Here is a 60,948-nt window from a genome sequence, read left to right as displayed (position 1 = left end):
GCGACTAGATTTCGCTTTTGAAGGTCGGTCATAGCGAAGTGGCGATCGGGAAAGCGACTTTGTCGCCCCAGTAGCATGGTAACATGAGCCCTGCACAATGCTTATTACTTTAAAACACAGTCCTGTAATATTTTTTATTCTACTTTGAATATTGCCTGCTTATTTCAGCAACTATTCTTACAAAACAATCCTCTATTTATCCTAGGTGTTGCACTCAGTATTGTTGATTATATTTATATGTATATGTAGTAAAGTGAATGCAACCCCCTTTTTGAAGGTAAGTAACAGTTAACAAACTTTATCACTTATCAGTAGTTTAGAATGGTTTAAAAAAAGATCTTATAGATGTTACATGCATTATGCCTTCCTCTCAAAAAGTTTGCATGTGTTTTAAAGTGGTTATTTAGCAATGAATTTTTTTCCCTCAGTATTAACATTAATTTGGAAGTAAGTTAAAGGATTTCAGTCAACCAAAATTATTTCACGCCTAATTTACAAAAACAAATCCCAAGTCGATATATAACATGTACAACAATCAAACATCAACCCACGCCAAATTGGATGTTATTGAAAGACATCTAGAGGTCAATATACAGTCTCGAACAAAAGACAAAATGAGGAAAAATATAGCGAATTTTTGAGAATTATTATTGCATGTATATTTGCAATATTTAAAATGCATAGTTAAAAATCTTTTTAGTTTTAGGTTCCACCTACCATTTTAGAAAATTGGGATTTCATTGCAGCTAGTCTATTAGATAACATTTTATAGTTTTGAATGTTTCTTCATCAGTTAACTAAAATTAGGTGGAGGTATGTTCTTATTTCTGACAGAGTGGTACTCAACCTATATCAATTTGTGCATGAAGCGATTGATAGTTGCTAGATACTGAATAATTTTACCACAAATTTGTGAAAGTTTTAACCGGTGTATATACTAAAATATGTTAATAAAGTTCATGTCTTTTTCAGGACTTCTGATCCAACCATGTAGTATGGCATGTTTGTGAGATATGGTTTTGGCCAGTAGGATGTTCATGAAGGACCTGTAGTACAAAGTATATCACTGGATTGAGCTCATTGTCTAAGTGTATTATTAAAGTGCTTTGCTTTGAGCTCAGTTCATTGTTATGCAATTCATTCTTTGTGAAATAAAGATTTGACAGACAACTCTCATGTACAAGGAATTGATAAAGTAGTATCCATTCTATGAACAATGTAAGTAATAGGGAGATAAAAGCATTTTATTTAGATTTGAACCAAACATTTTTTGTCCATTAGCCAAACTAAAAAAAAAGAAGCACAAATTCACCAAACAATGCTACTGGCGCTACTAGCAATATGATGCTAGGTTCTTTTGTTACACTTTATTATGCCCCAGCCGTATCGGAGGGGGCATTAAGTTTTACCCTTGTCCGTCTGTACGTACGTACGTCCCAAAATTGGTTTCCGTTCTCTAACTTTAGTTTGCCTCAACCAAATGTTATGAAACTTATACACAATGCTTATTACCACAAAACACAGATCAAGTTTGAATTTTGGTGGCATCACTTTTACCGTTCTAGAGTTATGCCCCTTTACAAATGGAAAATTGCTGAATTTATCATTTCCGTTCTCTAACTTTAGTTTGCCTCAACCAAATGTTATGAAACTTATACACAATGCTTATTACCACAAAACACAGATCAAGTTTGAATTTTGGTGGCATCACTTTTACCGTTCTAGAGTTATGCCCCTTTACAAATGGAAAATTGCTGAATTTATCATTTCCGTTCTCTAACTTTAGTTTGCCTCAACCAAATGTTATGAAACTTATACACAATGCTTATTACCACAAAACACAGATCAAGTTTGAATTTTGGTGGCATCACTTTTACCGTTCTAGAGTTATGCCCCTTTACAAATGGAAAATTGCTGAATTTATCATTTCCGTTCTCTAACTTTAGTTTGCCTCAACCAAATGTTATGAAACTTATACACAATGCTTATTACCACAAAACACAGATCCAGTTTGAATTTTGGTTTTGTAACTTTTACCGTTCTAGAGTTATGCCCCTTTACAAATGGAAAAATTGCTGAATTTTTCGTTTCTGTTCTCTAACTTTAGTTTGCCTCAACCAACTGTTATGAAACTTATACACAATGCTTATTACCACAAAACACAGATCAAGTATGAATTTTGGTGGCGTCACTTTTACTGGTCTAGAGTTATGCCCCTTTACAAATGGAAAAATTGCTGAATTTTTCATTTCCGTTCTCTAATTTTAGTTTGCCTCAACCAAATGTTATGAAACTTATACACAATGCTTATTACCACAAAACACATATCAAGTTTGAATTTTGGTGGCGTCACTTTAACCATTCTAGAGTTATGCCCCTTAAGAAATGGAAAAATTTCAAAATTTTTATTTTCTTCTAAATATCAAGTAATTTTTTAATTGGAGTTATCTTCCTTTGTCCATGATTATAGTTGAATCAGCTACAATCAAGCTTTATACAATGCAATGTTTAATTTTGACTTCCACTGATAAAACACAAATCAAGTTGAATTTGGGTAGTGTCACTTTAGTCATTATTGAGTTATGCCCCTTTATAAATTGAAAGATTGCAAAATTTTTAGTTTCCATTCTGTAACTTAAGTTTGCCCCAACCAAACATTATGAAACCTATACACAATATTCATTACCACAAAACTAAGATCAAGTACAAATTTTTTGTTTCCGTTTTCTAACTTTAGTTTGCCTCAACCAAATGTTATGAAACTTATACACAATGCTTATTACTACATAATACAGATTAAGTTTGAAATTTGGTGGCAACACTTTTACCATTCTTGAGTTATGTCCCTTTATAAACATAAAAATTGCTGAATTTTTCGTTTCCGTTCTCTAACTTCTAAATGTTATAAAACTTATACACAACCGTTCTAGAGTTATAATTATTTATTGCGTGTTTACAAATAGAAATTGCTGAATTTTTAGTTTCTGTTCTCTACTTAAGTATCCTCAACCAAATGTTATGAGACTTGCACACAATGCTAATTACCACAAAACTAGGATCAAGTTCAAATTTGGGTAGCGTCACTTTTACCACTTCAGTTATGTCCCTTTATAACTATATGATATGCAAGTGGGGGCATCATCTGTGTCCACATGTGGATACTATCCACATTTATTTTTTTTTTACATCTGTACTGCCTACTGGTGACTCAGTTCTGAGTGTAAATGGTCATTCAGTATGTTAAGAAAAAGATCAGAATTTATAAGGCCTATCTGGCCTAATTGATTTCTAAAATATATTTCATTGTACATGTTCAACATTTATCATTCATTTGTTTATTTCTTAATTTGTGTGAATTAACAGTAAATGTTAGTTACTACACTTTCATACCATAACAAAACTGCCTTACTGTATTGGTATCACTTATATTTGTATCCATATAACAAAAAAACTGAAAAGAGAATACTTTTGCAATAGCTTTTTCATATTGAATACTAAAACTTTTTAGATATTTAGACATATGAAGTAGATGTTCATAATATTCACTTGACATTTTATCATATGACTTCTGTAGTTAGTTATGAGTCTTTGAAGCATGCTCACAAAGGTTTTTTTGTTGATATCATTTTCATACTGGTCAAAACTTTTTTTTTGCTTTGACCAGCTTTGGAGGAGACATTTTCAAAGAATTAATAAAAAATAACACAGAAATTCACTTTCTAGCTCATTTAGCCCCAATCATCATGTCAGGCATTGTCATTACTAAAAAACATTAAATGTCTTCTAAACTGAGAAACAATTTCCACATTTAACCGAAATCTTTTACTTATGATACTGACAATCCCCCACAAAGTAACATAAATAGAACCATACAAATAGTAAGCAAATACATGTTCTCAGATACCATCTCCCATATAAAAAAAAATCACATTAAGAAAAATATGAACCTATTATGTGTTCCTCTCCTAGCTACAAAATGTATCCAAAATCAAAGATGTGGAACATATATATTCTATCATAATCATTTGGTAATTAATGCAATTAGTATCTGTTGAACATAAAAAACTAAATATTACATAAACAACAATTTTTGCTACAATTATACCCTATGGGTAGTGCTCCACAATTAATGGAGGAATATACAAGAAACTGAACTGAACTGAACACCCCTTATGCTCATGTTGGTTGTCATTGTGCAACACAGTTAATACATAGAAAACATAAAACATAGAACTCCTTTTGTCATATAAAACACTGTCAAACATCCAATCATACTGTCCACACTGATCTGTGTCCACACTTGTAATTTTATCAATAGATTATTGGGAGTGCTAATCCTCGTGTATCAGTTGTGTAGATGCCGCACTTTCACATGCTGTGTCTTATCTTTGATTAATATATTTCCGGATAATAACAAATTAGTTAGTAGCATATTTCGATGAATGATAATTTAAATTTGTACACTTTTATGATTTTGATAAACGTCCCGGTTTTGGAATATTCCTAATTTTACTAGATATTGTACAAAAAAAAAATGAAAGGAAACATTGATTACAATTTTTCATAGCAAAATCCTTATTTATGAACTTTTGTTGAAACAATAACAAAGGATGTACAACTATAATGATTCACCTTTAACGCTGATGGTGGATAATTTTTTACACCGATGCATACAATTTTTTTTCTGGACGAACCTCCATCGTCGACAATTCAACCAACATTTAACGTTGAAACAACATATTTATTTCAACCTAACTTCAAGATTGAAAATTCAACTAAAATTCAACGTTGAATCAACTTACTTTCTGCAACATAACTTCGACGTTGCAGTTACAACGTTGAAGCAACGTCATGACGAAATATCAACCACATTTCAACGTTGAAATGACGTTGCGTGCCGGGTGGGAAGGGTTCCGAAGGTCACTATTACAAGACTTAATCTAGTTGCATGCTTTTCTTTTCAGGATTTGTTTAAATTGTGAGACAATTCCTACGACCCATTACTTATATAAAATAATGTAATCCTCTGTCTTCTCTTTCTAAATAAGCGTAATTTGCCACTGTACCTAATGCAATTCAAGATTATATAATGTTCCAATGAACAAAAAATTAGTATATATGACATGTGTATCTTACTTTGAATATATGAAAAACTCGAAAATCAATTTATTGTAACCTAAAACACTAACAGTCAATATGTCTCTAATATAAGTGGAGGAATATTTGCATTAAAGGAAATGAAGTCAAATTTGTTTATTAAATATTATTGCACGATGTAAGGTACTAAGTCTAACTTTTTTGCCCTTCATCCCGTCGAACCCACTTTGCATAACTTACCGATTGGATCAGTTGTACGGATTTTTTACTTTGTTTCATTCCTGAATATGCACGACATAGTTGACGCTGGACGTTAAGCAAACAACAATCAATCCATTTATAAATATTAATCTGACATGCTTACCGGCTTGGTCAAGTACATGGGTGTGACTTTGAAATCATTCGACGGGTGATGCATGCATTTAGGGCTCGACGTATTTTATCAACGCCATCTAATGTTTAAAAATAAAACTGTGTGTGCTCCTTCTTGTCGACTTGCTCCTTTATTCGTATTAGGCAGACTTCATACATGAGCTTCTAAAGAAAAATGAAAAGAAGCTAGATGATGTCCTTTCACTAAATATGTCAAAGGTTAGGGACTTTGTTGATAGCATTTATGCCAATGATCTTGAAATAAAGTGTACCACATATACAGTTAAGTTTGACTCATATCTTGACTTACATCTAGCAATTGAAGATGACGGTCGGTTGTGAACTAAATATTACGACAATAGAGATGATTTCAATTCCCACATTTGGAACTTTACATTTCTGTAGAGAAACATTCCAGCAGCACCTGCAGATGCAGTATATATCTCCCAGTTGATACGATATTCCAGGTTTTGTTGTTGCTTACACAGAAGCAATGTTTCAAAGTTGAGACTTGAAGTCATCCCTTCAAAAGGTTTACAGACACCATCATGATTTGGTTGACCGTTATTGAATCCTGAGCATATTTCCTGGATTGTGACATCAGCGAATGCGAGTTGTCACCGAATATTTAATTGCTATGAGTAACACGACGGTTTCGCTATCTATTGGTAGTGGCACAGCAGCTGCTTTCCTTTACGGAGCACCTGAGTTCATCCGGTTTTTATATCTTCTGGTTGTACAATAATTAGTTTTGTGTAGTGTTTTGTTGATTGTATTTTCATCGTGTTTCCATGGAGTTGTCTGTTTTTTACCTATGTGTTTGATTGCCCTTTGATTTCTTCTACCTCTTTCGTTTTCCAATATATGTTTTTTTGGTTATTTTTGTCTTGGATGATGTCTCATTGACGCGAACGTATATCCCCACATCTGCTTCATATAAGTTCATACATGTATTATCCATATATGACAAGAGATGCTTCCCGTTCGACTCACCAGGCCTTTCGGTTTGAGTTAATGTAGTTGTATTCAATTCATGTATTACCCTTATAGAAAGGACTATATTTGCGTTCAGTTCTGTGCATCTTATCTCATTTCGTTGGGTTTTTTTTTCTGTTGAGCCAAGTTATTCTCAACTGATTTTTACAGTTTCTTTATGTTGCAATTGTACTATAGATAGGTACATCACTGTCTCAGATTAGGGGAGGATTAAGCGCTCACAAACATGTTTAACACTGCAACATTCTTTATTTATCTGTTCCAACCCAGGACGCTATAGTCCAGTTGGCTGTCGTTGGTTGCTGTCTACAATAATTATTTCTCGTGTTATGTAATTAGCTAAATTTAGTCCGTTGGTGTTCTTGTTGTGAATTTGCTTCACCTTTTTTTTATATCTCAGGATGTTTTATATCTTACAATACGGTATTGGTTGTGTTCATTGATGTAGATCGTATTACTACGATCATGACTTATACATAGTGGTTAACATCAGTGTCATCTTGTATGTAGTGGACAGTTGTCTCATTAGAAATCATAACACCTGCTTCTCCCTATTCTTATATATAAAGGGCCATCTTTGTTAGGCCTGGTATTTTTTATAACTTTTAACGACCGCCTCTTAGTTGAGGATACTGCTGGTGGACGCGTCGTCCCCGAGGGTATCAACAGCCCAATAGTCATCATTGTTTTTGCTAACATGAAAAATCAAGCAGTCAATCTCTGTAAATTTACTGTTCAAGTACTCTATTCGTGAATGTTATTCTGCTCCAAAAAAGATATCCTTATTCAGATTCTATGTTGTGATGTTACACTATTGTTTCAGATAAGGGTGAAGGTTTGGTACCATTAAAACGTTTAAACCCGCTGCAATTGTTTGCACCTGTCCTAAGTCAGGAATCTGATGTTCAGTAGTTGTCGTTTGTTGATGTGGTTCTAAGTGTTTCTCGTTTCTCGTTTTTTATATAGATTAGACCGTTGGTTTTCCCGTTTGAATGGTTTTACACTAGTAATTTTTGGGGCCCTTTATAGCTTGCTGTTCGGTGTGAGCCAAGGCTCCGTGTTGAAGACCGTACTTTGACCTATAATGGTTTACTTTTATAAATTTTGACTTGGATAGAGAGTTGTCTCATTGGCACTCATACCACATCTTCTTATATCTATTAACACAACTTTTCTGAATTGCTCTTCAACTTCGTAATTAATTTGGTCCTCCAACTGTTATGATTCGAACGGTTCATACCTCCTATTCCCACTTTTTATAAATCTGGTAAGAAAAGTTAAAATTTCATGTGAGAATGGGGGGAAACTTGTGCAAACAAAGGATTATACTGTATAAACATTGTTTAATCAACTTTTAATTGACAAGTGTTTTTTTAGGACAGGTAATAGGTTAAGTATTTTTGTATGTGTATGAATTCTGTGTTTTTAATTAAAATAAATATGAAAGAAATGGAAACAAATATAATTAAATAATTTTATTTCTTTTATAACTCAAATTCAACAGTAAATTCAAGCAAGCAATATAATATATGAAACAAACAATACAACAGCACTAAAACAAATCGCACATTGTAGCACACACATTAGAAATTCACTGTATATAAGTCTATCAAAGTTTATTAATCTATTCAACGTGAAGAAGGTGGGAGGCTGCATCACCAAACTGTACTGTTGTGACTTCCTGGTTGCGGTGTCTAACCTTGAGCTCTTCTAATATGTTCTTGATTTCGACATACTTTCGTTTTTGGGCCACTCGATCTCTTCCCACCGGCTGCAAACTGGATCATGGTCAGGGCGTTGAAAGCTTCCTCATGTTTCAGTAGTTTTATGAGTTTAAAGATGTTTGGATGTGGGTGCTGGACATGTTTCTTCAGCTTGCTGTGCCATCCCTCTAGATGACTTGTAGTCCTCGGTCCCTGTGTTGTGTAATGATTCCAAAGGTGACTGCTCTGTTCGACCCAGAATGTTGTTGTATAGTCTGTAAAGGGCGTGTAGTTGATGTTAGTATCAACCAATCGAACGCCACAGATTGATGTAGAATAAACGCGTTTTGAGTATAAAATTAGATAAGCCTTGTATCTTTTGTGATTTCTGTTTGCGTTTTCTTACAACCAGCTTGATCATAAAGCTATCATTTGTCGCGAACAATAGATATTGTAAAGAAAATTCAATAACAATCAACGTCTGGCTATTACAGAAAAAGGAAAAAAAAAACAACACATCAACATGCAGTAATAATCTATATTAGTCAACGTTTCTTCAATTCAATTATTAAAGAAAATTGTGTTTCTTCAATAATCGAGAAAAATGGTTTTCCTTGGTAGATGTGAAATAAAATGAAGCAATTTTTGTCCTAAAAAAGCGGGCATAAATATTCGGTAAACGAAACAATTGCTTGTGTTGATCTATCAATTGAAAAAAATTGTTTCGATTAATAATGGCTAAAACCTATTTAGCAAAGCATTAATTCTTTTGGCACGTCAAAATTCCCTGTACAATCATGTATATATAACAGTTGAATTGTAAGTACTTGGTCTCGTTATAACAATTTATAATTTATAAACAAAAATACTGTAAAAATCTTTTCAATCATATATAAACTGGCATTTATTACTCAACATTGTTTTTAAATTAGCAGATAATTTAAACCAAAACTTTATTTTTTAAGATAATATATAGATCTATATGATATATAAACATTTATTACAGATGGAAATAACGAGGAGAGAAGATGCCAAGGCCGAAGGGGGACAATCAAAAGCCATACAACAGAAAACCTCATGTACAAAAGAAAAGAAGACGAAAAGAAAATCAGCAGACAACAAAAAACTATACACAGAAAACAAAATACTGTACCAATCGCATGAACTCAAACCGGAAGATCGTCAGGTGAGTCGACAGAGAAGGCATTCCTTGCTACAAAAATGTATATAAGTATTGATAATATAAATATATACATACATATATATGATATATACTTATTTGTGAGAGCTGACGTCTCCTCTAATAAAAGCGGTTCAACTGCAGGATGGTGCAAGTCGTGTGGTAACAGACGATGTCTGACTTGCCAACAAATACAGAATACTCAAACATTTACTTGCCACTCCACTGGGTCTGTGTACACTATATTTTTCAATGTAACTTGCAAAACCCAGAATGTTGTATACCTTCTTCAGTGTCGATGTGGCGTGCAGTACGTTGGCGAGACAGAACAGCCATTCAACAAACGCATGCATGGCCATCGAAGTGACTACACCTGCAAGCCCGACCTTCCCATAAGTCGTCATTTGAGATCACCTGGGCACGCCCAAGCTGATCTCAAAAACCTTACCATCACAATCATAGACCACAACGAGGCTTGGTCAAGGGCCGACAGACTCGCTCGGGAAAGGTTTTGGATAAGAAAGCTTAGGACAGTTTCCCCAGAGGGCATAAATGGAAAAACATACTACTCATGTTCCTACCATCACTTGTTTCCAGTAACTCAGGCTTCCGTACTGGACTCTTACAGTTTTAAGGAATTGTTTTAGTTATACCAGTTTAAATTACAAGGTTCTATTCATTTGGGAGGGATGTATAAGTACGCAGTCACGTTCAATTATTTAACCTTAGTCAAAATTTATTATTATTTTTTTAATCATTATCAAACTGCTATCTATTTGGATGTTTAAATACGCAGCCCTGTTTTAATTACTCTACCGTTGTCAAATTTGAAATATTATACTAGCTTGGATCGGTCCGTGATGTTTATTGGGAATGTATTTCCACGCAATCGTTGTTGTAACATCTTAACTGTCGTCACCTTTGAAATTTTAGAGTTGTACCAGTTCATATCGCACATTACTCTTTTTATTTGAAGCATATCTTTGCAGTCTCTGTTGTAAATAGCTACATAACCTATGTCATGTTTGAAAAAAAAAAAGAATTGTACAAGCGTCTCTATGATGTTCAGTTTTGACTGTTTTATTGTATAAATTTCAAGATTGTTATAGTTTTATAATCAGACTAGATTGATATGATTCATTTTACATCGTGATCATACTGATGAAGGATATCTGTTATCCGACATATTTAACATTAATTTTGTTCAATTCATTAATATTTTTTGGTGATGTTGTACCCTTTTAGACTTGTTATATATAATGTGGGGGTACACATTTGCATCAATGAGACAGCGACCAATGCCAACAAATGACCAAAAGACATCTATAGGACAACAATTATAGGTATCAAGGGATCAATAAAAAATCATAGGTCCAATAAAAACAAACAACACCATGGCGAAAACAAACCACTACACAGAAAACTTAAGATAGAAGCCCATCAAAAACCGGAAGTGAACTTATATGCTCTGGAAGACTAAGTTTTGCAATTGAGATGAAGACATTCAAAAGTAGTTCTACGGTGTACTAATAAAATCACATCGCTATTACCATGATAAAATATCCCATGAAAAGCCTAAATTTGTTTATGCATAATGGTTTTCAATATTACAATTTACTCTGTAATTCCAAAACTGGCGTTTATAAAGTGTGATAATTAAAACTTCATCAATATTGCATATTGAGGACTTCTGTTTTCAATTTACCTCATCAATTAATTTTGTTACTTTAAACACCGAGTAATCGATATCGAGATCAAGTGATTAATTGATTGGTCCGTGATTAGTTACAAAGAGTACTTCCGTTTAGTTAATTACAGAAACCCATAACCCGGTTAAAATGCACATATCCATTAAAAGCTGGGAAAATCTTTAAAACGAAGCTGTAATATATATCTCAATGTTTTGAAATACTAATCCGTATATATATGTTTCATACCCTGTTGTAAATGGACTAGATCGATTTTAGCACAATGCTGTATATGTCTTTATAGAGACTCGTTGACAATTGCCGAGCAATTCGCGTGTTTTCAAATACAAGATAGATTTCTCACGGCACAGTAATTTGTTTAACGTAATCTCTAATCTTTTTACTGTAAGACGTTAGTTAAAAGGACTCGCTATTGATACAATTGACATTTTCAGCTCGGATATTGATATACATAATATTGAGAAAATGTTGGATTATACGTAATTGAAAGTTGGTTATATAATTGAAAACTCGTTAAAGAAGATATATATTGGCAATGGAAAATTTATGTTTTGTGACAATTTTAGTTTATGGATTTTTAACTAACTTATCGCATACTGCAACTGCAGAGGAACCGTGCTACGGGTGCCAGCTTTTTAATGTTAGAGATAAGGAACAAAAATCACGAAGAGCGGTAACTATGTTTTACATGTTATGATTCTTTACATTACATGTTTTTCTACATTTAATGCTGGAACAAACTGAAATCTATTTTTTTTCTTATTTTGTTCGCTTACCGGATGCAAAATACATTTATATTTTATGACGCTAAAATTATATATTTCTTAAATATGAAATTATAGTGGTGTGAGGTTTACGCCAATGAGAGAACAAGAACACACAAAATTCAAAAGATAAACAGAGGTCAGGCAACATACATGTGTACATTTGGGGTCAAGCACTATCGTCTCAGCCTGGAAAAGTTGTGAATAAATTTAACAGAGACTATCGAAGATTCAGAAGCAACACACAAAAAAAAGTTTAAAAAGTATTGTAAAATGTACGTAAATCTTATGCATGTGTTATGATCAAAACTTCTATGTGAAATTGATAAAGTATGTATATGAGCAGATTCGAAATTCACTTAAGATTTTAACGTTTAAAATGTATTACCTATATCTTTTTATATTATTTTCAAAAAACAAAATGTAGATTAAAAAAAAATATAATAGAAAATTTCACCTTTTGAATGAACTAAATGGTGGATGTACTTTTTCATGTTTTTTTTTCATTTATGCAATCAAAAAAATATTTAAATAAGTACATATTCGTAAATTGACCCGGAAGACGTCTTTTTGCAACTTTCGTTTGATGTGTTTGAGCTTTTAATTTTGCCATTTAATAAGGGACTTTCCGCTTTGAATTTTCCTTGGAGTTCGGTATTTTTTATATTTTGCTTTTTTTTTTACTTCAACACTTATTCTCATAGCCCAATTTTTAATTTTTTTTTATTTACAAGAAAAAGGTCTAAATTGATTGATTTATCCGGAAGTAATAGAAGATTTTTTTCAAAAACCATATTGTTTAACATATTGCTACTTTAGCGTGCTTCCATAGTTCATGTGCCCTAGTCTGTGCCACGTGTTTCTGTCGAACGATGTCTGGTATCATGTAACCTTTAATTAATGTCGCCGTACTGGAGCAATCAAATATCATAATATATTGATAAGTAATAAAACTTGATTAACACGGTACTGATATCGGATAATTATAATCAAAATTCCTATGAGACGGTTTATATGAGGAAAGGTTTTAGCATTTTGTTCGATTTATGATGTTTTAGATCTAATCTGGCATTTTCAGAAACGTGAAGAGGCAAGAGTTAGTCATACCCAAATACAACGCCCTGTTAACATTTTCAGCTTAAATGTTTTTGATTTACATTTACCGTTTCAAAAGCATTTCTAAAGAAGAGATTTTAATTTTAATTCCTCTGGGAAAGCCAATTACTATCAGATTGTAATATTTTTTTGTCGTTGGATTATCTAATCAATAAATACGTAGATGACATATTTATGAACAAACAAAATTCTTTCTAAGTATGACCAGTCGGTCTTCGCTTTCTTAAATGAATGAGAGTACCTGTTATATTGACAAACAATTCTGATAAGAATTATTCACAGTAATCAAGAATAAAAGCATTGACACGGAAGAAATAAAATATTTTTAAGCTTAGTTATCAGATGATATTGATGTTTTCACAATATAAAGTCTTTCCTTTAATCATCGCCTGTCGCCGTCACCCTAGCCTTTTTCGCAATTCACTAATACGTCTGTGTCTTCAAACATTTCTTAATTATTAATGTTGTTGATTGAGTAATTTATAATTGGTTGTGATGGAAATTGTCCTGAAAATCAAAAGCCATCTACAAATACTTATCTATAGATTAAATTACGAGGAGGTTCAGCTAAATTAAGCGTCTTCTAGCAGATGAAATATAATTCTATTTATTTGATTGACAATCAACGTTGAAAGGAACATCTTTAGCGGAATTAACTTTTTAGTAGAAATGGAAAGAAAAAATGATCATGATGACACACCGGCGACATGTAAATATTTCATCACGACGTTCACGAATCATCAATTATATAGACAACATATATCAGATTGGAAATTTCTGTGTTGTCTTAAAATCACTTCTTTTTATGATTGCTGCAAGTTATGTTCCATTACTGTTACAAAATCATTGATTTCCTATGTCTTCAGTTTTTGCATTCGTAAATGTAATCTTATAATTAAGACTGACAGGGTTAAAATTTTAAGTATCGTAAGTCTCGAAACTTGCTTTTGCTGTCTGTTGATTGCACGGTTTGTGCTGTTTGTTAATGTCTCATTAGAAATTAGTATCCCTTACAATAAGTAAAAATGTACCATTATTATATTTCATTACTATAAATATGACAAAATGTAATTTGACAAGTACAAATTTAATCCAATGATAGTAAATGAGTTTTATTCTATACTTTGCAATACAGGGTGTAGTTAGGTTAGCTTCATTGGCGTTACATAATATTGACCGTGGTACGAAAGTACTGTCCGGACAAAATGTTTAATTTAACAAAAATCAACTAACGTAAGTCATTTCAAACCTTCATCATTTATTCAAAATCGTCATAAATCTTACGCATAGTAGGACTTGCAAGTTGTATATAATCGCCATAGAAAGTTCACCGAAAACATTCTGTATACCCTCAGATAGACTTAGCGCAAACAAAGATGTTTAAATATCTTATAATTTAATATGTACAATATTTGAACAAAATATGCAAAGCAGGTAAAATTTAGAAATGAAAAATCTGTAACAACCGAGTCATAAATTTTTTCTTATAGAAATGTAAACCTCTCTTTACATATTAACCATACTAAATTGACTCTCCCCTATTTACATTAAAAAATTGTACTTCAAATGTTAGATGTATTCCATAACCACAACAAGCATCTTGAGATTCCAAAATTGTTTAGTATCGATAATTTTTTACAAATAGATTTACATGTCTGTGTTTTCTTATTCCCCCAGAGAATCAAAACTACATTCAGTAATTGGTTGCATGCCTAAGAGTCATACATATATTTTAAGACATTCTGCTAAAAAGAAAAAAAAAACTTTCAATCAACTCGACACTTGAAAATTAATTTTCCTTATACAGAACAAAGTTTATGATGAATTACAGTTAAAATTATACTGCTGTTTGCATTCTATTACGAATTTTTAGTTTCCGTTAGGCATTAAGATGGATCCACAAACTCTTCCTGGTTGCGTGTCTGAGAGAAATCAACAAACTGCGACTTATATCTGGCGTAAGGAGTCATAAAGTCTTGTTAATTTAATTGCCGGCGAAGAAATTGAAATCTCGAGAGAATCGTGTTTCATTTCCAATCCTGAAATTAGATTGAAATCGACATTGCAGTACATAAGCCAAAAACTACATGAACTGTTGCTTGAAAATTGACGACTTAGTTTAGGGGCTCTAAAGGCAGTCCTAAAACCTCGTGTTCCAAAAAAAGCTGTATAATATATGTTTACACAGAAGTTCGCTTATTGTTTTAATGTGTTTATTATGACGATTCGTAAAATTTTCTTTTCTCACGAAACTAAGAACCTTGTCAATTCTTCAAAAATGGTCATAATATTAATGATTGTATAGACTATTAAAGCTTTTTTTTATGTAAGGACAAGATTTATTGTTAGTTTTGTTGTTGTTTTTTTTTTGGGGGGGGGATGGGGATGGGGAACATTTTTTTGTGTGTTTATGGATAAAAGAGATGTGGGGTATATGTGAACGAGTCCCGGAGACAGTAATCAAACGATATAAATAACAGAACGATATCTAGAGGTCAGCACATAGTCTTCAACAAAAGACAATTTTTCAACGTTTTTGCAGATTTTCCGGTCGCATGAGATTTGTCGGAATCGGGGATTTCCTCTTTTTTTTTACTGTTCATTAAATCCTGGAGGTCTAGAAGTCCATTTCTCCGACCGCAATCAATTCGTTTTGGGATATAAAGTTTTACCCTTCAATTGCTCGTCGCACAGTAGGTTTCCCATCAATACACGAAGCCTATCGCGACCGGGTGATCACCTAAAGAATATTTTCAAATATTGTTAGGGACTTCTTAACAAAAGTTTGATGTTGATAATTATTTTGTTGTCCAGTGATATGCCCTTCATATAGCGAAAACTAATCAAACTTATATTTTTCCACTCAATAACTTGAGTACGCTTCAATAAATATAATTCGAATTTTAATAGCACACGAGGAACAATTATAAATTTTACAAATTTCTCATATGTCGTCCACGAGTTCCAAATAAAAGTGGGATATGAAAGTACACTTTCACGTCCAATTGCAAGTATGGGGAAAATTAAAACCATTGACATATGCTAGATGATTATTTAACTTAATCTTACATGCATTTGTTATGGCAGCTCACCGTTTCTCTTGTTAGACAATGGCATTCTATACATGTCCGATGTACGACGATTTGTTTTTGTCAGTATTATATGCCGCTTGAGAGACCTTTGCCTGCATGTTGGTTGTGTCACGTTGATGTGTGTGTCAGTATTATATGCCGCTTGAAAGACCTTTGCCTGTATGTTGGTTGTGTCACGTTGATGTGTGTGTCAGTATTATATGCCGCTTGAGAGACCTATGCCTGCATGTTGGTTGTGTCACGCTGATGTGTGTGTGTCAGTATTATATGCTGCTTGAGAGACCTTTGCTTGATGTTGGTTGTGTCACGCTAATGTGTGTGTCAGTATTATATGCCGCTTAAGAGACCTTTGCCTGTATGTTGGTTGTGTCACGCTGATTGATGTGTGTGTCAATATTATATGCCGCTTGAGAGACCTTCGCCTGTATGTTGGTTGTGTCACGTTGATGTGTGTGTCAGTATTATATGCCGCTTGAGAGACATTTGTCTGTATGTTGGTTGTGTCACGTTGATGTGTGTGCCAGTATTATATATCGCTTGAGAGACCTTCGCCTGTTTGTTGGTTGTGTCACGTTGATGTGTGTGTCAGTATTATATGCCGCTTGAGAGACCTTTGCCTGTATGTTGGTTGTGTCACGTTGATGTGTGTGTAATTATTATATGCCGCTTGATAGACCTTCGCCTGTATGTTGGTTGTGTTACGTTGATGTGTGTGTCAGTATTATATGCCGCTTGAGAGACCTTTCCCTATATGTTGGTTGTGTCACGCTGATGTGTGTGTCAGTATTACATGCCGCTTGAGAGACCTTCGCCTGTATGTTAGTTGTGTCACGTTGATGTGTGTGTCAGTATTATATGCCGCTTGAGAGACCTTTGCCTGTTTGTTGGTTGTGTCACGCTGACTGATGTGTGTGTCAGTATTATATGCCACTCGCCTGTATGTTGGTTGTGTCACATTGATGTGTGTGTGTCAGTATTATATGCCGCTTGAGAGACCTTTGTCGGTATGTTGGTTGTGTCACGTTGATGTGTGTGTCAGTATTATATGCCGCTTGAGAGACCTTTGCCTGTATGTTGGTTGTGTCATGTTGATGTGTGTGTTCACATGATCCGTTTGGTGAGGGTTATGTTTTTCTTTTGATTTGAAAATTTTAATTGATTAAACCTTCAACAAAATAAGGACATGTGGTATTAGTGCGAATAAGACAACAATTCACCAGAGTTCAAATGACGTGGATATAAGCAAATAAAAAAACATCATGAAAGTGGAAAGATTGTTCTGACAATCATTTTATAGAAAGGGTCTGTGCCAATGGAGGAATAGGATAATCAATTTTTGCACGCTGTGTATTGTTTTCCATATTAATAAAAAGTAAAATAACAAAAATACCGAACTCCAAAGAAAATTCAAAACGGAATGTCCTTTATCAAATGGCAAAATCAAAAGCTCTAACACATCAAACGAATGGAAAGCAACTGTCTTGTTCCTGACTTGGTACAGACATTTCCTTATGTGAAAAATGGTGGATTAAAGCTGGTTTTATAGCTAGCTTCACCTCTCACTTGTATGACAGTAATATAGAATTCCATTATATTGACAACAAAGTGTGAGCAAAACACACAGTCATAATAGGTAAAAATGTCAAAACTTGGGTACAGCAGTCAACATTGTGCTTTAATCTTAATCAATATAAAAAGTTTAAGCACCATATTAATAGAACACTTGTTTATCATTAATTTAGAAAAGATGGACAGCAAAATTTCTTAACAGTATCACTAATATAGTTAATGTAATTACAGGCCTTTTACGTAGTGGACTTTACAAATTACAAAAAGATAAATTCAAAACTGCACTGAAAAAAAATAGTGCTTTTTAACTTCTCATCTTACATAAATACAGGACACAAATTTCACTGAGCATGGCGCTTTTTTCTGATAAATTCGTCATCAGGTACGCTCTTGATAACGAAGCTTGAAATATTCAACGTTTGGGCACCTAAACGAAAGGGCTACAACAGTCTAAGGTCATCTTGGTCCGAGGGAGTTGAAACCTCGGTTTTAGTAAAAATGATATTGATACTAGTAAAACTGAAAATTATGAATCGAAATATATGAATCAAATCATGGCATCACCGAATCATTTGTTAAAGGGCATTTTATATCTCCAGCAGGGACTCAGTATTGACCCTTTGATAGCAATATAAACGTAAGATATCGATCTCGATGCTCATGAAACGTATAGCTAGAATGAATTTAATTCAGATAGTCTGACAAATGGACTGTCGGACTTTTTAGCAAACGGTTTAATGACCTTTCGGACTATCTGACCAGTCCCGTTAAAATATTTGACTTGTTACATTACATTACATTTGAACATCGAATCGACGATTTGTACACAATCTATTTTGGCAACCCTTCGTTTCGATTGATTTACCGGGTTAAAAGACACTACCTATATGTATGCAACTGTCTGTTCACAGTCAGGAACCTCGTCGGTTACCGGGCTCAAAAGACACCACCTTCATGTGTGCATGTGTCTGTCCCAAGTCCTTTACCTCGTTGGTTACCGGGCTCAAAATACACCACCTTTATGTATGCATGTGTCTGTCCTAAGTCAGGGACCTCGTCGGTTACCGGGCTCAAAAGACACCACCTTCATGTGTGCACGTGTCTGTCCCAAGTCAGGAACCTCGTCCGTTACCGGGCTCAAAAGACACCACATACATGTATGCATGTGTCTGTCCCAAGTCAGGAACCTCGTCGGTTGTTTTCCTACGTCACATCTTTATGTTTTGTTTGGTTATTTAGATAATTTGGTGTTGATGACAGATCTTTTATTTTTCCTGTTTACTCTATTCACAAATTGTATGGACTCAAGATGATTAAGAGTTTAGCATATTAAAACCTGTCTATTGTTGAATTCTGTATGATGTCTTCTATATATCAGTTCTGTCGTTGGGTTGCTGTCTCACTTACGTATACCCCACATTTCCTTTTATTCATATCGATGTACACATACTACGTTTATTACAAAGGTGCGTGTTATTTCTATATCCCTCTTAACCTTTATTGGGTGAACAGTTCAAGCATATGCACGAACTATGATTTAGAAATGTATAAGCATTGAAGTTCACTGACACAAATATAAAATTGCATTTCCGATGCAAATTTCTATCTATTCAATTCCGCATCAGAGTAAAATGTTTATTAGTATATACATATCAAAGAAATACATAAAAACTTCAAATAAAATTTTATAACAGATGGAATATACATATGTATGACTTTGTACTCTATAAAAAAAAACCTGAACTTATGTTCAGCGCTATTTAAATATTTAAATCCTATTCAAAAGAGGTGAGAAATTCTCACCAAATAGTAAAAACTTTAATCATTTTTATAGAAAAGATTTTTAATATAAAAAGTCATAGATGCAATCTAATAAAACCTCTTTTCAGATGATCTATTGAAATGTTCGAAGTAATAAGTATTATCCGGTTTAGAAATGACTCAATTATTATACAATAATTTATTACGGTGCAAATGTATAATAATTAAGTTCTAAATCTTTGTAAACAGAAAAGGGTGGTAGCAGAGTTTTCAACCAGAAGAGACTATTAAGTACGTTTAAAATCCCAAACAAACTTGTAAAATATAGATTTCATTTGAATATTAAACATATACACTTGTTTGTAACAAGGTCTATAATTTTAGATTAGAATATGAATTTAAATAACGAGAAATCTCTCCCACATTTATTGTGAATACAGCAAAAATGTAGTATATGTGGTAGTAATTATAATAGTCAGCAGCCGGTTGTACGAACGTGTCATTAGTCTAATGAGTCATTAAGTCTTCCTTAGCCTAATGCATCATAAAGGCTTAATGAAGACTTAATGACCCATTAGGCTAATGCCACGTTCGTACAACCGGCTGCAGTACAGTATACATATATGTAATACTTATTTTTAACCAGCAGCTCGTAACTATTGTAATTTTTTATGCATACATGCTATTGTATAACGTCGGAAAAATAGTTGAAAATTGGCTATGAAGGGTTGCAAGCCAAAAACAGTTTTGTTCAATACAGTTATATTTCGTTAGTTTCATTTTTCACCTTATACTATGAAAACAAATGCCCCGATCTTGAAAAGTGATTCCTCCCTTGCGCAATGCTTGCTTTGGTACTTTCAACCGTGTTGTTTAAATTATCATCATCATTGGGTTGTTTATAAAAACTCCCAAATTCTCATTTCTATATAGAGGGCTAAAATTAGTCATCATCATCATTGGAGTCAAAAAATAAACATGTAAGCGTTGCAAACCTGCCTTTGAAACCTTCCAGAGATAGATTTAAAGAAAACTCAGAAAAACCTGCAACTACACCATTTAGAGACAGTCTTATAAGTATTTCGAACACCATTTCACTTTAAAGTTTGTTATCAATTCTTACAGTATAAAGCAACCAATAAACTACAAATTGACACTAAATGATCAGCTTTTAACTAATCTGAAGCCAGGCATACTTATCTATCATAAGATTTTCGGATTTATGATCCAAGATTATGATATTGAGAATTTTTTTTCCTGGAACCGGATTAATTCAAATACTAGTACAGTAGACGAATAACCAGTAAATGTCAATTATACATCAACAAAACAGACAAGATTACCAAACAGTCATCGAGTGGATGATGAGTCTTTTGTAGACGAAACGCGCGTCTGGCGCAAATACAAAATTTCATCCTAGTATCTATGACGAGTTTATCTTCAATCATTATATGGATAGTCATTGAAAAATCTTATAGTCTCCTAAATAAACCCACAGACACGACCGGATATCTCAAATCAACGCCAAAACCCATCATGTCCTCCTTTTCTAGTTTTCAATTATAAAACTATCATCCAATTAAACTAATCACAAGATTTTCATTTATCTCGAGAAACACAACCTTTCTTTGACTTATAATTTTAATTGCCCCCTTGTTGTCTTCTGAAATTTTCCATAAACTGAAACATCTCATAAGAGACATCAATAATCAGTTATTACTGTATTAATATTTGTGTCTTTTCAAACTTTTTATTTTGCTATATGTATATAAAAATGAGGAAAAATGGAATGATTGCTAGTGAGATAACGACAACCACTGAATCACATGTTCCTGGCCATCCCTTTACCTCGGACAGTTGTGTAACAGCACAACATAAGAATTAACTTTTTAAAAAATCAGTTGGAAATTATGCTTGCTTACAATTTACCACTAACTGCAGATTTAGTGTTGAACGTTTGCTGGCCGTTGAAGTGAACCATTGTGCAAACTGGAAATATGCAGATTCCTTTGTTGAAATCCTGCTGTCTTGTAACAATTAAGAGCACTCATTTAAGATCAAAAGCTACAATTTCCATCTTATATGATTTATGTGTATGGATATAGAAAATTTCATGTTTGACTGCTGAAAACTTTGATAGAACTTCCGAACCCATTAACGCTAAATCGTTGAATTGATTGAACAGATTAATCAATATCGATTAACGTCAACATCACGTGATAATTCGACCACAAATATAATAAAGTTTATGAAATTGAAATGCCACAAACTACGACAACTTCAAAAAGACTTGTATTACTTTATAGTAAAAGGATTAGTTAATTTTTTTTCAATAATCTACTGACACAAACTAAATTAAATCATAAGATTAATTGCATGCTAAAAAGATAAACAAAAGTATGTTGGAACCCAGGAAAAGAGAATGAATTTAAAAATATTCAAGACATCAAAATGGGAAATCATAAAAGATCCAAGGATCCGATGTCTTGGATTTATTAATTATTTATTGTAACTTTCGCTAAAGGAAAATTATTAACAAATAAAAACCAAACTAAAACACATCAGCAACGAACACCCTTCGAACCAGTAAGCAATAACCGATAAAACGAATTTCTATTTTTTATTCATTTGCAATCTCTCCAATCATGTATTTGATCTTAATTTTCACGTTTGTTTCTGTAATGTTTTAGATGCAAGTACAAGTATCATTGTTTTTATATAGTTTTGATTAACTTTATATTATCGACTGAAAAAAAAAAGAAATATTGTCAATACTTATATTATAACAAAGGTTATGCTTTTCTAAGACTGTTTGTTTAATGACATCTTCAGACTCAATCCGTTGAAGGTGTACTACTTGATACTTACAATGTACCCTGGGAAACATCAACGGTTAGTTGTAATTGGGCTTTGAACTAGCTTTCAATAATTGTGAATATTCTTAAATCTAATCGATGATGAATAAGTAGTCTCAAATTTCAAAAATAAAATCAACGCTGGGGAATGTTAAAAAACTAAATGTTCACGCGTAAATATTAAATTTTCCTTTTAAGTCTTCAATGTATATTTGTCTGTTTCAATTTAGATTAAATGCTTGTATCATACCGTTTTATTGACAATTAAAAAAGTTTTAGACGATAAACAAAATAGTGAGTATCATCATTGTTCGCGTTGAAATTTAATTCTTTGTAAATATTTCAGGGTTAGACATTTGTATGTAACTGAACAATGATGACTTGATACAGCTTTGATGTGGACCATGATACTATTTTTTTTGTATTGAATAAATACCAGGGCACATTAGGATCAAATCTTTGTATTTGAAATTTAACTTCATAAAATATATATTTGATCCACGGTTTCGAGTCGCACTCTTTTAAATAAGATATTGAAATTTCTATACAGTCGTATTTGGTCTACTGTTTTCTGCGATTTTGAATTCCATAGATACTATCTATTTTATAGTGAAGGTGAATATGATGTCCCTAGTGTATGCGTTTGTATCTCACTTCTGTCAGGGAAATGATAGTCAGCATGTCTATTCAGTTAAACGCCATAAACTTATCAACCAAGCTTTCAAGGAATATAATAATTGTGTTCCAGTTAATAGTCATATGGTTAAAAGTTAAAAAGTAATTTCATATCCAAACACAGCACATTCTTATATTTATATACAGCTAAAAGTTAAAATTCTAAAAACATGTCGTCCTGAACATGCATGGAATATTTGTCAATGGACATTAAGCAACCAACAATCAATCAATCTAAAACACCATGTAGGATTTTTTCTCTTTCAATTCTGGATTGATACTAAAAATTATTATTCCGTTTACAGTTAAACTTGTATAGTTAAAAATCGCAGATACACTGCCAATTCATATAATTAGTACAGGTGTATCAAAGTTTAAAGCACAAATGTCCTTAGTGTTAGGAGCCTAAAGCGCCAACGTGAAGGAACAATTATGGCTAAACGTCACTTTAAAATCAACACAAAAGTCTAATAAGCCAGAAAAAAAGTACATCTATAGATATTAATGGTCTAAAACAAAAGACAAACACGTGTCTATACCTTACGATCTGATTCAGGACAAATGGACCAGTGAATGAATTTAACTACTGGATATTTCTTTGCAGCTACATTTTATAAAAGACAAAAAGTACTAATCTATAAACAAATACCACCACTTCTGAGGTTCTTGAACAAGGAAAATCAGTTGTCATTTGTTTTACATCTATCTTAATGCTTTCAGTCTTTTGGTAATTTTGTGTAAATGGAGATCTTTGATTGATGATGATACCCGATTAATTTATTCACAACTTTACTAAATTCTGAGCTCTATAAATATATAACACGTGTCTTTTGTTTGAGATCTTATGGAGACTTCTAAATGACTTTAGTACTTTGGGGTTTTGAAGTTTTTGGGTTGCTGTCTCATTGACGTATATCATATATATATTTCCTTTTATTCTTAATCAATTTACGTTTCAGAAGCTGCAAAAATTTACATAATATTTTATTAATTTTGACTTTTAATTGTATATCCAATAAACGCTGCACCTTCTATTCTAACTTCATATCTCTAATGTTATTATTGAAGCGAGAATTCAGTTTCCTTCCATGGCATTAAACTTGACAACAAAATGTCAATTAATCTTTCAAAAATGACAATTCGTAAAATCCAGTGCATGTAAAACAATTTAAGACGAATTAGGAATTACCAGTGTTGCAGAAAATGACGTATAAAATAGTAATTATTATTTGTATTTATGGAAATCAAATTTTACTTATGGGAACTGTAAATCATCTGCAACTGTCAAATCATTTCAAACACTATACATAACACATTTTCATTTATAGAACATCTTGTAAGCAAGTGAAAATTAGATAAAAAAAAAATTTCCATCCGACGGTTGTGCTAGAATTTAGTCAAATCTTTTGCCATCTCGTATTTAGTCAAATCTCTCTCTATTTCGCATTTAGTCAAATCTCTCTCTATCTCGTATTTAGTCAAATCTCTCTCTACCACGTATTTAGTCAAATTTTTCTCTATCTCGTATTTATTCATATCTCTCTCTATATCGTATTTAGTCAAATCTCTCATTATCTCGTATTTAGTCAAATCTCTCTCTTTCTCTCTTTCATATATTTTCTTAACTTGCATCTGCTCTTTTTGCATAACACTCACTTCGCAGCTGTTCCTAGCTTTAATATAACTCTCTTTTTATCTTAATAACTGAAAATCATGATCACTCCACCAACTGTTGATTGTATCCCTCAAATATGCTCTAGACTTCTTCATCTTCTCTTCAGTCTTTTCTTTCCATTCCATCAATATTGACTACCACTTTTTGCTGTATGTTCAGAATAAAGGCATACCTGAATTTTTTTTTATATTTCACAGATAGATAGCGAGTGTCCAAGAGTTTGCGACTGCCCATACAAACAGTTAAATTGTGAATATGGTGTACCACGTGTGATAGATGGATGTGGCTGTTGTCACATGTGTGCCCGACAATACGGTGACACGTGTAGTGTTATAGACAGGTGTGATACAGATAAAGGATTATACTGCGATCTTCTGCCTAATGCGCAGCATGGCATTTGTAAAGGTGAGAAATAATAAAAAAAAATCTGCTTAACGACTCGATCATATAACATCAAATCGTGACCGGTTGTGTATAAGTATCGTGAATGACGAGAATACTCCATCAATAATCAAACTAGAAACATGTGTATCTAGGTATTCACTATCAGATTGTTTCAAGGGTAATATTTCAGTGATAATCTATCATGATAGATAATGATACATATACATTTTTGTAATAGAAAACAAGATTGTGTCTCAGAAGCGCGCTACATATGGTAATAAATTAAAAAAAAAACACACGCAAATGTCATATTGCACTAGACCTGCAACATTTTAGTCAAAATCCAACAAACATTATCACAACTATTGCTTAATAAAAAAACCTAGTTCATTTGATCATGGTAATTCATAAATGGTGCATTTACTTTTTATATGTGCTTTCCAAAAATGAATGCTTGATGTAGGATTTCATTTTACTTCCCATACTTTCACTTCTTGCATTGCACATTCAGCAAAGAAAAAGGACAAAGGTTAAATACTTTAATGATATATTACAATTATGTAACATGCATTGTTCGTAGGATTTTTTTCATTACTGTAGTATTTTCTGATACGATATTGGTTGTTATTTTTGTGTTTGTACTTTTGGTCTTGTTATCGATTATACAGTAAATTATTTTGAAGTAAAGTGTTTTTTCTGTTCTGATTTTGTTCCACGTTCCTTGAACCTTTTCTTACTCCAAGGGTCGAGATTAAAAGGGGAGGATTCAGATTTAAATACCCTAGTTAATAATTAACCCCCACCACATATTCACGTGTCTATGTAGAATCAGGAACCCCGTCAGTTTTTGTTTTAAGTTTTTCCAATCTTGAGATAAGCCGTATGCTTGATGTAGGATTTCATTTTACTTCCCATACTTTCACTTCTTGCATTGCACATTCAGCAAAGAAAAAGGACAAAGGTTAAATACTTTAATGATATATTACAATTATGTAACATGCATTGTTCGTAGGATTTTTTTCATTACTGTAGTATTTTCTGATACGATATTGGTTGTTATTTTTGTGTTTGTACTTTTGGTCTTGTTATCGATTATACAGTAAATTATTTTGAAGTAAAGTGTTTTTTCTGTTCTGATTTTGTTCCACGTTCCTTGAACCTTTTCTTACTCCAAGGGTCGAGATTAAAAGGGGAGGATTCAGATTTAAATACCCTAGTTAATAATTAACCCCCACCACATATTCACGTGTCTATCTAGAATCAGGAACCCCGTCAGTTTTTGTTTTAAGTTTTTCCAATCTTGAGATAAGCCGTATGCAATTCATTTTTACAGTTTGTTCTTATGTTGTTCTGTTACACCAATGTGCCAAGTTATGGAGGGTTGAGCGCGTCAAACATGTTTAACCCCGCCACATATAGTAATTCAGTGGTTGTCGTTAGTTCATGTCTGTCATACTTGTTTTTCAAAAATTGTATTGTTCTTTATTAGGCAGATAATTTTGTCGTTGTTGAAGGCCATACAGTGATCTTTAATTGCTTATATATTCGTCATTTGAACTCTACTGAATAGTTGTCTCATTGGCAATCATACAATTTCTCCTTACATTTATACTGTTGCATGGTACCATCACGTAGTTGGTTCAAAAAGGATATAGCACACTTCTAAACATTCCCTAAACATATAGACCTACAGGTTCCACTACACTTATAGAAGCAGCAATTTTTCAAAATATAACGTGGTATCAAGAATTAATGGACCATTATTTTTACAGAAATTATATAGACTACAAAATGAAATACTTGAGAAATTTTATTATAAATGGGACAGGACACATGTATTTATACCAAGCTGAACAACCTTTTATTGTCGGAATTCACACCTCATGCAATCGTTATCTTGAAAAGCCCTATACTGAGTCATGTCGCTTATTGGGCAAACAATACTTTTGTGGAACAACTTTCTCAATCCATACCGCCATAAACTACATCATATGGATTTGTCTATAGACCGCTCTGTTACGAACCAGTACAATTCTATTCAGGAAGACTTCCTTCTATAAATGGATGAAATAAAAAAAAGGAAAATCAAAGCTTTTATTTCCAATAAATGATCTATATTAACATCACATTGTTTTGCTTTAGCCGGTTTATGTCAGAAATGACCTCTGATGATACGAAGTCAATTTAGTTAAGCAGACTGTTTATGGTATAACAGTGCAATAAAAAGGATATAAAACTGGATACATTGATTTGTTTATTTTGTTTTGTTTTCATAGATTTTGAATCGGGCGACATTTCAGGGCCAACTGTAACAACTTTTGTTCCTCTCCATTATTGATTTGAGAATCATTTTGAATATGTTTTTAAAAATTATCAAAGATATCGTATTTCAGGAAAAGACACAGAAAAATACGTGATAGTCTTAACGATTGCATGCGAAGCTCGTTTTTGCATTAAACAATATCAAATACCGTCTAGACCAACATTACGGAACGTTGAATAGATAAGAACCATTATTAGTTTAAGAGTAACAAAAGTCACGCACAAAACATGAAAAAGTAGTATCATGAAGAAACATATAATAAAACCAAGACTGAATTGTATTTTTACTGAAATCATATGATCAGTACCCTAGCTTATTTTTCCTTAATAGTTATACATTTTTGGCAGTTGATTTAGATAGAAGATACAAACGAGAACCATGCAAGTAGGAGTATATATAAAATTACATTGATGACAATAAGATACTAACAAGAAAACAAGTACAAACACTACTTAAAGTAAGAATATGCAACAAATGAAAATATAGTAAAAACTGAGGTACCAGATATAGTGACCATCAGATATTATACTATATATAATATATTTATAGAAACAAACTTTTCAAAGGTTTAAACTGTAAAGTGAAACCCTAGTTTTCGTGATATATCTACACTCAAATTATAGTCAGTGCCGATAGAACCAGTGTACATATTGAAGACGAACATTAAACCACCAGTATTTCAGTTGGTTTTTTTCAGTGTAGAACAATGATATTAATATGATGCAAGGTCATTTATCAATTCCAAATAATTTATCAATTTATCTGACATGAAGTTTACCATGTAGCAAAAGACAGTGTCTTCATATGGCACTATATTACCTTTGTGGCTGTAAATACTGAACAATTATCAATGAATTTACAATCGATTCGCCGTGTTTGTCTCATAATTCTAAGATAAATATTGATCAAACACCAGATCATAAGGGAATATGAAGTAAGTGTATCAACACAGATTATGTTTACAGAATTGACTTGTCTTACAGGTTTTCTTTAGTTCTTGCATAGATATAATAGCTATTATATCTATGATTCTTGTAATGATTTGCCAGTGAAATGAAATGGTTGTTTAAACAATTCCATACAACTATTGTATTATTTGGAATTTGAAGAGCTATTACTGTGGTGTTGAAACCATTAGTAGTTACTGTACAGAGACGTCTGTTTTATTATGACAATACAACTACAAATTTAAAACGTTTTAGATCATTTTCATACAATTATACAATTATGTGTAGAAACTAACAATCGGTATTGAAAACGCATTTTTAGTTTTAATTTACTTCCTAGAAAATAAATGTCATCAAACATATGCCACGGTATTTTAGCCATTTAAAAATTGCATTGAAATCAAATTATATACAGTTTGAAGAGAGATCTCCCCTGTGAATTTTAATTATCAGAAGAACGTTAATTGCATTGTACTTCGTTATCTGTTTGTTAACACGAGTAAACTGTACTGTGTTTGAAACGCAATTAAAAATATCTTGAAAATAACATCACTTTGAGATACATGTGGTACAATTTAAAACGAGCATGTTATTCTTTTCAGCTAATACTCCAAAAGCATGTGTGATCAATGGCAAAAGTTATAATGATGGCGACACGTTTTATCTTAACAATAATTGTAGAAATCGTTGCACTTGTCAAAATGGACATTATGGTTGCGTTGACTTGTGTCCTCAAGAGTACCGGAAGCCGTCTATGATATTTTGCCCCAATGCCGAATTGATGGCTGTGAGAGGACAATGTTGTAAAGAATGGAGCTGTTTGAAACCAAATAAAACAGAGTCTAACAAAATACCAAGACACGTTACAAACAATTACAAAATACGCCCGCAAAATAATCCAACATGGGGTAAGAAACTTATTTACATGCGATTCTAGTTCCTGTCAATATAATACTTCCATGCTAAAACAAACTAGAATACATATACAGTTGTCTCAATATACACAATGTAAAATTAAAAATCTAGTGTACGCAATGCAAATAAAAGTGTACGCAAATAAAAGTCCATCTCTAATTTGAGAAGCATCATTTTTACATATGATAACATTTTATATCTTAGGTTACGATTACTTTAAAAATGCATAACTAATCTTTCTCAAGATTCATTGATTGACAAGGAAGGTTGTTGGTTCTCTCCATAATTTTTATGTCATTTCATTTTTTAAAGACTTTGGCATTTTCAAAGTGAATCTGTTATCCTTGCATTGTCGTCGTTGTATACCTATTTAATAAAGCTGTAGACTTATATCTATTTATTTAGATAAGTGTATTATGTTTGTTCATTTGTTCATCTATCTCACTCATTTCATTTCATATGTATGTTATGCATGTATGAATTACAGAACTGAACCATGGCGAACATGGAACAAACCATGACATTACTTTACCTAACCATGACACTGAAATTTCATAAATATTCAAATCATTTTCAAAAGTGGCGATTTTTTTCAGAATTATAGTTAAAAGCAATTGTAAACTATAATCAACAATATGTTGATGCACGCCGAAAAGAATTTTTTGTTTATGTGTGACTTACAATAGCCCAACTCTAAAAGTTGTCGTACGCGAGCGTTTATTTACTGTTATATCTTTCATATTATTATCTTTTAAATAAAATAAATTGCAATCATAATAGATATAAACAAAGCTACGAAATTTATCTCTATATAGATATAAGAAGATGTGGTATGAGTGCCAATGAGACAACTCTCCATCCAAGTCAAAATTTATAAAAGTAAACCATTATAGGTCAAAGTACGGTCTTCAACACGGAGCCTTGGCTCACACCGAACAGCAAGCTATAAAGGGCCCCAAAAATTACCAGTGTAAAACCATTCAAACGGGAAAACCAACGGTCTAATCTATATAAAAAACGAGAAACGAGAAACACTACTGAACATCAGATTCCTGACTTAGGACAGGTGCAAACAATTGCAGCAAGTTTAAACGTTTTAATGGTACCAAATCTTCGCCCTTTTTCTGAAACAATAGTGTAACATCACAACATAGAAAGACACACTATAAAATATTAACTGAAATGTCTTTACTCAATCAAAGGACATATTAACACCAGTGAACATACACTGAACAAATAAATTTGACCTATGATACAATGTAAATACAAAATAAATAAACTAAGGGAAGAATAATAAAAGTAACATGTTATACCGCCATGAAATGTTAAACAATTTAAGAAAAACAATATGCTCGAACAAAAATATCAGCCATTTGCATTTACTTTAAACACAGGTAAATGAAAATAATTTTGTTGTTAGGTATACGTGTACAGTTCAAATAGAGAAAGGAAATATTTTTACAAAAGAAATAATTTTGATGTTCATAGTACGAAGTGAAAATTCATATTAATACCAAACACTTATCAAAGCTGGTATATAGACCAGATATAACCTTTAATAACATTAAGTAACAAAAAATCATTACAATTAGTATCAACAGGTCAAATAAACAAGAAAGTACGATTTGAGAGTACTCGCAGTTACTGACAGCTAGTTAAAAGCCAAAAACAATTAATAATAAAAACATCATGCATCAGAGACTAAAATCAACTAAAACACATCCCACGGATTTAGTATATTAACGTCATGGACAGTCAAAGAAGACATGACTTGTGCAATGCCAAAAATAAATGTATCGACAGGCAGTAGGATAGTTAGAAGTTTAACCTCTTTATAGATAAAAATGAATGTGGGTGTGTCTTTATACATCCCGTTTGAAAAGAATACAAATTTAGTTATGTTTTAATTTGCTGATGACAAAATCGATATTAGTGCCAGTGTAAACTATTATATTCAAAGATCTAATTACAACATTGGTAAGATAACCTTTACTAACTTCTTTGAGGAGAAAATCCAATGTTTACATTTAAGTTTAACAGTATCTATTATTGAAATATTATAACAATATAATAGTACATACATTTTACAAGCAGTCAAATATTGGAATCGGAAACAAGTTTGAAAATTTTTTAAAACTTATAAATTCGTAAAAAAATCAAGGTCGAACTCATGAACGTTGGAAGTGTTGAAGTTCCAGCTCCCTCGTGTTTTGTTAAATACTTGTTGATAAGCTTTTAAGACCAGTGATAAGGTATTGTACGCATCGAGTCGGCAAATATCTAACCTAAAGCACTACCAAATTTATTGCCGATCAGCCCATGTAAATTATCTATCCCTTACACAAAACCGAATGTGAAAATTTAAAACATGAAATGTCCCAATGACAAATTATTGACATTACATGTAAATTATATACAGCAGTATCTAAAGTAAAACATCATAGCATACGATACAGAATATTAGAGCAACAGCAACACGAACCCCTTTAAAGACTTAGGTGTTTCGGAAGGACAAGAAATTCCTCCACCATTGTTACAATCAGACGTGAAACATACAAATTTCAATATTTTGGACTAAATGAAATAAGAGAGAATTTTGTCAGTAAACTTGAGTAATTTCAAAGGTTTTCAAATATGTATATACCGGTATGTGTTTCTCTCTATATTTTTGTATCTCTCTTTATTTTAAGTTGAAGAATCTAAACAACTAAATGAAGTGATACACACTGGTGTCACTGACTGTTCCCTAAACGAAACAAAATGGAGCCAATGTTCAGTCACATGTGGTGTAGGAATATCTGTTCGTATGGCACCAAAGCACTGCAGGCGGAAGGAAGACACAAGGTTGTGTTATTTACGCCCATGTGGAACAGTATTGTATAGTAATGATGTAAGTTTGTACTACATGTACATCCCTTAAATATGAAGTCAAAGCTCCTGAAAATATGGCATAGTATTTGAGTAATAAGAAAAACATTTTTAGAAATGTTTAAAAGTAAATGTCAAATGAAAAGGAGTGTACTTTTAAAACGGTTACTCCAACTAAAGACAACGGACCAAGGTAGCTTTTAAACGTATCATGTTATGATTTTGAATGAAATTCAGGCTTCAGAAATAAAAAATAAAAAAAAAATGATTTATTCTTTTTTTTTTTTTTAATTAAAGCAAAATTTATAGTCCTTTGATTAGTTCTAACTATACAGTAGCAAACTATCGTTTGGATAACATACTTGAAGTTTATGTTTATATGATGCTTTGACATTTAAGAAGTCGTGTAGATACATTCAATGTTCATTTGCAAATTTTAACTTATTACAATTTTTTCAATTGTCTTCGTGACTATAGTTTACACGTATGTTTGATTTTTGTTTGTACGTGTAATTAGTTAGTACCAAAAACTACTGAAATCTTGCTTGTTCCTGACCTTTACGGTATGAATAAAATAATATGGATTTCGACAGAAGTCCCTTAAGATCTCTAAAAACTAGTTGTTAAGATAAACAGAAATACTATAGAAACCTACATGATATTGTTTGTACTTAATCAATGAAGTAAAGCCACGGATTCTATTTCATTTATTACAATGGATATTGTATCTTAATATTCAATTAAGAATGAACATTCACATTCAATAATTGAATTTGTCGTAGGTTAAATTAAGGTCTATTTTTTCTTATTCTATCACATTATTTATTCAGGATGTCTTGTTAAATTACGTTAAAAATTCCAATTACCAGCCAGAAATCAGATTAAAAGTAGAAATGTCGTACAATTTGGCGAGGTTTGATGTATTTTCGAGGATCCGTCTAAATAAAAGAGTTGTACGATAAAATAAATTGAAAAATAGTCCCGAGTTTACAATCTTTTTAATTATATCATTGTGTTAGGGCAAATACCAATACATGACTTTTTTTGAATCAGCTCACTTTAAATTTCAAATCTATGTTAGCTTCTTATTATTGTTCACTTAGCGAAAAGAACTATATTTCGATTCCAATGATTTGGAGTAAAACTTGCGATATTATATAATTTATGTTTTGACTGCGGTCTAACCAATATATATATTTTTTTCTGGTAGCGTATATCTAACAAGTAAAAGTGTGAACAATGAAATCCTTATTCAATATTATAGATTGTCTGCTCATTTTAAACCTATCTGTAAGATAGAAACATATTTCCACCATACTTGTCCATCTGGTTATCTTAATTTTCCTAGGTATTCTTAAATGCTTTGGATTTCCTTGCAACAATTTTAGCAATGCACTTATGAGGAATTTAACTTCAGCCCGCGGCAGACGAAACTTTTGAGTTTTGCAAAAAAATACTTTCATTCAAAAATCCCGAAATTAAAACATCCACTTAAAGAGACAGCAAGAATCCTTTGAAAGGATGTTTAGTACAGCATGACGGATGCAATCTGTAAAGGGTTAGTTTGTGATGGAGAATAATGATAACAGTAAAAAAATGTTTTTTTCTGACTGCATCGTTTATTCAACATAAAATATCGTTTCAAAGAACACAATGTTTGCATAGTGTGTTGCAGTCAGAACCACACTTTCTGGTATACTATAACAGCAATTTATATAGATTTTGAAAATGATGGTTTTCGGAAATGTAGCGATATACAATGTTGGACATTAGTTACTTGCATACATCTATAGAAGAATTATGACATTGTCAATGACTTTCAATGTGCATGGGACATTGGTCATTTTCTTTTCTTCTTCTTTTTTTTTAGCATGGGACGTTTTGATGACCAGTAAGGCGCCTTTTAAAAGAGAGAAACCTGTATACTCTACGTCAATGTAAACGCAATATTCCGTCTTTTATTAGTCTGTGTACAGTCCCGGATTAATACCAATGGCTTTCACATTTCACCCGACAATCCTCATATTGCAATTTTTCGTGAAAAACTAATTAATCCTATATATTGATAAACTTGGATGACTCAAAGTTGATAAAATCTACAATCATTGCTTAAACATCTGGTTATGTCACTGACTTTAAGGTTTTGAGTAGACATTCTAAAGTCGGTTATTAGATTGAGCTAGCTTGTATAACTAATAAAACTTAAAGAACATTCGAGAAGACGAGGCATATTATCTTGATATTTATTTCATTTGATAAATTGTGTTTGAAACTAAAACCATTGATGACTGTAATTAGTTTTTGTGGCTTTCATTCCTTACTTGACATTTCTTTTCATGGCAATGATTACTTCAGGATGAACTTTATCAGTGATCGAACATTTATTCTGTTAAATCTTTAAATTAGGTATTAGATAAAACTGTTGTTTATGATTAGTTCCTTTGGTTTTTTCTGAACGGAACCGGAAATTCGTTATTTGCGTCTAAAAGCATTCTATGTCCGCGTACAGTAATGAGTTTGTTCGTGCTATAAGGTTAACATACGATGCTACTTGTACAAACATTAGCAAACTTATGATGTATACGATAAATAGGTATACAATTAAATGTGGAAGTGGCATTAAATATTTCCTTGGTATGTTTTACGCATAGTTTTCACCCTACTAACGGCAATCTGTGTTCCTAATTGTAATTTAAAACAATTATTATTTGCTATCGTGTGCATCAGAGTTTTGTCTTCTGTTCCTATTTAAAGACACAATGGATTTTGCAATCGTGTACAATATATTTTGATCAGTATTACCTATTGCTGTACTGACGGCCCGTAGGGTGTGTTACAGCAGTATCAACGTATATAAATGAGTCTCCCTACGTATAGTTACATTGAGAGCTGGCATGTTAAGATTCGATTTGGCATTTTGGTCAAGTACAAAAGAATAGTATATTACTAGAAACTTATTGAATGCTAAGCATCCATCATTGAACCAAAAATTTTTAAAAATCTGATAATTTCATATCAAAATGTATCATGATAATTTTGTAACAGACGTTAGTGCTTAAAATTTATATTTTTTGAATTGGTAAACGGTGTTATGCATAGAAGTATATAACCTGTGACTTCTAGCATTTTTTGGTGTTTTGTCTGTCGATTATGATCGTAAGTTATACTGATATGTGCATGACGAGTATATATTCTTTCGATATCTTTTTATGGAATTGATCGCTGCTTAATATATAATACGTTTTTATTTCAGCGAAAGAAAAAATGTACGCCAACAACACGGATAACAAAGAAAGAACGAATTTCTTATAAAGACTGTCACAGTGTACGGGCGTACAGATTGAAGTTTTGTACTAATTGTAAAGAAAAACAATGTTGTTATCCAAAAAGAACAAAGACCAGAGAAATTGAGTTTCTCTGCAACGATGGACGTTATGAATACTTTAAGTATGCATGGATCAAAAGATGTAAATGTAGTAGGAGGTGTAAATAGATAACGTAAATACTTTTGGTGTCTGATATTTATTGAAATTAATATCTAGTAATTATATATACATGTACATTTGTATTATCTGGTTTGTCGTTTGATCTATGTGGTCATATAGGAAATGTGGTGTTTAAAGTGAAATATTTATTATTATCATAACACTTCCTTATTTGTGCAATATTTTTTTAATATAGGTTTAAAAAAAATTTAATGAAAAAAAAATTTCCTCTAAATACTATTTGGCTATGTATGACCCGTAATAGCATATAGTATGGAAAATCACCATCGATGGAATTTTTTTTTACGTTCAAAAATAAGAATATAAATAGATTAACAAATCGTTATTTTTATTATGGAATTCGATATTTTAACTGGAGACTATGAGTTTTATTTTATTTTCAATATATGATTCATATAGCTATATCAGGCTATATATATATACCTTTTAATGATAAGCAGTTGCAAAATTGGCTGCTATTCTTATAATTCTTATACGTTTATTATATAAGAAAAATAGGGAAATATTTTTATGTACATATACATTCTTAAAGACTAAAACTGTAATTGATATCTCAAATTAATGTTTTTATATCTGTTTCAGTAGTTTGCATATCATGTAAATATGTTATATTTTATACAATCATAGTTATAATTCTTGATTATTAACATATCAAGTTGTATTGTGTTCTGTATATATGCTTCGGCTATATTGGTTGTGGTCTGTGTTGTATGTCTAAATTGAACAAACGAAACGCAAAATTGCTTGACATGCATTGAGCATGTAACTAATTACATTTTTGATCTAAAACATTCAGTATTGTTATTTGATTAAAAAAGATAATTATATTTTTCTGTGTGTTTTGTGTACACTTTGCAAAAGTAAATGCTGCATTGTGCGAAAGCATGTAACTGACTCTCTCCAAAAGGTGAGTGCTTTGCATTATAACCGCAGTTACCTCCCCTTTTGCGGCATTTATCTCATGAAAAAATTAAAAGTAAGGAATCTTGCCAACATTTAAAAAATACAAATCTGATGAGTAAAGTCATTTTGTCTGTTTACAATTACATGATATAATAGTTGTTATAAAGTTAAAGCTGACAAATTGCTATCGTGGCGCAATGTTAAGTATTTTTTGTTTGTTACTTTGGTATAATTGCTAGTCGTTTATGGCGGATATCCTTTCTGAAATATTGTTATTATGTCATTCCTCTGCAGATGTCTGACCAACCAGCATTATAGAACCATGTCAAAGTACAAAATTATATGTTGGTTTGAAGTAGAAGTTGAATCTTTCTTGTCAATTGTAACTTCATTGTTAGAACACTGTAGTAAGATATCTCTCCGATGTACAAATTTATAAACTTCCTATTTCACATAATGTTAGTTTAAGTTTGATTCATAATTTTGTTATCTGAAGTTACTCTTGATCTCTTTGGCTATTCTATTTACTTGAAATGCCTTTAAGATTTTTATTTAGGGCATCAGGACCAAAATAAGGTCGAATTGACGACTTGCAAGAATAATTGTCTTGCAGGACAATTATATATCAGGGATGTTTTAGAGATTAATTTTACAAAATTGAACCAAATTGGCTGTTAATAGCGAATTATTATTTCTATATTCTCCTTTAATTAATGTTTGAAACAAAACAAAATCATATTTTATTTTTTTTTCTAAATCGTGGCTAATGGTCCTTTAATACATATCCCTATTAAGTTTCGTACCTAGATTTTGACTATTTAATATTGTCCACCTAGTTTGTTTAATTGTGCAGAACAGATTGTTAAAGACATACAAGTATGTAAAGTCATATGGTTTTCTTTGGAAGACAACCAAACACCGACACCTGTTAATGAATTTATTGCAATTATAGACTTTTAAATTGATCGGTTCAATAATAATAGTTGACTGGTCCAATTAATAGAAACAAAACCAAATTTACACGCTCTTGTTTAACTATTAAAAAGTTGTTAAATGATTTTCAAATGAAAACACAATTATATGCTTATTAATGCATGATTGATCCATTTAATTATATAGTAATGTGCAAAAATAAGCATGCATCTGACAAAGAAATGATTGTTTCGTTCTTCCTTACTAATGAAAACGGAATTATTTTTTCTATTGCTGTGCTTTCTACAATATATAGGTATGTATGCTTTAATTGTGGTCATCATGTACACTGCTTTGTTGGCATCGTGGTAGGTGCAAACTAAAGACATATAGATTAACTTTGCTGCTTCTCTGTCAAGCAGGTTGCATTTGGTAGACAGATCAAACACTGATCGACATGTAGTCAGCATAACTGGATATATATCTTCATCGAGACTTTAACTTGAGTTTAGCATAACAAATCACACACAGCGTGCCGGTCCAATACAAAACAGGGTTTATTATCCTCACAGCCTATACTAACACTCTTATTTACCTTGTCCGTTCCTTCCCTCTTTACGTTCGTCAAAATATTTCCGTCACCTATATAATGAACTCTCTTTAACAGAATGACTGCATATTTGGTCAGCAGCTTGATAGTGATGAGTTGTAACGTGTGAGCACTTTAAGGATTTGTCAGACATCAGACCCAGATTAATTACTTCAATATAGATCTATTACGATTTCGAGACAAAAACTTGGCGCCCCAAGTCTGGGTCGCCTATTTCCATGTTTTCTATATGGACCGTACTCTGACGTCCCACGTCCTAAAGGCAACAGACGTTATATAGCAATATTGAGCTAGGCAGACATCTACTTCCTGTTCTTCGATACTAAAAATTGTACGTCACACATTTCTCCAGGACTACTCTACAGACTGACTTCATGTTTTATCAGCAGCGGTTGCAGTGATGAGTTGAAACGTGTGAACATTTTCGGATCTGTCAGATATTTTAACCCACCATTTTCTTCGGAAAATGCTTATACCTAGTCAGGGATATGACAGTTATTTCAATTCGTTCCGTTGTTTGATATAGTCTTACGTTTGATCTTGTCAGGTTTTATGGATCGGTCTCTCTTTTCGAATAAACTTTGGCATTTGTTTTAATACATTTTTTATACCTTCTATCCGTTTTCCGATGATTTGAATTATAAATGGGGGTATGGTTTACACGACAATGTGTGCATTCTTGATTATATCTCATACTGTAACCCATTTTAATGCATGTGAGATTTTTGCTGGACGATAAGCAACCGCCGATCAATGAATATGCAATTATTTTGGGATTCAGCAAAGTTTATTTTGCTTATGTCTAAGACACTAAATTCGATAATCGATTGCATAACATATGAGAATTCTTTATATAAATCAGTACAAAAAAGTGTCGGCAGATACCAAGGGGACATTTTAAAATTCATAGAGAAACAACGTCATGTCAAAAACACACGACACGAAAAGACATTCAAGTCCACAAACCACTTCATAAAACAATAAGGACTGAGCAACAGGAACCCCGTCAAAAATTGGGAAGTTCGCATGTGTCCCAATAGGGTAAGCAGATTTTGCTCCACTAGTGGCACCCGTCATGTTTTTCATTGTAAGTTCGGTGACAAGCCTCATTCAATGATGTCACAATCGAGGAAATAAGGAAGCAATAATTTATATTTGCTGTAAAAATTAGAGCAGCAAACACATTATCCCAGTGATGATGTCATTATGATTATTTTCGAATATCATTACTGGTTATTAGTTGGTGTGAGTAAATCTCTTACCATACACTAAGTGTGATTTTGCTTCCAATTTATGTCCACACGCAGCAAAATACAATTTTATTTTACAGCACAAAAAGAATTGAATTGAAAAGAATTAATCTCTTCCTTATTTGTTGACATATTTCACTTAAGATTTTTTTGTTTTCTTAAGACCACACAAGATGTCACTGTACGTTCCCTGAAGCATTACAAGCACTCTGGGATAGTAGTGAATATGGAACAATTCTCATCAATTCCAGTACACTAACATTGGAGAAACATTCGTTCAGAATTGATGGATCCACAAGTTCAACTGTGTTTGATTGCTTCCTTGGTCAGTCATCACCAGAATATTATCTAATCAGGTAGACTCTAAACAAACATGAAGTTCTGTACGAAATAGTCATTTGGAGTTTTGTTATATGTAAAGAAGTCTTATATTGACACACGACCTCGGGCATTGTTCTTTTTGTATTTGTTTTCTGATCATTTTCTTTTTACTTATTTTGTTATTTGTTATTTTCATTTTCTATATCTGCTGTTTTCACTATCATTGCGCCGCCAGATTTAAAGAAACTGAAAAATGAAAATATCAGCATCCAACCAACCAACAGTTTTATCGACCCAGTGCTAATAAGAGAAAAATGAACACTGATATTGATACATTTCGTACGTCCAAAGCTTTTTTCTAGATTTACCTTCATCGGGAACGCTCAACTCAAAAATTGGAAAGCCAGGGATGTATAAATACGTACAAACTTTATATATGATAGGTTTACAAACAGGCAACAAATGTCAATCGAAAGTTTGCTTTGTGGGGCAAACACGTGTTTGAAGACATAAGACAGAGTTCAACGATAATGTTTTAAATCCAAAATAATCTTTTATTTAGAAATCACCACCCATTTGAAGATCTCGGGAAAACTGGATATCTTTATATATGTTTATCATTCACCCGAGTTAACGAAAATTCTTACTACTTTTATTTGCGGTCATGTAAGTATAAAACATTTTAATATGCTTTTCAAATTATAAGTGTGAAAGAACGAATTAATTCTTAAAATAGATTCTTTTCTTGAGATACAAAAAATGTTCGGTGCTGAGGGTGTACAGGCATGTTATAACAGCCATACACAGGTGTATTTATTGCGTGCGAAACGCCACACGGAACTTACCTTCATAAGAAATGCGCATATTCACAGGTCGTGAAGATTTTGGGAAAACATTGTAAACAAAAACAGAACAAAACACAAAACACAAATTACCAAAACAAAAATAAATTGAAAACAATCGATACCAAACAAGAAAAAAAAACCCAAACATAACCTGTCTAAGGATATTAACTTTTCAAGAGGAAGTATGAACCATGTGATAATATTAAAGTAAAAATTTATAAAATGATGTTTCATAGAAATGTTTAGTAGATCACCGTAGAGTTTTATCACCGATTGATGTCTTAAGAAACCCAGGCGAATGATTATATTTTATTAATCAAGGTTCAGTATCGAAAAAAAACACTGTCAAATACAAAATAATAGGAAATTACATGTGTACTAGATTCTAAGATTACTTGAAACCTAATTAACAGAAAAAAGTATAACAAAAATACCGAACTCAAAGGTATGAAATTCAAAAAGGGGAAGTACTTAGCAACTGACAAAATCTAACGTTATTAAAAATAAATAAATACAGAGAAAAATATACAGCTTATTTCCATCTGATGTAACAGAATACGAGGAATAATCACAATACTTGTTTTTTTATACTTTTACTTTTTATTGATTTTATAATTATATCAGTGGAAAACAACAGATTTGCCAATGAGCGTGTTAGTTTTTGGGAAACAGGTGTAAATCCAGACTTTGGAACTGAGTGTACTGTAACCCCAACAACGGCAGAGTTCAACAGTATGGTCAAAGTTGGTAAATATAGTAATGCTAGCGGTAAAAATGTAAATGGTGATGTTTTAGCTGCTACATTTCTTTTTATCTTAATCGTAGACTTTTCTTTAAAAAAAAAGTGTTTATATTTAGTTACAGAACAAACAAACAAACAATGTAAAAATAAAGCAAAGTGTGTATGTGAAAGAACAAATAAAACATTGAATATTAATGTTGCATAAGATATTGAATTGTTGTTTATATAAATGCGTACTTTTGGATTAAGCTTTATCAGGATCATTCAGAACTAAACATTGGGATGACCAAATTCCATGAATTATAACTTTACTGACAGTTTTAGGAAAAGTATGACAGAAAAAGAATGAAAATCCCCTTCTTGATTAGGCAGGAAAAATAGCAAAATATGTCTAGAAAACACAATTCATTACCAATTATGAATTCATCAAATACATATTCGCCCTAGTAAATCTTTCGAAGCAATTTTCTGAAATTAGTACCCTATATTTTGTCATTCTGTCGTCAACATTAGAAATTACTCGTAGCTTCAACTAATTCGAATACTGGTTTCTTTTAGTATAATTAATTATGTTTATTACATTTCATTCAACAAAACATTAATGAACCTTAACTAACCTAAAGACACAGAAATGATACGAAAATGTTCATATACATCCTAAGGTTTCATTTGTTTCGATTTGACCTTTAGGTTATTCAAGTTCGTCGAAGACATACTGTATGGATCCACTCCTTGGTAACTTTTACTATTCCTTGACGTCGGCAACATTTACAAATGTTTGTAACGGGGATGGAAATAGTCTTTTGACTGTCTGTGAAAACAGACAAAACTTAACTTTTGACCTAAATCTACACCAGCAATGTACTTCATCAACATCGTCAGTTATGTTTACTGGTGAGATTCGAGTTGTTTTATTTTGGTGTAGGTTTCACTCATGGGTTGTAAATAGAATAAAAACTCAATCGCATGCATTATGTAAATTACTTACTGCTTTCTGAGTAAAGAAAAGAATAAAAATGAAATCTAGCCATAGGGCTTTAAAACATTAACTACGGTCAAATTTTTTGTTGGAATTTTTGTAAGAATTGCAAATAATTTTGTAAAATAAAACAGATAATTTGTTCAATATCAAATGTAATTAGAAATGGTCTGAAGCAAAACACTAACTTATAGTCTTGCTAATGAAAGCATTTTGAAAATGAATATCGCATAGAATATAGGGTAATGTGCACAGTGCTTTACAATGGAAATAAAACATAACAACAAAATAATTTAAAATTATATTTTTAGCATTTCAACTTGCACAAAGAAGTTATACACATAAAGTCAGGGGCGAAATAAACGTTCTAAGCCTTCAATTTACCGTATACCAGTCAACAAATCTAGTACCATCAAGGGTTGACTGAAGTATACAAATATGGCAATCCTTGGATTCCCTCTTAACTGAAGCAAAACATATGTTAAAGAGGGGCATCAGTTTGGCAGTGCATGATGTATAAATACTCAGCCACGTCCGGTTAGAATCAGGATGTTAAATTGGTGTATCTTGTAGGAAGAAAGCTCGTTATACGTTAAAGAACAATTGCAAAAATTCTTAGAGGTCCGTTATTAATCTTCTGCATGAAAAAAAAACCCATTTCTATACCTATTGGGTGTATTGTTAATCTGTTCTCGTCCTGAATATGCAAGACATATTTTTCACTGGACAGCAAACTCAAATTAATCAAAATTACAGTTACAGCTGAACTATTTGAATGTGTACTTAATGCAGTAAATTTAAGTTTGTTAGATAAACCATGGATTCCTTATTTGCTATTGTACATTATTATCAAAACAAACTAGCCAAACAGTTGTTATATCATCCTTTTGCATGTTAATTAACCTGACTGTGTACCACGAATTGATGGGCTAGTAGCATCTATAGGTACTCTCTAAATCTATGGTCTACTCATTAAGCAAGCACTTTTGATTTCGACGTTCTTTGTACACTTTGTACACACTAAAGAACATATTCTGTTAAAATATACATTGAGTTACAAAAGTCCTGCTATTAAAATCCTTCTATTTGCTTTATAGCTGAAGGTAATTTGTATTGTGTATCAGCCATTACACCAGACTCCACTGAGGGAACTTATTATTCCGGTTTATACAATCCAGGCTCTGTAAATGATTTGACAACATTTCGTTTTATTTGCATTGTAAGTAGTGTTTTGTACAGCAATGCAATTATCTTCACTGCTTAGAAAACATATTGCGTATAATATATCAATAAAAGCTTATAATTAAGAAATTTCAACAACAAAAGCAACAACAATTGAGGCGTCAAGTAAAGTCAATCTAAATATAAAATGGGACATCAACGGCGAAAGTGATACATTTATCGATTCCCTGTCATAAATGCATTATTCAAAAAAATCCCAAGAAAGATAAAACTGACTATAAAATAATTAAATAGATGTAAAAATAAGAATTGAACAACAAAAAGAAAGGAAAGAAAGAAAACAACACACAGAAAAAAACCCAACTCAAATTTATGAATTATATTTGGTCAGGCTGTGAGCATCGTTGATACAGAAAGGAGATTAACAGCAAGTCCTGGACGTTGTGAGAAAGACCAGAGTTCAACTATAAAGCCAAATGATGGTGAATTATATGTTATGACTGCTAAAAGTAAGTGCAATTATGGATACCTTTTTAAATGAATATACGTTTATATAAATGGGTAGGATTCTTAGGATCGAAATTGTATATATTTTAAACGGCCTTAAAGGGTCTGTCTTGTCTAACATGTCTAAAGAAGACAAGACTAGATCTATTTATTTTTTGTTTATCCTTATTGTTGTTCAATAATTAGTTTTTAAAGATCTACGTTTAGTACATACCTACACTTGTGAGATATTTGAAAGGTGTACATGCTGTTTCTCTTCGTAGCAAACGGGTTCGTGAGTAACGAAGACAGGTCGACTCGAAGTCGATCATGTTCAGATAGGGTGACTGACATGTCTTCCACAACACAGTTACCTTTATTACATTATGCACATTATGTACTCGACGCAACGTGCTGGTCTGGTGCAAAGGAGGTCTCATTATCTCACCACTACATAATGTAATCGTATTGAAAAATAGAAACTCAAAGTCGAAAACATACAGACATCGTCATAGCAAAAAAAAAAAAAAAGAGCCGACCATATGGTATGGGTTTTCCTCATTGTTGAAGGCCTTACGGTTGCCCATAATTACTTACATCCACTTTATTTGAACTTTGATGGATAGTTGTCTCATTAGCAATCATACCTCATCTCCTTATTTTTATATACACGTTAAGATATCTATGAAAAATGCTATAGAAAAATGTACAGTTTTACATTTTGTGTATTTAAATAATTTTTTTGTTGTAGCCACTTGTCGTAAGTATTCAGATTTACTAAGATATCTCTGTAAATAAATTGAATTGTCATTTCATAAGTATTCATTTGTTTTAAAACATAGGATTATATCGATCCATCATAAAGTAAATGAAGCCTATTGTTAAACAACTTCAATGGTTATTTTTTTTTGCATTTTCCATAAGACTTATTTTCTCAAGTAAATCTGTTTGACCCAGTCGTATGAGAGGTTTCAAATTGACTTACATTTAAATCATTCCAAAATATACAGTATTTTCAAATCCACAAAGCAAAAAGAAAGTTTTTAGATGTATGTTTTTTTTTTAAACTTGACACTCAACAAATGACTAATATGCTTCTTTTTTTTATTTGTATTCGCGACGATTTTTTTAATTTGTTAAAATCAGCCAAATTAACGCCTCTTTAAATGTTTATATATGCATTTGTAATATATATTATACAGTTGGTGTATACTACCATATATTTAAGATTATATACCAATGCGGTAAATTTGCGTAGCATATATATAAAAAATACCGTTACACCAGTTAAATCTTTATCAACTATCCTTTATGTCATCTTTTCAACGAAACAAATGGCATGCAAATGTAGTAAAGGGTTTGTCAGGATCCCGTGTAACGCACGGTGTTCTGTTTTTAAAGCAATGGTAACGTTACTCGACGTATTTACCGTTAATTTTTATCGACTTTTGTACAAAACGTCAGAACTTTACTCTTTTTACACAGATAACATTCTGATTGTTAACAGTTATGGTATTTTTTTTAAAATGGACACTGTATATTTTTTGACGGATATTTTTTTAAAATCTCAATATTAACTTATTTGAAGTACATTTGTATATAGATCATTTATAAACGTTAACTGCATGCCTCCGGTAAATGGCGAAATACAGTGTACATTTGACGTGCTAAGCAAGATATGCCAAAACAGAAACGTTTTAATGATCGATGCAATACTTTTTTGTGTACTATTATTAGGTGTTTTGTAATATTTATAATTGTATATATGTCATTAGTAACGAATTTTCATAATTTTCAGTGTTTATTTTAATATTTTTGTAGCATTCACATCATCATCTGATTCTGTTAACATAGTCGCCATTGTTTTGGGAGTTATCTTCGGACTAATTTTTCTAATTCTGCTGGTTATAATAATATACAAACTGTATTTTTACTGTAAAAAACAAAGACAAAAGCAGAAACTCAAATCAACAATAAAGAATAATATCAGTGTGTTTAAAAAGAGAATGACAGTGAAAGGTAAATCTGTTATCATGTAAGAAAATTGTATCATATTGAAATTGTAAGACAAACTTAAGTTAATAAACAAAACACTTATAAAATATGGCACATTGATTTTGATAAGAGGACTGAGTTTACATTGGACAAGATTGTCGACATAGTCTGTGAATAACCTTTGTTACGTCTAGAAATCGATATTTACTTAAAATACGCAGCTTGCTTCATGTACCTTTACGTTAAATTAGCATTAGTAAGTCTGAAAAAGTTTAGCATTAACTATTGATATCTTCATGAAATTAATGTTATTCTGACCACACGTCAGAAAAACAGGACAATCTTACATAAGTTTAATTGTAAGTTACATAATATACGCCACACAGACCAAAATGAAGTGTAATGCAAATAAAAAAGAACCTTTGTTACTTTGATGAAAATTTGAAGCAACAGTAGCTTACCAATGTTCAAATCTCATAAATCCATTAAGAAGATATAAATGAAGGTTAAAACAAAAACAGATGCAATCGCATGAACTCCAAAAGGAGCGATAACGGATGTGTCAACAAGGTACGCGTCTCCTATGCATACATCACCCGCCATGCAAATACTAACAAATCATTTCATGTATATTTTTTTCGCTGCTGAAGTTGTCACGGTCTACGTTGTTACAGACCTTCTAAAATTCAAACTGACCATTATTTCGTGCGTTCATCGTGTATCGTGCGTGTTGCGTGCGTGTATCGTGCGTGTACCAATCGTGCGCTCATCATTCATCGTTCCGTGTATTTTCCGTGTAACGTGCGTGCACCGTGTATTCTTAATCGTGTATGGTGCGTGCATCGTGCGTGTATCGTGCGTTCATCAATCATTCATTCTTAACCGTGTATCGTGCGTTCGTCAATCGTGTATAACTGTGTACATCAGATAACGTGCATTTGTCAAACGTTCATCTCTAATCGGGTAACGTTCATTCATTGCGGTTTTTATATGATAGTCGGTTATAGAGCTCATCAAAGCTTATATTTTATCTCACGGTTAAAGTGTATATATATGTTCCGACTTTAAATAAAATTTACATTCATACTTACTTTCTTGTGAACACTTGATTAACTTCATCGTACATAACGTTCATACAGATTCATGAATTTTTGTGTAAAATTTATTTATCATCTGTAAACATTTCGTGGTTATTCAGTGAATCTTGGCTGGGACTGACACATCTTAATATAATGATACATGTTCTACGTACAAACAATAAATTGGAATTTCTATTCAACTGAGCGAAATGGGCTTAAAAATATACTGTTGGCCAACTGTTATTTGTTAAAAATATTCCGCCAATTAAAAACAACAGTGCTTTTGCAAAATTTAGATGTGGGGTAGCTCCACTAAAAATAGAAACTGGAAAGTATAAAAGAAAAGAAGTCCACGAGATGACATGTGTTGTAGCTCTACTATTGAAGATGAACTTCATGTCATTTTAAAATGCCCATTATATGTAGATTTAAGACAAATTATGATACATTAAGCTAAACATTTTAATGAACATTTTAACCTTCAATTATCAGATAGCGAAAAATTAATATTTTTATTTAATAACGGCAATGTTGCTGCTATAGTTGCCAAAAACATCAACAATATTTCATTGAAAAGAAACTGCATTTTATTTCCTAGTTCTCAAAGAAAAAATGTTTTATTTTCATATAGTACAGGTGGACGCTGTAAATTTTAAATGTAAATGAGTAAATATATTGTGTCTTAAAAGTCTCTCATTATTCTTTTTAAGATTGGTACATACAATGCAAATGTTTTAATGTTTTATGTTTATTTCTGTGATTCTCATTTTATGTTTGTATGTGGTGAGACTATAATAAAATATTGAATCAGTATTAACATGATTAATGTTCAACTTGAGTCATTTCTCCGATGTTGAACAATGCAAGATTATAATTCTTCGCTTATTTGGCAAATTCATATTCTACTTATTAAAATATTCAAACATTTAAGTTTTGATAAATACCATTAGAAAATATAATTTTTGTCTTCGTTTCTGATGGTCACGTGCACGTAAGGTTTTTCCATTGAGAAAATACAATATACAAGATTGTCGGGTAAATGTGGATTGCGGATTACGATTTTAGATGTCAAACTTGAATTAACAAATTAAACTGAGGCGAATTTAACACGAATATGTATTTTCTCTTCAACAGTGTTTTTATTCTCTGTTCTTTATTTTCATTTAAAATAAGCTAAATATGTTTTGTGGAAAATTGAATACAAATAAACATATGTATTTGAAGGCATTTTTTTAATTAAACAAGTATAAGATCACGCAAATATATCCCGTATTCCTTAAGAAGGATTTTAAATTGAGGAACTTTTTAAACTTTAAATTGTGTTTACGAGTTTAAGATATTCTTTTTTATTTAAATTTTTTGATAAAATAGTTAAATATATTGTATAATCATAACAAGTCTTGATTTAAATGGAATAAACATGGAACACTTTCACAGATTCACTTTTCATTGTGTTCATGGTTGCATATCAAGGACACCGTTTTTAATGTATGTCTAAAAGATTAATATCCGAAAAAATAATTCACAATAGTACTTTGTATTAAAGAATGACGGATTATTTTACCATGGGGGTATTTTTTGTTCCTTTACTGAGGACATTTTTTTGTCCTTTATGAATCCATATGACAAATTTGACTCCAATAAGGATACATTTTATCTTATAGAAAAATCGGTAGTTTTTAGATTTTGTGTTCATCTTTATCGGATATAAAAGATTGAAAAAATACAAACAATTAATTGAAGTTTCGTATGCATCTATCACGATCCAGCAACTTTTGACTAGTATAAAGGGTTGCCTTGGTTTTATAGCTCAAACAGTATTATTTGTTTTGCTTTACATTGGGTTAAATAATGAAATGTATGTTTCAGAAATTTACACAAGTTTGATTTCGGCTTTGACTCCCGGGGACACTGTCGTTTACAGTAAAAGACGAAAATCTACACATGTACGTTCTTATAAAAAATTAGTTGTGGTATGATTGCCAATGTTCATCATTATATCATAATTATTGTACTCCCCCTAATAATGAATCTATAATATATGCCACTGGACGTAAAACGATCAACTATTAATTCATCCATCTTATCCTTTTAGTTTTGTGATAATTTGCATATCAAATACATGAAACAACAGGGGCGGAGGGGCGGATCCAGCCATTTTAGAAATGGGGTTCCCAACCCAGGGCAAAAAAGGGGGGGGGGGGGTCCAACTATATGTCCCCATTCAAATGCATTGATCGTACAAAAAAGGGGGGTTGCAACCCCCTGAACCCTCCCCTGGATCCGTCACTGAACAACTGCAGAGTTTCACTAAAGTTAGAAGGCCGATATTATTGCACATATAAAACAGACATTAACATCGATCCCTCCGTTTTGATCCCCTCACAAAACAACACTTTATAAATTTCATGCATCTATAACGCTTTTCTGGACTTACTTTCACTAGGAACGCTCAATGCTAAATATTTGAAAGCCAAAGAATGTATAAAATAGATAAGAGTGTAGAGCTATATGACCAATAAAGGGCCTATACACATTCACAAGATTCTGTGTATTTATGTGTCTGTCCAAAGTCAAAAGCACGTAGTTCAGTGGTTTTCGTAACATCAATTCTGTTATATACATGTATTTGGGCTTTTTTTTGTGGCAAGATACATGTAGCTTTGAAATAAAGAAGGCCGTTAGTTTGCTCAATTGAATTGTTTCATATTTTTTTCATGTCGGGGCGGGGCCTTTAATAACCGACTTTACAGTTCCCGTATTTTTTTATTATTGAAGGTCGTATAGATATAACTACTAGCATTCCTCTTGATTTGAACTTTCTTGAATAGTTGACTCACTAGCAATTATACCACATTTTCTTATTTTTACATAAGCCTTCAATCCATCAAAAGCCAATTTAGTCTGCTGTAGCTGAAACCTACGTTTCTTAAAAAAAATCTAAATTTATATACTGACAATTTAAGTAATGTTTGTCATAGATATCTGTTCGTGATATAAGTATCAAAATATTTTAGCTATGAAGATGTGTAAACCCTTAAATAAACCCTATTTCTTTGGGCAATACCTACGGCAATTAAAATAATAAAAACCATTATTAGAAAATCGGAATATATATGTGTGTATGACTCGGAGGTGCAATGGAGATCATAAAGTTTGATGGCCACGCGCGAAGTGCGCTGGTCTGCGCCGAAGTGCGATGAGCTGTTCGATGGTTTGCGATGGTTTATATAACGCGGGATACCTAGATTAAAGTCTACAGATGTGCAATTATTATGAGCAGTATATTTGTTTCAATGTCAGTATATAAAGCATTTACTAGTGTTATTGTCTATGAATGTAATAGTTAAAGTTGCCGCGTATTAATTAAGAGATCGTCCTATTTGATGTTTTGCATGTGGAAATTATTCTTGCTTTAACATGTATCTTTACTTAATTTGTTCCTCTAATGAGATCATCATTTACCGTTATATAATCATAAGAATAGTTTCACGGTGGACCCGTATGTATTGAGGGAATGACACTTCATCGTACGTAAAAACAAATCTTTCGTATATTTCCCGTTTTACAGTCCTACATGTATATTGAATTTTACCCACAACTCAGAAAGTTGACCAGCGCGGGGTATGCTTAAACCTCTTATTCTAGATGTCAGGTAACTTACTCGTGTTTATGTTGGATTGCTGTCTGATTGACGAATATCCGTCATTTTATATTTATAAATAACAAACAAATTTAAATTATATATATATATATATATATAAAGAAAAGTTAAGTAGAATCCGTATGCTGGTAACATATAAGAAAATTAATAAAAGATAATAACGGTTTCAATTCATCACTTTTACTAGCGCTTTCACTGCTTTTACAGATCTTCAGGTAAGACATATATATATTTAAATTTGTTTTTAAGGGATGCATCCAGTTGCACCTTTTCATTTAAAATATATTTCCGTGAAGTAATCTCAAAAGATTACTCACTTCAATAAAAAATAAATAAGGGAAATGAAACCTCTTCTCGCATGTTGCACTTTATGTTATTGTTCTCTTCGACAAAATACTGCCTTGAACTCAATTTTGGTATAAATATAAAGAAGCCACATTTGGTTCTTAAATGGATATTTTTTAAACACCTAAAGCTAGGTAAAGCCTATCTCTTAATATAGGCTCTTAAATTCGGCAACTTTTAGAGACCGACCGTGCTTGGGCTGTATAGCCAGTCAAGGTCGCTAAACTCTCATTATCCGTTTAGAGATTTTCTGAAAATACGATGGTTACTGTCTCATTAGAAACTAAAACCTTATCAAATATGGTGGCCTTCGGCTGTCATCTGCTCTTTTCGGGTTGTTGTCTCTGAAATATTCATCATTTCCATTCTCAATTTTAAAATAACTAAAAATATGATAAACAGTTGTCGGATCAATATTCATTTAACAAGCCAGTGCATTGATACAGGTTATATTCTACTGAATTTACTATATCCGTTATTATTACGTAATTATATAAGTCCCGCGTCCAGGTAGAAATAACAATTTGTGGTTTGTATGTCAGGTGAAAGTGACAACGGGTGGTATGTATACTAAAATGTTTATCGTCTTCCATTATACATGAGGGTGTGGATGGGGGTTTATAGAATAGAAAATTATTGACCAAAAAATAAAGAATACAAAAAATAACCAGACAAATATATAGAAAAGAAAATGATGAGGTACTAGAATATATGGAATAAAGAATGATCGACAAAAGGTATAACGATTAGAAAAAAATGCCTAAAATGATAGAATACAGAAATAATGAATCCCTATTCAGACCCTCATAATCTGACGATGACATTTAGCTTTAGGACAATTATGGGCATGTGATACAGTTTTAGAACCACAGTGATTTTTTTTTACAAAAGTTCACATATATACAAGCTAATTTTTACAAAATCAATTTGTATATGTAATAAAAATTATATCTTCATGTGCTAAATTTAAAAGACAAATGGGTTTGAATTATTCGACATTTACTTCTAACATTTCGGTTTCTTGGACATTTTTGTCCTTTGAACAGACATCCTTAACTTTTTGTTTCAAAAGATAAAGATATGCGGATTTCGGTCAAGAGATTAGGAATATCTTCGTTATAAAATTGGGCTCTACATTTGTGTAACAATTCTTTGTTAAAAATAATTTTTGTGAAAAGAAATTGATACAAGAAGAAAAAACGGTATTTTTGTTGTATATTTATCTAGTTAAAAAAAAGTCGGTAATTTCTTCATAAAAGTTGCAACGAATAATCTTCATACAGTATCAAGCAAAATGTCATGTCTAAAATGAGGGACCATAACTGATAACACTTTTTCCTTTAAAAAAATGAAAAAATAATTATTTGGATAAGAAAATAACCCAGATATTTAGATATATTAGAATAAAAATATTTTTTAAATTTTTTAAAAATCATTTAATATTCATCGGTTTATGATTAAATGAAAAATATAGAAAATTGTTAAGTTGTTTTTAAGGAAGGAAAATAATGTTTGTCCCGAGAAAAAAGCCCCCCCCCCTATAAATGATCATTAATTTACCTAAGTGGGGGCTTAAATTTGGAGACCGATCGCGAGGCCTAACTGCCATAAACAACAGATAACGAACAGCAAACAGTGGATACACCAATTGATATGTATGAAAGACAACGGCGGACACAAAATGATTGCACTGAATAATTTCAACTACCATTGAGATCGTTTTTTTTCAAATCTCCTTATCAAATTAGAAATGCATTTTAAAAAAAACATTGGGATATCTTTTACAGTTTGGAATTGGAATTGGAATTAAAAATTGCATTTCCTAAAGAGTTTCAGGTAAAACCCCGAGAATGTCACCTCTTAGAAATTTGAAGTGCCAGGATGTTTGAAAATATGTATGAATTTTATTACATACTAGAAATTGTATAAGGAATATAAAAAGATTCAGTATGTTTACTGTACAAACAAACAACAGACACCAAGTGATAGATACAATGTACCATTGTGGCTTATATTGTTTAATTCATTTTTACTGAGAGCAAAATTTGATTGATTGATTATTCAGTGGTTGTTTAAACGTCCAGTGGCAAAAATTTCATGCATATTCAGGACGAAAAGTCGTTTCAGAAGTATATTATGAAGTATTTGGTATTACAAATGTTTAAATTTTCTCATTATTTGGTAAATTTCATTTTCTTAGCTATTTCTAATTAATTTGTACGAATCAGATTTTTCTGACAAATTATATATTTTGCTCTAAATTAACTCATACGATTCTGATAATATAAGGAACATTGTAACTTAAGTAAAAAAAAAGAGATTATGATTGTTTAATCAGTTGTGTAAGTTCGCTCGTGTCAGTCGGATCACTGATTTTCGGCAATATCAAGGAAAAACCGGCACGTTCCAAATATTGTTCAACTACTCATTTAATGGTGATTCTTTTTCTTTAAAAATTGGAATTTATGTAATAAAAATCTATCTATCTCTACCATAGTATGAAAACAGAGTACAAGTAACACGTCCTTTCTAGTCCTTAGTGGCATATTATAAGTCCTTAGCAGTGTTTAGACGTACAGGCAGAAAACAGTCGAAGGCCACCAATGGGTAGAAAATCCCGCACCGAAGGCGTTTTTCAGCTGGTTCCTAAACAAAAATGAATTTTAGTTCAGTGATAATGGACATCATACTAGACTTCGAAACATACAAATATTTCCTAAATTTCGGAACGTAAACATATGATAATTAATTAGTTAAGGTTACAAATTTAGGCAGATAAAAAGAAGGGGGGGGGGGGGTCAATGCATTTGAATGGGGACATATGGTTAAAACCACCCCTTTTATCCTGGGTTGAGAACCCTCTTTTTAAAAATGGCTGGAATCGCCACCCTTTAAAACGTAGCAATTTATAAATTATTTATATTAAGTAGAATTAGAAAATCGATGAGTTTTATAATTTAACAACACTCATTGATATTGGAAATACTATACTACAATTAATTTATTTAATACATCGAGTGTTTAGTAAAACTGTCGACCAATCAACACAGAAAGCGAGATATCTAAAATGTGTATACCCTTATAGATTTTCATTATCATACATCAATTTTAAATGCAATTCCAAATAAAATGGCTTTGAGAACCGTGTATTAAGCGCTTATCGTTCATTCGTCAATGAATCATTCACCGTGCGTGTATCGTGCGTGTATCGTGTGTTCATCATTCATCGTGCATCGTGCGTGTATCGTGCGTTCATCATTCATCATTCATTTTTCGTTAATCCTCCGTGTAACGCTCATCGCTCATCGTGCGTGTATCGTGTATCGTGCATTCACCGTGCGTGTATCGTGCATTCACCGTGCGTGTATCGTGCGTGCGTGTATCGTGCGTGTGGTCAGTTTGAATTTTAGAAGGTCTGTACCATATTAGATAGTGTCTAAATAAAATAAAATACTTCAAATCAAATATTCAATCGCTTCCAATTGAACGGAGTTGCAATAAAGTGAAATACCTTCATTTTACTATATTTTATGTCTCAAAGGTATCTCATATATGAGGTAAATCTCGGATGCTTCATTTTGAAATGAATGTCAGTGGAACTATATTTTATCGGAATTGATATAATTCCTATCTTTGCAGATAATGACGAATATCCATTGCATGAGATCTCTCTTGGACCTGAATTTCCAAAAGCAAGAAATCAGTTATACAAAAAGAAACGTTTAGTTCCTAAAGGTATAAGTTTTACCAAAATTATCATGATAATAAATCTAAAACCAATGACAGCATTATATAAGCTACACGAAGAATCGACGTTTGATATGATCAGGGATGGGGTAATTGTAATCTGTAATCGTAATCGATTGTAATTGATTACATTTTTTCCAGTAATCGACAGTAATCTGTAATCGAAGACATTTTCGATTACATGTAATCGTAATTTAATCGATTACAGCAAAAATTGTGATGTAATCATCGATTACTTTTCGATTACATTTCGATTACTTTAGTAAAATAGTTTGATGAAATATAACCTATTCTAAATGAAAGTATGTATGTATTAAACAGAATGTATCAATATGATTTAAGAGTTTATCAACTGCTTTATATCTATCTATTGTCACAAGCTGCATTATGATCAACCAGATCCCCTACCAAATTTTACTTCATATCTAGCTTTTGAAAAAAAAAATGGATTTATGTGCTTGTCAATAATTCAAGACCTTATATATTAAAATAAGAAAATAGATTTGAAATAAGAAAATAGAAATAGAATAATAAATGAGTCTAAAGTTAAGTACTGTACTACATTAAAGTAGTAAGCTTATTTGTATTAACATTCTTTAAAGCATAATTTTAAATAAGAGTTGGAATTTTAGATTAGGGTAGATAATCAGTTGATTCCTTATAATGTTATGATATAAAAATTAAAAAGTACACAAAATCCTTTCGACAATGAACCATTGGCTATGCACTGAAATTCTTTTGGAGAAATAGATACATGTATCCCATTTTGACACTATGAATATATATTGTTTATAATTTGATTATAGAATAAAAAAATCTAAACACAATTCTTGTCTTTACTAATCAGATGATAAAAGACTTCTAATAAATAAGATGTAGACTTTGTTTTCATTTCAATTATATCTAATTAAGAGGGAGATTTACATTATTTTGCCCCAGGTTATAAATTGTACTCCATTGGCAGTTTTATAACATGTAATTGGGGTGGTTATCAAAACAAAAGGATTAATTCATGCATGACATTATAATTATAAATATTGATCTTTGAAATTAGCTGAACTAATTAATTATTCTACTTTTTTCAGAGGAAAACTTCCAACATTGCAATTAACTATGTTGAATAAAAATATACCTGTTTTTAATGAGTAAAAACAAAAAAGCTACTCTAAGTCAGTATGAAAGCAAATTTTTTGAAAAAAAACTTGCAATATAAATAAGTGATTGATGCAATGCGATGTCATCTCTCGTTCATGTTGAAAGCCAAATTTCAAGAATGTTTGAATATTTCTGATCCTCAGTAAGAGATTCCATCTAGAAAAAAAATGTCAACTTAAAATTTGAAAACAATGCTCTAAATGCTGTTTTTGGTAAATTTCTAAATATCCACTATACAAACGTTGAGCAACATAATTGTGTTTAACTTTAACTTACTTTATTATTTGTTTTATAATTTTGTAAAATATAATTGACATTAATCGAAAAGTAATGTAATTACTTTTGATAAAGTAATCGATTGCAATCGATTACATACAAAAATCAGAGTAATCGATTATTAATCGATTACACAAAAATCCTTCATGTAATCGATTATTAATCGATTACATTTGTCAGTAATTGTGCCCATCCCTGGATATGATACGAATATATTCCCAGATAAATAGTTTTAAAAAAAATAAATATACAAAACTCGGTCGATAGTTTTCTCAAATATTGAATTTATTATAATATTTTACTTCTATTTCTATAATGCATGTACCTAATGGTGTCAGTCATCCCATGATGTTGACCGGGACTGTAGTCCAGCTTCCTGCGATTCAAATATGTAAAAATCTGGTCAAACCCTTGGATTTTGTACAGAGCAAATTAATCTTGTTTTCTGCGATAATGATTAAGATGAACTTTTATTTCTAGCCCGTTTAACTTCAAGATGAAAACGTATATCTTACTTACACATTGACTGAACAATATCTACTGAAAATAGAACGGCACACAAACTCTGTTGGTGGACAGACAGCAAACAACGACAACCCACGAGTTTTAGGCTCCTGATTTAGGACAGACACATTAAGAATGTGCTGGGGTTAAACATGTTTTTGAGTGAGTGTTCAACCCTTCCCTTAACCTGGGACAGTGCTGTAACAACACAACGAACATAAGAACAAACTGTAAACATCAGATCGGCGCGAAACACAAAAGAAAAAAAACATAAAAAAACTTTAAAAACTTTAAAAAGAATACAAAGCCCAACGTACCTATAGAAGTTACTGAAAGCTAGTTCTACGACAATTTCAACTAATAGATAAAACATGAGATTGCTTTAACTGCCAGTGATTTGTATTGAACGACTCTATTCCTATGAAATATTTTTGCTTTCTGTTCAACAACTAAAATGCTCTCCTGTCTATATCACCCTTTAATCTGCAAGCTGAAAACAATCCTCATCTCGTCAACACTAAAAAAGCTGATAATAGAACGTTTCGAAGAAAAACTGAAACGGGAAGATGGAGTAATTTACATTATATAGAATGTTGTATTTACTTAAAAAACAAATGCGGGTGCTGCTAGAATATTGCTAAATATGAGTAAAAGTTTATAATGGGAAAACAAAAGTAAAGTATACAAAATATAATGGTGTCACCTGTTGTAAGTATCATCTCTTGATTATTAATGTACCTGTCTATACTAGGTCTTATTTTTGGTATTTTCTTTGGATAACATTAACGTGTATTGTTGATGGTTGTGTTGTCATATTAATTTACAGTGGCACTAAACATCATGTATGCTATTCCGTACTTTCAGATCTAGCCACACCCACACTGGAAAGAAGTAGTTCGGAAAACAATATATCATTGAGTTCATACTACCTACAATCAGAAAACAAGCATAGTAGTAAGGTTGCCCGAATATCATCTGCAAGATCGTTCGACAATATGTACACCAAATCACAATCAAGAGAGACTAATGGCAGTTTAATCAAATCTAAACCCAGGAAAAATCTGTCGCTTTCGCATAAATTAGCAGATATTGCCGACTTAAATGAGTTCAGTGAAGAATTTAACGAATCACCCGAAAATTATTCACGCTCTTCATCTTTCCATCGCCTCTCCAGTTCAATGAATGATTTATCAAGGCCTACAACTCGAATGTTAAAGATGAGAAAAAGTGTTTCACTTGAGCAAATGAATAAAGCTCATAACTCCGTAAACTATGATTCTCATTACCCAAAAGTCAAAAGAATTCAAGACAGTGAGGTATTCAAAAACGATGTACGTCAATATAAACAAACAAAAACAATATATAACAAGGAAAAACCGCTATTTGAATTTAAAAATTCAAAGCATAAGGTGTCTGAATCTTATCATCAGTCAATGCGCCAAAGAGGTAATGAACGAAAGATGAAGACGATTAGAGAATCAAACGAAAACATTCCGCACAAACATAGAAAATCTATACAAAAAGATGTGCAGACGCTTCAAAGACCGGTATCAGTATCTTCATATAATTCTCTTAGAACTTTTGACAATTCGTTTGAACCACGTCCAGCTAGTAGGAGTTCTGAAAACAGGTTTATGTTATTAAAAAAGCAAATGAGACAAAGTGCAGAGAGACCAGAAGAAAAAAAGAAAACAATGAGTAAAAGGACAAATTGGAAATCACCTTATTTTCTACATCCTGTTAAACCGGCTCGGTCATCTATAAAGTATTACAACAAATTCAAAAATCCAAAGATAGAACCTTTTAAATCTAAACATTCTGTGAAAAAATCAAACAAAAAGTTTGCCTCAAGAGCATTTGCAACGACGGACTATGACGTAATTTCCGGTATGTATTTCAGGGTGTAGAGATAAATATGACAAATTGTACAGTGGTGAAACTATTAGACAGTTGTTATACAAAAATCTAACATTAAAAACATTTAAGCACAAGCAAATGTTAACTGATTTTGTTTCAAAAATATCATGATTAATAGTTGTATATTTTGTGTCCAAGGGTACATGTATAAAATCAATCTCCAGGCAAAAATACGTAATTCCATGGTGTTTCGGATTTTTATGAATATTTTATACATTGAGACGCACCGGCCGGTCTCGAACCTTTCGAAGCTGATGGAATTCCCTCAGTATATGTTTCTTACCTTCATTTTGTATCTTCTTGACTGATTTATGAGATTTGAACATCGGAAGACAGCAGCGCGTTTCTGCATTTAGCAAAGGATGTATAAGAACCGAAACAGTTGAAGATCTATATGACCAATAAGGACCTAAAAATAATAGCCAAATCCATCTAAGGTCAACTTTGGCTGAGTGAGTTGAAACCTTTGTTTCTTAATATTTTTAAAATTTATAAACGGACAATTCAAGAAAGTTTTTTTGTTATAAATCATGTCAGTACCAAAGAACTAACTATTGAGCTGGTTATACCCTCGGGGACTGATAGTCCAAGTTGTAATCTCAGTTTTAATATATTGGAACAATAAATTACTTAGTTAAAATTGGAAAGTATAATGTAAATGACAACTACTAAATAAATGTACCGTCTAACAGCAGGAAACTGAAAATTACCATTAGAATGAATGTTTTTAACAAAGCATCGTATCAAAGTCAAATATTCAACATTAGTCCTTTTCATATTGAAGTTTCAAGGATATTTTAAATGACGTCTGGCCCAATCAGGATGTCCGAAACTACGACTCATTTCACAAACAAAATCTTGCGTGAAAAATACTCATAAGTCATGAACATTTTGAACAGTATAATTTACGATCAATTTTTTGTCGTTAGATGTTTTGTGAAAAGAGCCCTTAAAACATTCCCTTTTTGAATTGGAAATTTGAATGACAACTTTAATTTGATGTTAATTACATTTCAGATTCGGGTGTTTCAGCAGACGATTCAACTTCGTCTTTGTTTGAAGAAGGATATCCACTGCCAGACACCATTCAAAGTTTCAAGGCTAACGCCAGACGTCAAGTTTGGCATTGAACATCGTCTTACGATTTTTGTGAATTTGTAACCGTATATCCTTACGTAATCACATGACGAATTTTATACAGTTTATCTTTTTCAATTGCTGTTACATGTATGTAGAGGAAATTAAAAAAAATTACAACATTTGTATTGTGTTTTTTTATCACTAAATAATTACATAATTTAAACAATCACTTAATTCAGGACAGAGTAAATACACGATGCATGTATCAAACATTCAATGCTGACATATTGGATAGAAAAATATATTAAAAAGGGATTTGCCTATTTCTCTATTGAAATTATCTATATTTCTACAATGCACCAATACAGGTGAAGTAATTAGAGGATGGAAATATATATGATCGATTTATTAACCTATGTTTACTACGTCCAGTGTGATTGCATGCATATTAGTTGTAATCATATTTAATGCCATAGCAAAAGTATGAATAGAATCAGAAATAAATCTTGTTAGACGTCATCTAAGGGACCTTCGAAAATATTTGAAATGTCTAGCTACAGGATTTATTATACGTGCGGAAAACATTAAGTTCTTCTGAAACGGGTAATGGATTAAAGGATCTTATTTCGACCGGAAGATACTGCACTTATATTCTTCCCTCTCAGGTAAAAGGACGTCCTTTTTCATTTCAGCAACACTAGTACTGTTGGACAGTTACAGTCCTGGAACAGCCTAGGTGGTTTAGCGGCACCGTGGACGTCTCTTATGCCTGAGGTCTTGATGAGTTCTATCTCCAATCTATACAAAGATTTTAATTAAAACTGGTATTTTGGTTAATTTTCTGTTTAACCAGTAAAAAATACAGGTACATACTTAAAAGAGCATTGTCCTGTCTCAAAACTGCTTAACAAGGGTTACATATAGACTGGATTTGTAGCATATTTGAAAGAGCAATGTTATGTCTGAAAAAATCTACTTCAATGATCAGGGTTTGTAACATCACTGAATAAATAAGTTTTATAGTCGTCACAAACAAGAAAAATTAAACGTGATCTGTTCTCATACTGGATTTGGCTCTTTACGACGTATATCAAAATTATAATGACGCCATTATAATTTGATTGACCATATGGAATATGTTTGTCACAAATGACAACGGATAATGTTTCGCGTATCGTAGCTACAATCTCTGTTATTCCTCCAGGACATCACTAAATGCGACCTACCATCAGACTTAACTTGCATGTCGAAACTGGTACCACCAGTGGAGCAGGAACTGCTAACAGAACACGTCAGTTCCCAGTATTTGGTTTGTGTTGTTCAATCTTACTTTGCTTTGTAGTGTTGTGTTGCCTGTTTTCTGCCTCCTTTCATTCAAGCAGTCATTGTGTTGTCCATCTTTCTTTTATTCATGTTTTTTTATTGCCCTCTTTATACGAATGGATCTAG

The 60,948-nt window shown here is 32.0% G+C and overlaps 3 protein-coding genes across 4 annotated transcripts; all 3 read left to right on the top strand.

The window, feature by feature from the left end:
- The first annotated feature begins 11,349 nt into the window (after positions 1-11,349).
- Positions 11,350-36,334, top strand: LOC127730290 (CCN family member 1-like). The gene is made up of 5 exons (XM_052238603.1): positions 11,350-11,730; positions 24,762-24,969; positions 28,821-29,126; positions 31,824-32,023; positions 35,255-36,334. The coding sequence occupies exons 1-5, from the start codon at positions 11,593-11,595 to the stop codon at positions 35,492-35,494; spliced, it is 1,092 nt and encodes a 363-aa protein (XP_052094563.1). The 5' UTR covers positions 11,350-11,592; the 3' UTR covers positions 35,495-36,334.
- A 1,164-nt stretch (positions 36,335-37,498) lies between these two features.
- On the top strand, positions 37,499-44,911 carry LOC127730289 (uncharacterized). Of its 2 annotated transcripts, none has more exons than XR_007995018.1 (8): positions 37,499-37,638; positions 39,346-39,507; positions 40,066-40,169; positions 40,973-41,095; positions 41,781-41,984; positions 43,167-43,288; positions 43,643-43,760; positions 44,489-44,911. XR_007995018.1 is itself a non-coding variant. In XM_052238601.1 (8 exons), the coding sequence occupies exons 1-8, from the start codon at positions 37,590-37,592 to the stop codon at positions 44,533-44,535; spliced, it is 960 nt and encodes a 319-aa protein (XP_052094561.1). In that variant the 5' UTR covers positions 37,499-37,589; the 3' UTR covers positions 44,536-44,911. The 2 variants fall into 2 exon arrangements, 1 of the variants encoding a protein (XP_052094561.1); XM_052238601.1 differs by having other exon boundaries at positions 39,346-39,538.
- Positions 44,912-45,521: 610 nt separating this feature from the next.
- Positions 45,522-59,822, top strand: LOC127730288 (uncharacterized). The gene is made up of 4 exons (XM_052238600.1): positions 45,522-45,756; positions 54,460-54,555; positions 57,367-58,389; positions 59,437-59,822. Exons 1-4 carry the CDS (start codon positions 45,744-45,746, stop codon positions 59,547-59,549), a joined length of 1,245 nt encoding a protein of 414 aa, XP_052094560.1. The 5' UTR covers positions 45,522-45,743; the 3' UTR covers positions 59,550-59,822.
- The last annotated feature ends 1,126 nt before the right edge of the window (positions 59,823-60,948 follow it).

Source organism: Mytilus californianus, unplaced genomic scaffold (assembly GCF_021869535.1).
Source record: "Mytilus californianus isolate M0D057914Y unplaced genomic scaffold, xbMytCali1.0.p SCAF_2, whole genome shotgun sequence".
NCBI lineage: Eukaryota > Metazoa > Mollusca > Bivalvia > Mytilida > Mytilidae > Mytilus > Mytilus californianus.
This window is presented reverse-complemented; position numbering and strand designations above follow the sequence as displayed.

Excerpts from the sequence above, each read along its gene's own strand:
- LOC127730289 (XM_052238601.1), top strand. The coding sequence starts at position 37,590 with ATGAAAACGGAATTATTTTTTCTATTGCTGTGCTTTCTACAATATATA. Across the intron at positions 39,539-40,065 it reads CCAGAATATTATCTAATCAG|AAATCACCACCCATTTGAAG; the intron begins GTAGACTCTAAA and ends TCTTTTATTTAG. Across the intron at positions 40,170-40,972 it reads CTACTTTTATTTGCGGTCAT|TGGAAAACAACAGATTTGCC; the intron begins GTAAGTATAAAA and ends TAATTATATCAG.
- LOC127730290 (XM_052238603.1), top strand. The coding sequence starts at position 11,593 with ATGGAAAATTTATGTTTTGTGACAATTTTAGTTTATGGATTTTTAACT. Across the intron at positions 11,731-24,761 it reads AACAAAAATCACGAAGAGCG|ATAGATAGCGAGTGTCCAAG; the intron begins GTAACTATGTTT and ends TATATTTCACAG. Across the intron at positions 29,127-31,823 it reads GCAAAATAATCCAACATGGG|TTGAAGAATCTAAACAACTA; the intron begins GTAAGAAACTTA and ends CTTTATTTTAAG.
- LOC127730288 (XM_052238600.1), top strand. Across the intron at positions 54,556-57,366 it reads GAAACGTTTAGTTCCTAAAG|ATCTAGCCACACCCACACTG; the intron begins GTATAAGTTTTA and ends CCGTACTTTCAG. Across the intron at positions 58,390-59,436 it reads GGACTATGACGTAATTTCCG|ATTCGGGTGTTTCAGCAGAC; the intron begins GTATGTATTTCA and ends ATTACATTTCAG.